The sequence below is a fragment of the Crotalus tigris genome, unplaced genomic scaffold, assembly GCF_016545835.1.
Source record: "Crotalus tigris isolate CLP2741 ecotype Arizona unplaced genomic scaffold, ASM1654583v1 scf7180000020968.1038771, whole genome shotgun sequence".
Lineage (NCBI taxonomy): Eukaryota > Metazoa > Chordata > Lepidosauria > Squamata > Viperidae > Crotalus > Crotalus tigris.
Window position 1 is genome coordinate 49974 of NW_024098284.1, and position 70470 is coordinate 120443.

Here is a 70470-nt window from a genome sequence, read left to right on the forward strand (position 1 = left end):
TTTTTGTGGATCAAGGTGCCATCTATAAAACATTTTATAAAAATTCTCCCTTAAGTTCTGTGCTTGTGTAAATTTGACATTTCTCACCCAAATTTTTTCCCAGGTGTCCAATGAGACTGGCTCACCAAAATTCTGCGCCCATCTTATCATACAATCTTTAATTAGTTCCGTTTCTGAATCCAATTCAACTAAAACCGCATAAATTCTCTTAATGTGGGTTTGTCTTGAATCCTTCACTTGCTTAATAAGATTTTCATCTTCTCTAAGAAAACCCACCTTACAATCCATCTTCCATCTGTCTAGTAATTGCCTATATTGGAACCAAGAATAAATAAAGTTTTCTTGTGCTAACTCTTCCCGTGATTTTAATTGCCAGTTTTGTCCATCCCATTTAAGTAACTGTCTATAAGACACCATATCCATTTTAACCCCTCTTTTTATTGCTTCTATCGCATGCTATTGTTATTATTATTATCAGGTATCTTCCTTTTTAAAAATCTCCTTTTTTCTAATGATCCTTCAGTGCTGGTCGTCTGGCGCCCTCTGCTGGTCATATTTTAATCGTTTGCTTTGCAGGTTCAAGCCAAACTTAAAACAGGGAACATAGACTAATAAGGCTTGTAAGGGACCTTGGAGGTCTTCTAGTCCAGCCCCTCCCTTGCTCAAGCAGGAGAGCTTATACCCTGCCAGTCAAAGGGCTGTCCAATCTCTTTTTAAAAACCTTCCCTTCCACGTCCGAAGGCAGGCCGTTCCACCGATTAATTCATAAACCCACCCATGAATTAATTTTACGAATTAACTTTTCGTGGATTTGGGAAACACAAAACGGCCTGAGGGTTCCCGAGGGCGAAGCCCTTGCTTCCCGATTCCCTCCTTCCTGTTTAGGATTGCCACAGATGGCTTGACCGAAGTCACGTCCAAAGCAGGGAGGCTCGCAACCTAATTAATTACAGAATTAATCCTGTCATTAAGTGCCTGCTCAGATGTGGAAAAAGAACTCCCTGTTCCAAACTTGGGGGCTGCGTGAATTACAACAAGCTCACTAATCGAGCGAGAGGGGCGGCGTACGAATTGGAGGAGTAAATACATAAGTGGAGAGGATCTTAATCTCGTTTAAAGTTTGGGAGGGCTGAGGAAATTGGGAAAAGCCAAACTTTTGTTTGTTTGCAGTTCAAGAGCTGGGGGCACATCGGCGTCTTAAAGAAGCCGGGACTGAGAAACGCTGATCTAAGCTAAATGAACGACAACGGTCCTGCAGCTGCTTTGGGGGGTCAACTGGGCCCAAGACCTCCTCCATACTTCTTGATTAAGTGTCCACCCTTATTTTAGGGGTGTAAGGCAGAAGACATCCCCCCCCAACGGGTTCCAGGAAGAAGCGGGTGAGGGGGGGGTCAAAGATCTTGATGAACTATGGACCCTATCCCTCTAATTTAGGGTCCTTTTGGGGTGCAACCTCTTGTTAGAGTCCAGCTGGAACAATGGGACCTGCCCAACAAAATGAGTTTTAACGTGGAGAAAAGCGAAGTTTTACACCTAGGCAGGAAAAAAACAAAGTCACAAATAGAGACTGGGCGAGACCTGACTCAAAAACAGCCACTGTGAGAGGGACCTTGGAGTCCTAGTAGACGATCCCTTGACCGTGAGCCAGCCGTGTGCAGCAGCAGGCAAAAAACCTAACACAATCCTGGGTTGCATAAACAGAGGCATAGAATGAAGATCATGTGAAGTATTAGCACCGCTTTATAAAACCCTAATGAGGCCACACCTGGAATGCTGCAGCCAATTTTGGTCACCTTATCACAAAAAAGATGTTGAGAGTTTGGAAAAAAAATCAGAGAAGAGCAGCTAAGATGATCCAAGGCCTGGAGGCTAAAACATACGAAGAACGGCTGCGGGACTTGAGTTTAGCCAGTTTAAAGAAAAGAAGAAAGAGGGGAGACATGATAGAAGCGTTCCAATATCTGAGGGGCTGCCACAAAGAGGAGGGGGTCAAATTATTCTCCAAAGCACCAGAGGGAAGGAGGAGAAACAATGGCTGGAAAGTGATCAAAGAGAGAAGCAACCTGGAATTAAGGAGAAACTTCCTGACAGTGAGGCCAATCAAACCAGTGGAACTGCTTGCCACCAGACATTGTGGGCACTCCATCACTGGAGGTTTTTAAGACGAGACTAGACATTCGCCTGTCTTGAGATGGTATAGGTTCTCCTGCTTGAGCAGGGGGCTGGACTAGAAGACCTCCAAGGTCCCTTCCAGTTTCTATTCTATTCTATTCTATTCTATTCTATTCTATTCTATTCTATTCTATTCTATTCTATTCTATTCTATTCTTTCTTTGTTCTATTCCATTCTATTTCTTATTCTATTTTATTTCTTATTCTATTCTATTCTATTTTCTATTCTATTCTATTCTATTCTATTCTATTCTATTCTATTCTATTCTATTCTATTCTATTCTATTCTATTCTATTCTTTCTTTGTTCTATTCCATTCTATTTCTTATTCTATTTTATTTCTTATTCTATTCTATTCTATTTTCTATTCTATTCTATTCTATTCTATTCTATTCTATTCTATTCTATTCTATTCTATTCTTTCTTTGTTCTATTCCATTCTATTTCTTATTCTATTTTATTTCTTATTCTATTCTATTCTATTCTATTTTCTATTCTATTCTATTCTGTTCTATTCTATTATACTCTACTCTACTCTACTCTACTCTACTCTACTCTACTCTACTCTACTCTACTCTACTCTACTCTATTCTATTCTATTCTATTCTAATTTTTTCTTTATTCTATTCTATTCCATTCCATTCCATTCCATCCCATCCCATCCCATCCCATCCCATCCCATCCCATCACATCCCATCCCATCCCATCACATCACATCACTGGAGGAAGAGACTAGACATCCCCCTGTCTGAGACGGTATAGGGTCTCCTGCTTGAGCAGGGGGCTGGACTAGAAGACCTCCAAGGTCCCTTCCAGCCCTATTCTATTCTATGAAGTTTGCAAGCTAGAGAGAGCAGAACTGCTTTCCTGGCAGGGTGTCAAAACTTGTGGGTTTGCTAGAACAGAACACGGTGTCCTTCACAACTTAATGAAACCTGAGGTGGGTGCCAACCTTATGCTCAGCTGCCAGCCGCAGGTGTGTGGTGCTTCCTTCATCTGGTAAGGAGGTGTGTTTGTGTGTGTGTGTGTGTGTGTGTGTCTGGGGAGGGGGAGAGAGTGAATTGTAAAACCTGGCTGTGTTGTTTGTGCAACAGGCTTTAAAGAGTTGCTCTCTGCCCGTCAGGGAGGATACTGCTCCTAAGGGTGGGCTACAGCAGGGCCTCTGGTGGAATCCGCCCTACTGGGAGGAGAGCCCAGGACATGTGGTCCATGGGTGTGTGCGGCTGGGAAGGATGGGGGGAGATTTAGGATGCTCTTAGGGAGGGGGAGGGGTGGAGACAGAGGAGGAGATGACACGGAGAGAAGTGGTAACTATGGCCAGTAGACCAGGAGCTGATGGAAAAACAGCACCACAATGATGCTCCTAGGCCTTCTTGCCTTCCTTCCTTCCTTCCTTCCTTCCTTCCTTCCTTCCTTCCTTCCTTCCTTCCTTCCTTCCTTCCTTCCTTCCTTCCTTCCTCCCTATTTCCATCTCCTCCCTTGCTCCCTATCTCTTCCTCTCCTTATCCTTCCTTCCTTCTTTCCTTTTTTCCTTCCTTCCTTCCTTCTTCCATCTCCTCCCTCCCCTCCTGTCCCTTCCACCCTTTCCCTCCTCCCTTGTTCCCTCCCTCTTCCTCTCCTTATTCTTCCTCCCTCCCTCCCTCCCTCCCTCCCTTCCTTCCTTCCTTCCTTCCTTCCTTCCTTCCTTCCTTCCTTCTTCCATCTCCTCCCTCCCCTCCTGTCCCTTCCACCCTTTCCCTCCTCCCTTGTTCCCTCCCTCTTCCTCTCCTTATTCTTCCTTCCTCCCTCCCTCCCTCCCTTCCTTCCTTCCTTCCTTCCTTCCTTCCTTCCTTCTTCCATCTCCTCCCTCCCCTCCTGTACCTTCCACCCTTTCCCTCCTCCCTTGTTCCTTCCCTCTTCCTCTCCTTATTCTTCCTTCCTCCTTCCCTTTCTCCCATATCCTTCTTTTTCTCTTATCCTTCCTTCCTTTTTCCATCTCCTCCCTTCCCCTCCTCTCCCTTGCTCCTCCCTTCCTTCTTTCCTTCCTTCCTTTCTTTTTCCATCTCCTCCCTTTCTCCCTCCCTTTCTCCCTCCATCTCATCCCTTCCCTCCTCTTCCTCACTCCTCCCTCCCTTGTTTCCTCCCTTGTTTCCTTTTTCCATCTCCTCCCTCCCTCCCTCCCTCTCCTTCCTCCCCTCCCCTCCCCTCCCCTCCCCTCCCCTCCCTGGGAGAGAAACCTGAATGGGCTCAGATTTTCCAGGCTGAATGAAGCCATCGGCCTCCAGAAGGAGCCACCTGCCCCAAGAGGCTAATTTATGACTGGGCCCTTGGAGGCCGCTGCTGCTCAGAACACAGGCTGGTAACAGCGTCTCCAGAGCCATGGGGGGGGGGCTGCCCCTTCTTGCCCAGGGAGGTCCCCGGGGCCCTTGCGCAGCGCTGACGGCTCCAAGAGTTTCAGCCTGCAGGGCCCCAAATCAGCCACGTTCCCTCCGTGGCCTGCTTCAGGGAGGTGGGGGGAGGGAGGGTCTTCTTTGTTTGGACAAGGGGTCCTTTAATGTCTGTCTGTCCGTCTGTCTACCTATCTATCCATTCATCCATCCATCCATTATCTATTTATCTATTCTTCTATCCATCCATCATTTATCTATCACGTATCTATCTATCTATCTATCTATCTATCTATCTATCTATCTATCTATCTATCTATCTATTTATCTATCTATCTGTATGTATTTCTATCATCTATCTATATATCTCTCTATCTATTTTTATTTCTATCATCTATCTACAGTATAGCTCTATCATTTATCTATCTATCTCTATCTATTCTATCTATCTATTTATATTTATTTCTATCTATCTGTATGTATTTCTATCATCTATCTATATATCTCTCTATCTATTTTTATTTCTATCATCTATCTACAGTATAGCTCTATCATTTATCTATCTCTATCTTGATATCTATCTATATTGATTTCTATCATCTATCTATATATCTATTTATCTACCTATCTCTATCTATCTATCTATCTATCTATCTATCTATCTATCTCTATCTATCTATATCTATTTCTATCATCTATCTATATCTATATCTATATATCTATATATCTAATCTATCATCTATCATTTATCCTCATCTATCACTTATCTATCCATCAAATCCATCTATCTGTCTCTCTATATATCTATATCTAATCTATCATCTATTAATCTGTCTATCTATCTATCATCTATCCTATCATTTATCATCTCATCTATCACCTATCTATCCATCAATCATCCATATCTCTCTCTCTCTCTCTCTCTCTCTATATATATATATATATATATATATATATAATATCTAAGTCTATATATCTATATCTCATCTATCATCTATCTATTAATCTGTATCTATCTATCTATCATCTATCCATCCATCATTCTCTCTATTCATCTATCTATCGATCCATCTTCCATCCATCCACCCATCAATTCATCTATTCATCTATCCATCCATCTACATGGCCAGCATGAATGTCACTGTGACCTGTCACTTTCAGATCGGTGGACTTCAACTCCCACAATTCCCCAGTCAGCCAACCTCGGCCACTGGAAGAGCGTGAACTGCGGCCAGCAGGGAATTCTGGGGGTTGAAGTCCACCTGTCTTCCAGTTGCCCAGGTTGACCAAAGCCGTTCTTAACAGCTGAGAGGCTGAGTAAAGTCAATCAAAGGCAGATTCTTGGCTTGGTCCAAGACCTCCCTTGAAATCTTGCCTGCAAATCTGTGCAGGGCAGACTGGAGTGAGACAAAACGACAACCTGCATTGCAAAATTGTGATGTCCGCTCTCTGACTCAGAACGTTCGGCCCAACCTCGCCTTGGAAGTACGAAAAAGCTGCGTTTTGCATTGTGAGTCGCTGCGCGATTTCCATCCTTTTGCATCATTGTGTTTGGCCCTGAACACCTGAGATCTCGGTGCACTGCCAAATATGCCAATAAAGGGGGAAAAAAAACCCACTCTCATTGCATCAACAAGGCCACATGTGGGGACAATGTGGCGAGAATCCTACGAGAAATATTTTGTATATTTCAAAGGAAACGAGAACGGCTGCCTTTTATTCGTCGGATGTACAGAGGAGAAACGGGGGTGAAGAACAGCAGAAAGCTGTAAATAAAATTAAAGGATAAATAAGCGAGCCAACAAACATGAGCCAAGGTGTGTTTGTGTGTGTGTGTGTGTGTATGTGTGTGTTTTCTTGAACCTACCAGTGGGAAAGAAAAAGAAGCCAAAGAGAAAATAACTTTTGAATGTAAACACAAAGAACAGAGAATAACAGAGTGGGAAAGGAGCTCGTTTTATTGATTCTTATTTTATTTATTAAACTTATTTGCCACCTCTTTTGTTCTGAAGTGACTCTGCGTGGTTTGCAGCATGAAAGTCTCGAAAAGTTAGCTATAAACTCATATGTGTTCATCTCCATGGAAATCTTGAGTAAAAGGCAAAAGATTTATAGGATCTGAAGAGAAATCAGACCTTGGAGGTCATCTAGTCCAACCCCCTGCTCAGGCAGGAGACCCTACCCCATTCCAGACAAATGGCTGTCCAGTCTCTTCTCGAAAGCCTCCAGTGTTGGAGTGCCCACAACTTCTGGTGGCAAGTGGTTCCACTGGTTAATTGTCCTCCACTCTCAGGAAATTCCTCCTTAGTGCCAGGTTGGGATTGAGGAACGCTGATCTAAGCTAAATGAACGGGAATGGCCCCCCGGCTGGTCTGGGAGTCAACTGGGCCCAAGACCTCTTCCAAACATCTTGATTAAGTGCCCACCCTCATTTTAGGGGTGGAAGGCAGAAGACATCCCCCCCCCCCCAACAGGTTCCAGGAGGAAGCGGGCGAGGGGGGGGGGTCAAAGATCTTGATGAACTTGAACAATGGGCCCTGTGCAACAAAATGCGTTTCAAGGTGGAGAAAAGCAAAGTTTTACACCTAGGCAGGAAAAACCAAAGTCACAAATAGAGACTGGGAGAAACCTGGCTCAAATACAGCCACTGTGAGAGGGACCTTGGAGTCCTCGTGAGCGGGCCGTCTGCGGCAGCAGCCAAAAAAGCTAACACAATACTGGGTTGTATAAACAGAGGCATAGAATGAAGATAACAAGAAGTACTAGTACCGGTTCATAAAACCCTAGTAAGGCCACACCTGGAATACGTCAGTTCATGAACCAACAAGGTGACATCATCAGTGCTAGAAGGGAGGGGGCATTGTGGAAAGGAGGAGGAGGAGGAGGAGGAGGAGGAGGAGGAGGAGGAGGAGGAGGAGGAGGAGGAGGAGGAGAGAGGAGGACGAGACGACGGACTGTGGGGTCCTTAGTGCTCTCTCGTTGGTTTTCCTTGCAGACATTTCATGACCCAACTAAGGAACATCATCAGTGCTAGAAATGAAAGTGTATGGAGAAGAGGAGGAGGAGGAGGAGGAGGAGGAGGAGGAGGAGGAGGAGGAGGAGGAGGGAGGAGGAGGAGGAGGAGGAGGAGGAGGAGGAGGACTGTAGCATCTTTGTTGCTCTCTGAGCTTGGAGGTTTTCTTGCAGACGTTTCATGACCCAACTAGGGAACATCATCAGTTGTAAAAGGGAGGAGGAGGAAGAGGAGGAGGAGGAAGAGGAGGAGAAGGGGGAAGAGGAGGAGGAGGAGGAGGAGGAGGAGGAGAATGACTGTAGGGTCCTTGGTGCTCTCTGAGCTGGGTGGTTTTCTTGCACACATTTCATGACCCAACTAGGGAACATCATCAATGCTAGGGGTTTTGGAGACGAAGAGGAGGAGGAGGAGGAGGAGGAGGAGGAGGAGGAGGAGGAGGAGGAGGAGGAGGAGGAGGAGGAGGAGGAGGAGGACGACGACTGTGGGGTCCTTGGTAATCTCTCAGCTTGGTGATTTTTTTTGCAGGCGTTTCATTACCCAGCTACGTAACACAATCAGTGCTAGAATGGAAGGAGGTTTGTGGAGAAGAGGAAAGAGGAGGAGGAGGAGGAGGAGGTGCTGGTGGTGGAGGAGGAGATGCAGGAGGAGTTGGAGGAGGAGGAGGAGGAGCTGCTCTCAGCTTCCTCCTCATTCTAATTTTTCAAATTTGTTCCGATTCTTCAGAATCCCTGAAATGAATCAATCAGCGGGTCAGAGTTCTTGTTTTTGCACCAGAGCCAAAATAAATAAATAAAATAAATGGCTCTTAACCTGACATCAGATCTTGGAGGAAGCTGTTCTGGTCTCCTTGGGCTGCCTTCCAACACTCCAGTTGTGCTTCAACACTCACAATCCTAAGAGCTGCAGCACTCGAGAGCCAGAAGCTCGTGCAAACCACCCGTGATCAGGCACAACGGACCGCCTGCGGTTCCGTCCTTCCGGGTCCTTCGCCGTTCCCGCCGGCTGCAGCCGGAGAACATCTCTGCGGAGACGGGTGCAAGCAGGGAGGGGGGGGTTTCCTTGCCCCAAACCCCACCCTACAATTCTTCCATCCTGGAAAAGAGGCTTCTCTTTGCCTCCTGTGGGAAGGCAGCCCCCCCCCCCCAGAGAAAGAAATATTTTGGGAAATATTTAAAAGGCAGAAATACATTCTGCCTTTTAAATATTTCCCAAAATGTATTTCCCTATACCAGTGGTTCTCAACCTTTTTAATGCCGTGACCCCCAACCGGTCGTAAGTCAAGCACTACTCAACCGGTCGTAAGTCGAGGACTACTCAACTGGTGCAGCACCGTTTGCAGAATGGGACTTTTGGAGGGCTCAGCAGGGCAGAGACAGCCTGGACAATTCCTATTGGCTTTTGAAAGCCAATAGAATTAGACTCTATTCAAGAGAGGCTATTCTATTGGCTTTCCAAAGCCAATAGAATCAAAGGGAGTAGCACAGCTAAGGAAAAGGGGGGAAAAATGGCGGACTGCGTTGTTTGGCGACCTCTGTGAAATGGTCGTTCGACCCCAAATGGGGTCCCGACCCACAGGTGGAGAACCGCTGCCCTAAAGGATTTTAAAAGCAGAAACCAACCCCCCCCCCAAGTCTCTCTGTGCCAAACAGAAACCAGGTCTGCAGAATTGCAGATGTGATTGTCTCGTCAGAAAGACTGGAGTCACGAAACTGAGATTAGGAAAAAAGATCTCTAGAATCAACACCCAAAAAATCCAACAGTCATCAGCCCCAGCCCCAGGGAAGCAGGATATGACCCTTGGGACATCATAGGATTAACCCACCACCATCAGGATACCAGAAAGGCACACTCAGACTCTGGTCAAAGTTCATGCCACAGGAACAACTCCAAACAAAAGGCTCCAGAGGGTATAAAACCCCACTCCCTACATGTGCTCTCTCTCTCTCTTTTCTTCTAGAGCCATCTTTCTGTCTGGCTCTCCTCTCCAATAAACTGCATCCTTCTTTCTAAAGCAGTCGCCATGTTGTTTCTTCCCAGCTTGGACTGAACCACGATGAAGACTTTCCCTTCCACACTCCCTTACAGATAATACCCCGCTTAATGATCCCAAAGGGGGCCAGGATTTTCCTTGCTAAGCAAGGCAGTGGTTAAGTAAGTCATGCCCCGTTTTGCGACCTCTTTGGCCGTGGTGGTTAAGCAAATCATTGTAGTTATTAAGCGAATTAGTGGGGGTTGAGCGAACCTGACTTCCCCCATTGAGTTTTTCCATCAGACCTTTGCAAAAGGGAACACGTCACCCCCAGGACCCGGCAACTGTCATAAACACAGACCACGAGTCCGGATTTTGACCATGTGACCATGGGGATGTTGCGATGGCCGTATGTACGAGGGACATTTGTGAGTCACTTTTCTCAGTGCTGTTGTAACTATTTCTGTTCTGTTCTATTCTCTCTTGATTCGATTCTATTCTATTCTACTCTACTCTAGTGTATTCTATTCCATTTTATTCTATATTGATTCTATTCTATTCTATTCTGTTCTATTCTATTCTATTATTTCTATTCTGTTCTATTCTCTATTGATTCTCTTCTCTTCTATTCTCTTCTCTGCTATTCTCTATATTCTATTCTATTCTATTCTCTGTTGATTCTCTTCTCTTCTATTCTCTATATTCTATTCTATTCTTATTTCTGTTCTATTCTATTCTGTATTGATTCTATTCTATTCTATTCTATTCTATTCTATATTGATTCTATTCTATTCTATTATTTCTGTTCTATTCTATTCTCTATTGATTCTTTTCTATTCTATTCTATTCTATTCTTTATTGATTCTACTCTATTATATTCTATTCTATTCTCTGTTGATTCTCTTCTCTTCTCTTCTCTTCTCTTCTTCTAATCAAATTTCAAAAGGCCTTTCTCCTGCAAAAGAAAAAAAGTGGACTCCTTCCTTCCTTCCTTTCCTTCCTTCCCTTCCTTCCTTCCTTCCTTCCTTCCTTCCTTCCTTCTTTCCTTCCTTCCTTCCTTCCTTCCTTCCTTCCTTCCTTCCTTCCTTCCTTCCTCCTTTCTTCCTTCACAAAAGACCAGATTCAAGGGAGGTTATACCACATCTTCTCCTACACATCACCTTCTCATTCCCGATCTCCCTTCCTTCCTTCCTTCCTTCCTTCCTTCCTTCCTTCCTTCCTTCCTTCCTTCCTTCCTTCCTTCCTTTTTCCTTTCCTTCCCTTCCTTCCCTTTCTTTCTCCTTTGCACAATGCCACCTTGCACAGAGCTTGCCGGAGGCCTTGCGCTGCTCACCAGGGGATGAAGGGAACCAGAATGCTTCGAGGGAACACCTTGTCTCTTGCACAGCAAGGCAGCTGAACGCCCAGGACGTTCCTGGCTTGTTCCTGGTGTCCCCTCATGGCCTGGAAGTGATCCGGCACGTTCAGTTGACCACGAAGCCTCTGGACCACTGCAGGCGGGACTTTCCTTCCCCCTTCTCCCTTGCCTTGTCCTCTCTCCTCTTACACACTTTGCAAAAAGTGTCCCTGCCTGGGCTATTTGGGGAAACAGCCTCTTTCTTTCAGAAAAGGCTTCTTTGCAAAGCAATCAGCTAAAAAACGCTGGAGCCCGGCCAGCACAAATGGATGAGCAAATGGGCTGGCCGGGGTCCAGAATCCTCCTGGGCGCAGTCTTAATAAATAATAATAAACAATAATAATGGTAAAGTTGGAAGGGACCTTGGAGGTCATCTAGTCCAACCCCCTGCTCAGGCAGGAAACCCTATACCATTTCAGACAAAGGGCTGTCCAGTCTCTTTTTAAAAAAACTTCCAGGGTTGGAGCATTCACCGCTTCTGGAGGCAGGTTGTTCCACTGGTTAATGGTTCTAACTGTCAGGAAGTTTCTCCTTAGTTCCAGGTTGCTTCTCTCCTTGATGAGTTTCCATCTGTTGCTTCTTGTCCTGCCTTCAGGCGCTTTGGAGAATAGCTTGACTCCCTCTTCTTTGGGGCAGCCCCTGAGATATTAGAAGGCTACTATCTTGTCCCCCCTCGTTCTTCTCTTCATTAAACTGGACATACCCAATTCCAGCAGGTGTTCCTTACATGTTTTAGCCTCCAGTCCCCTAATCATCTTTGTCGCTCTTCTCTGCACTCTTTCTAGATTCTCAACATCTTTTTTACATTGTGGTGACCGAAACTGGATGCAGGATTCCAAGTGTGGCTTTACCAAGGCCTTGTAAAGTGCCTAAAGGGTAGCGACAGGAGACAAGGGACGTTTGGAGGTGCGTGTGTGGCAAAGCTGGGATCACCTTCTCCCCTTTCAGCTCTGTGGCAGAAGAAGAAGAAAGAAAGAAGAAAGAAGAAAGGAAGAAGAAGAAGAAGAAGAGGAGGAGGAGGAGGAGGAGGAGGAGGAGGAAGAGAAGAAGAAGAAGAAGAAGAAGAAGAAGAAGAAGAAGAAGAAGAAGAAGAAGAAGAAGAAGAAGAAGAAGAAGAAGAAGAAGTAGTAATAGTAGTAGTGGTGGTGGAGGAAGAGGAGGAGGAGGAGGAGAAGAAGAAGAAGAAGAAGAAGAAGAAGAAGAAGAAGAAGAGGAGGAGGAGGAGGAGAGGAGGAGGAGGAGAAGAAGAGGTGGTGGAGGAAGAGGAGAAGAAGAAGAAGAAGAGGAGGAGGAGGAGACGGAGGAAGAGGAGGAGGAGGAGGAGAAAGAAGAAGAAGAAGAAGAGGAGGAGGAGGAGGAGGAGAAGAAGAAGAGGAAGAAGAAGGAAGAAGAAGAAGAAAGAAGAAGAAGAAGAAGAGGAGAGGAAGAGGAAGGAGGAGGAGAGAAGAAGAAGAAGAAGAAGAAGAAGAAGAAGAAGAAGAAGAAGAAGAAGAAGAAGAAGAAGAGTGGTGGAGGAAGAGGAGGAGGAGGAGGAGGAGAAGAAGAGGAGGAGGAGGAGAAGAAAGAAGAAGAAGAAGAGGAGGAGGAGAAGAAGAAAGAAGAAGAAGAAGAGGAGGAGGAGAAGAAGAAGAAGAAGAAGAAGAAGAAGAAGAGGAGAGAGGAGGAGGAGACGGAGGAAGAGGAGGAGGAGAAAGAAGAAGAAGAAGAAGAAGAAGAAGAAGAAGAAGAAGAAGAGGAAGAGGAGGAGGAGGAGGAGGAGGAGGAGAAGAAGAAGAAGAAGAAGAAGAAGAAGAAGAAGAAAGAAGAAGAAGAAGAAGAAGAAGAAGAAGAAGAAGAAGAAGTGGTGGAGGAAGGAGGAGGAGGAGGAGGAGAAGAAGAAGAGGAGGAGGAGGAGAGAAAGAAGAAGAAGAAGAGGAGGAGGAGAAGAAGAAAGAAGAAGAAGAAGAGAGGAGGAGGAAGAAGAAGAAGAAGAAGAAGAAGAAGAAGAAGAAGAAGAAGAAGAAGAAGAAGAAGAAGAGGAGGAGGAGGAGGAGAGGAGGAGGAGGAGAAGAAGAGGTGGTGGAGGAAGAGGAGAAGAAGAAGAAGAAGAGGAGGAGGAGGAGACGGAGGAAGAGGAGGAGGAGGAGAAAGAAGAAGAAGAAGAAGAGGAGGAGGAGGAGGAGGAGAAGAAGAAGAGGAGGAGGAGGAGAAGAAAGAAGAAGAAGAAGAGGAGGAGGAGGAGAAAGAAGAAGAAGAGGAGGAAGAGAAGAAGAAGAAGAAGAAGAAGAAGAAGAAGAAGAAGAAGAAGAAGAAGAAGAAGAAGAAGAAGAAGAAGAAGAAGAAGAAGAAGAACAACAACAACAACAACAACAACAACAACAACTGTGGAGTCCCTGGAACTCTCCGAGCTTTTTTGTTTCCTTGCAGAAGTTTCAATACCCAGCTAGGTCACATCATCAGGGCTGGCGGCGTTACCGAATTTGTGAAATGAAACACCTGCAGGAAAACAACCAAGCTCAAAGCGCCCCAACGACCCCCAATTGCTGGTTTTCAACAAAAACCTGGTAAAAGGTGGTCAGATCCTCCAGGACGCTGCAAACAGCCATAACTGCAGGCCAGGTGCCCTGTATCCAAGATTTGGACAGGTGACCCTAAGCAGCCCCCAGGTAGACCCTTTGCAACTGATCATGGTCTATACCTCTATCCCGATTTTCTGCATTACTTTCTGCAGAATGAATACCTCTTAAGATGTGCAGATGCCCACCACGCACGCAAACACCTGTGTGTATATGTGTATGTGTTTGTGTGTGGGGGGGGCAAACTTTTAAAAGGATGCTAAAATTGTTCGGGTGGAACAAAATGCGGCGCTTTGGATGTCATGGAACCAGACCCATCAATCTCCAGAAACGCACAGAGAAATCTTTGCACGTCTCAAAAGGTCCTTTTCCAGTTTTTCTTCCAAGAAACTATTTTTAAATGTCCCCAATTGCAAAGGGCTGCCAATGTTTGGGGGGGGGGGTTGGGGGTGTCAATTGAATTTAAAACGGGAGTGAGGCCTGGAGAGACCCAGGGTAGCCAAGCCCCGAAGCGTGCATTACAGTTAGTCCTCAACGTACAACGACGACGGATGAGAATTTCCACGGCTAAGCAGAGAGGTTGCTAAGTCAGTTAGGTTGGATTTTACGACCTATTTTTTTTTTCGCCGCCATTATGAAGCGAACCCTTGCAGTCGTTAAGCGAATCCGGCTTCTTCCCCTTCCCCCACCGTTGATTTTGCTTGTCAGAAACCGGCTGGGAAGATCGCAAACGGGGGATGACGTGATCCCGGGACGCTGCAACCGTCGGAAATATATACATGCTAGTTACCGAGTCCTCAAATTGTGATCATCTGACCGTGGGCATGTGGAGGCAGTCATAAGTGTGAGGACTGGTCATAAGTCACTTTTTTCAGGGTTGCTGTCACTTCAAATGGTTGCTAAATGAGGAGGTTGTAAAGTAAGTCGAGGATTATTTGAGGAATGCTGCTCAGCAAAAAAACAGTATTTGCAAATTAGCATTTCAGACAAAGGGCTGTCCAGTCTCTTCTTAAAAACTTCCAGGGTTGGAGCATTCACCGCTTCTGGAGGCAGGTGGTTCCACTGGTTAATTGGTCTCACTGTCAGGAAGTTTCTCCTTAGTTCTAGGTTGCTTCTCTCCTTGATTAGTTTCCACCCGTTTCTTCTTGTCCTGCCTTCAGGGGCTTTGGGGAATAGATGGGACCCCCCTCCTCTCTGTGTTAGCTCCCCCAAATATTGGAAGACTGCTATCATGTCACCCCTGGTCCTTCTTTTCATTAAACTAGACAGGCCTAAGTGTCCTCACTGTCAGGAAGTTTCTCCTTAGTTCCAGGTTGCTTCTCTCCTTGATGAGTTTCCATCCGTTGCTTCTTGTCCTGCCTTCAGGCGCTTTGGAGAACAGCTTGACTTCCTCTTCTTTGGGGCAGCCCCTGAGATACTGGATCACTGCTATCCTGTCCCCCCTTGTCCTTCTCTTCGTTAAACTAGACATACCCAATTCCAGCAACCGTTCCTTATATGCTTTAGCCTCCAGTCCCCTAATCATCTTTGTTGTCTTATATCTAATATCTATCTTATATCTTATATCTATTCGATCTTATATTCTATCCTATCTTATATCTTATTCCAGACCACACCTGGAATATTGCAGCCAATTTTGGTCACCATATCACAAAAAAGTTGTTGAGAGTTTGGAAAAAATTCAGAGAAGAGCAACTAAGATGATCCAAGGCCTGGAGACTAAAACATACGAAGAACGGCTGCAGGATTTGGGTTTGGCCAATCTAAAGAAAAGAAGAAATAGGGGAGACATGATAGCAGCGTTCCAGTATCTGAGGGGCTCCCATAAAGAAGAGAGTGGGGTCAAGTTATTCTCCAAAGCGCCTGAAGGCAGGACAAGAAGCAACGGATTGAAACTGACCAAGGAGAGAAGCAACCTAGAACTAAGGAGAAACTTCCTGACAGTGAGGACAATCAACCAGTGGAACAGCTTGCCACCAGAAATCATGGGCGCTCCATGACGAGATTTTTAAGAAGAGACTAGACCAGTGGTTCTCAACCTGTGGGTCAGGACCCCATTTGGGTCGAACGACCATTTCACGGGGGTCGCCAAACAACGCAGTCCGCCATTTCCCCCCCCTTGTCCTTAGCTGTGCTACTCCCTTTGATTCTATTGGCTTTTGAAAGCCAATAGAATAGACTCTCTTGAATGGAGTCTAATTCTATTGGCTTTCCAAAGCCAATAGGAATTGTCCAGGCTGCCTCTGCCCTGCTGAGCCCGCCAAAAGTCCCATTCTGCAAACGGTGCTGCACCAGTTGAGTAGTCCTCGACTTACGACCGGTTGAGTAGTCCTCGACTTACGACCGGTTGGGGGTCACGGCATTAAAAAGGTTGAGAATCACTGGACTAGACAATCACCTGTCTGAGAGGTGTAGGTTCTCCTGCTTGAGCAGGGGGGCTGGACTAGAAGACCTCCAAGGTCCCTTCCAGCTCTATTCTACTCTACGTGAATTTATATCTTATTATCTTCTTATATCTTACATCTCACCTCATCTTATCTTAACAAATATCTTAATTTGGGGCTCCGTCGTGGTCGTACGTCGGGGACGTCCTCCAGGGACACACAGCGGGTTCACCCCATTTCACCGGCACTTATCTCTCCAGCCTTTACATCAATGCTGGCTTCCCGCCCTCCATGCTGGAACAGGACCTGCTGGCAGACAACGCCAACGAAGCCAAAGAGGCTGGGATGAGATCAGCTTACATCCTTCGCTACTCCGTCCTAATGAGCTGGCTCGGATCCTGCCCTCCCTTGTCTCCTTCGCAAAGGGTTAGGCCCGTCTTGAGCTGCATCATTGAGGTTCTTCAAGGTAGCTCCTCCTGAGTGAAGGACTCTTGTGCTTCCAGGGGACTCCGTCCGCAGCTCCTGGGGTACGCAGAGGACACTGAGTCCCAAAAGTGCTTTTAGTAATAGTAGTAAAGTTGGAAGGGACCTTGGAGGTCATCTAGTCCAACCCCCTGCTCGGGCAGGAAACCCTACACCATTTCGGACAAATGGCTGTCCAGTCTCTTCTTAAAAACGTCCAGTGTTGGAGCATTCACCGCTTCTGGAGGTAGGCAGCTCCACTGATTAATTGTTCTCACTGTCAGGAAGTTTCTCCTTAGTTCTAGGTTGCTTCTCTCCTTGATGAGTCTCCATCCGTTGCTTCTTGTCCTGCCCTCAGGCGCTTTGGAAAATAGATTGACTCCCTCTTCTTTGGGGCAGCCCCTGAGATATTGGAAGGCTGCTATCATGTCCCTCCTCGTCCTTCTCTTTGTTAAACTAGATATACCCAATTCCAGCAACTGTTGCTGGTATGTTTTAGCCTCAATCCCCTGATCATCTTTGTTGCTCTTCTCTGCACAATTTCTAGAGTCTCAACATCTTTTTTACATCGTGGTGACCAAAACTGGATGCCGTATTCCAAGTTTGGCCTTACCAAGGCCTTGTAAAGTAGTATTAATACTTCACGTGATCCCTCTGTGAATGCAGCCTAGTACCGTGTTGGCTTTTTTGGCAGCTGCAGCACACGGCTGGCTCCTATTTAGGTGATTGTCTACTAGGACTCCGAGATCCCTCTCACAGTTACTGCTATTGAGCACGGAGCCCTTCCTTGTGCAACTTCCTGAACTGGTGCAACTGGACTTCCTCGTTTTTCCTTTGAAGACGTTTCGCTTCCCATCCCGGAAGCTCCTTCAGGTTCTGACTGGATGGAGGGGAAGAGAAGGATTGATACTCCTTGCAGACAGCTGGTCCTTTGCCTCCTTTTGGAGAGGCGTTGAGGCCACCTGGAAGTTGACCTGTTTCCTCAGGGTCACCTGAGTGGTGCAAAGGGGTGGGGAGCCTTCTTGGGGCTGCCGAAAGGACCGAAAGGACCGTGTGGTAGACTGGAGGTAGACAATGTTGTGTCTATGTTGTGACAAATGCTTGGGCATTTCCCCTATGCTGCGTTCATGTGTGGGAGAGAGATGAGAGGGGAGGAAGGAGTAGGGAGGAAGTAGGATGGTTAGAGGAGAAGGGGAGGGGAAGAGAGTAGGAGGGGAGGAGAGAAAGAGGAGGGAAGTGGGGAAGGGTTAGAGAGGGTGGACGCAGCCTGGGGGGAATGGGCAGGCGGTACCAATGGTTAATTGTATTTTGTATGAATAAATGGAAAATAAAAACTTTTTAATAAAAAAAAAATGTTGTGTCCCTTCCTCTCAGTGGAGGTCCACAGCCATTTGCACCACTCAGGTGACCCTGAGGACACCGATCAGCCTCCAGGTGGCCTCCACGACCCTCTAAAAGGAGGCCAGCAGTCTGGAAGGAGTATAAATCTTTCCTTTCTCCACCCTTCAGTCAGAACCTGAAGAAGCTTCTGGGATGAGAAGGGAGACGTCTTCAAAGGAAAAACAAGGAAGTCCATTTGCCTCGCGAAGAAGCACCTTTGGGATAACTCTGACCTGGATGACTGAGGATCTCCATAGACAGAAGGAAGGAAGGAGAGATAGGAAACAGGGGATGGAGGAAGGAAGGAAGGAAGGAAGGAAGGAAGGAAGGAAGGAAGGAGAAGGAAAAAGGGAGCAAGAGGGAGAGAGGGACATAGGAAGGAAGGAAAGAAGGAAGGAAGGAAGGAATTAAAAGGAAAAAGGGAGCGAGAGGGATGAAGGGAGGGAGGGAGGAAGGAAAGAAGGAAGGAGAAGGAAAAAGGGAGCAAGGGAGAGAGGGATGAAGGGAGGGAGGGAGGGAGGAAGGAAATAAGAAGGAAAAAGAGAGTGAGAGGGAGGGAGGGTCGAAGGAAGGGAGGGAGGGAGGAAGGAAGGAAGGAAACAAGGAAAAGGAAAAAGGGAGTGAGAGGGAGAGAAGGATGAAGGAAGGGAGGAGGAAGGAAGGGATGGAAAGAAGAAAGGAAGGAAGGAAGGAAGGAAGGAAGAAGGACAAAGGGGAAGGGAGGGTCGGACAAAGGGAGGGAGGGAGGGAGGAAGGAAATAAGAAGGAAAAAGAGGAGTGAGAGGGAGGGAGGGTGAAGGAAGAGGGAGGGAGGAAGAAGGAAGGAAACAAGGAAAAGGAAAAAGGGAGTGAGAGGGAGAGAAGGATGAAGGAAGGGAGGGAGGGAGGAAGGAAGGAAGGAAGGAAGGAAAAGGGAGCGAGAGGGAGGGAGGGAGGAAGGGAGGGAGGAAGGAAGGATGGAAAGAAGAAAGGAAGGAAGGAAGGAAGGAGAAGGAAAAAGGGAGCGAGAGGGAGGGAGGGAGGAAGGAAGGAAGGAAGGAAGGAAGGAAGGAAGGAAGGGAGGAAGGAAGGAAGGAAGGAAGGAAACTCCAGTTGCCTCCTGAAAAAGCACTTTGGGGACAACCCTGACCATGGACAGGGGACCCTAAGAAGTGGGAGCCCTCAATCCAAAGTGTCTTCGCACCCCAAAAGGGAGGGGGTCCCCCAGAGACCCGGCCAGGAGCTCCTGTGCGGTCATTCTTGGGAGCAAACTAATCCCAGACGTCTACAAATGGTTTACTTACCCCAGAGAACAAACACTCCCATGAAGACTAATCCTCCTTTTACCGCCGCAATGGAAGCACACACTTCCGTTGCTAAGTGAGACAGTTGTTAAGCGGCTTTTGCTCCGTCTTACGACTTTTCTTTCCACCGGTAGGAAGGGAACCTCGGCCGTTGTTAAGTGAGTAACTTGGTTGTTAAAGTGAAGCCGCAAGGTCGCAAAAGGGGATCAGGTGACCCCGGGATGCTGCGACCGTCGTAAATACGAGTCAGTTGTCAAGCGTCTTATAAGCATTCATTCAGGGACCGTCTGAACATTCCAACAGTATTGAAAAAAAGCGATTTATGACCGGTCCTCACAGTTATGACGGTTGCAACGTATCCACGGTCGTGGGATCAACATTTGTACGCTGGGCAACCGGCATGTGTCGATCGTATTCGCAGTGTATTTGGGTCCCGTGATCCCCATTTGTGACCTTCCCAGTTTCCAACGAGCAAAGTCAAAGGGGGGGGCGGAGCCTGATTCGCTTAACGACTTCATGACTCACTTAACAACCGGAGTGATTTGTTTAACAATAAGACGGTTGTTAAGTGAATCCGGTTCCCCCACTGGCTTTGTTTACCAAAAGGGTGTCCTGTGACTCAGGGACACTGCAACCGTCACAGGTACATGCCAGTGGCCCAGCGTCTGGATTTTGATCGTGTGACTGCAGGGATGCTGGGAAAAATAGTGACTATTTTTTACTCCCGTTGTAATTGCGAATGCTTGCTAAACAAATGGTTGAAGGCTGAGAACTATCTATAAAACTTGATTCTGGAGGTGGGTAAATATGTTTTATCTCACCCAGCTTCCTTTGCAAACACTTCTCTCTTTCCTTCTCTCTCTCTCTCTCTCTCTCTCTCTCCCTCTCTCTCTCTCTCTTTTGCTCTCTTTCTCTCTTTCACCCTCTCTCTCGTTTGCTCTCTTTCTCTCTTGTGCCCTTTCTTTCTCTCTTTTGCTCTCTCTCTCTCTCGCTCTCTCTTTCTCTCTCTTTTGCCCTCTCTCTCTCTTAATAATAATAATAATAAAGTTGGAAGGGACCCTGGAGGTCATCTAGTCCAACCCCCTGCTCAGGCAGGAAACCGTAGACCATTTCAGACAAATGGCTGTCCAGTCTCTTCTTAAAAACTTCCAGTGTTGGAGCATTCGCTGCTTCTGGAGGCAAGGAGTTCCACTGGTTAATTGTTCTCACTGTCAGGAAGTTTCTCCTTAGTTCTAGGTTGCTTCTTTCCTTGATGAGTTTCCATCCGTTGCTTCTTGTCCTGCCTTCTTCAGGAGCTTTGGAGAATAGCTTGATTTTTTTTGGCAGTTGCAGCACACTTGTGGCTCCTGTTTAAGGGATTGTCTACTAGGACTCCGAGGTCCCTCTCCCAGTTGCTACTATTGAGCAAGGTACCCCCTATCCTGTACCTGTGCATTTGGTTTTTCTTGTCTAAATGTAGAACCTTGCTTTTTTCACCGTTGAATTTCATTTTGTTAGATAGTGCCCAGTGTTCAAGTCTGTCCAGATCCTTCTGTATCTGAAGCCTGTCTTCTGGAGTGTTGGCTATTCCTACCAGCTTGGTGTCGTCTGAACATTTGATGAGTTCCCCATCTATCCCTTCATCCAAATCGTTGATGAAGATGTTGAAGAGCCCTGGGCCCAGAACAGAGTCCTGGGGCACCCCACTACACACTTCCCTCCATGTAGATGCAGTTCCATTGAGGACCACTCGCTGAGTACGGCCAGTCAGCCAGCTATGGATCCATCTGGTGGTGATGCTTTCTACCCCACATTTTTCTATCTTGTCAAGTAGTAGGTTGTGATCTACTTGATCAAATGCCTTACTGTATTCCAGGTAAATTATATCCACAGCATTCCTCTGATCCACTAATCTCTTTTCCTCTTTCTTTCTTTTGCCCTCTCTTTCTCTCTCTTTTGCTCTTTTTCTCTCTTTCTTTTGCCTCCTCTATCTTTTGCTCTCTCTTTCTCTGTTTGCCCCCTCTCTCTTTCTCTCTCTCTTTCGCCCTCTCTCTTGCCCTCTCTTTCTCTCTCTTTTGCTTTCTCTCTCTCTTTAGCCCCTTCTCTCTTTTGCTCTCTCTTTCTCTCTTTGCCCTCTCTCTTTCTCTCTCTCTTTTTGCTCTCTCTCTCTCTCTCTCTTTCTCTCTTTTTCTTTCTCTCTCTCTCTTTTGCCCCCCTCTTTTGTTCTCTCTTAATCTCTCTCTCTCTCTTTTGCTCTTTTTCTCTCTTTTTCACCCTCTCTCTTTTGCCCTTTCTTTCTCTCTCTTTTGCTCTCTTTCTCTCTGTCTGTCTGTCTGTCTCTCTCTCTCTCTCTCTCTCTCTCTCAATCCAGAGCCTCACCCTAGAAGCCAAACAGGTGCAAACCGAACCGGACCCACCCACTTCACGGGCCTGTCCCTAGCGCAGACTTTACCACTTCTAGGGCCAAAGACCTGCCCAGGTAGGGCAAACACCTCTCTCTCTCTCCAGCTGCCAGATCCCAGCCAATTTTTTTCTCTGGCACTTCCTGGTCCACCTGGCCAAACCTGTCAGTGAAGTTAACACAGGTAGAGCTAGGAAGACTGCAAGGAGCTGGTGCTGCACACCTGAGGCAGGTAAGGGCTTCTGGATCTATTCTCCTTGAGCTGGCCAGGAGGGTGTGTGTGGAGGGTGGTGGTACCAGGGAGGAGAGGGGCTTCTAAGGTTCACTGGTGGGTCCTTTCCCCCCATCTCTGGGGTTGCTGGGACCCAGCACATTGATCCAAGCCAGGATAAAAGTCTCAGGAACAACAGAACTGACCACGCTAATGTTGGTCTGGTGGAATTGTTTTGTTTTGTTTTGGCAACTTGAGGATGGTGGACTTCAATTCCCAGAATTCCTTAGCAAGCCATGACATCGCTGTGGCTTGTTTGGCTGAGGAATTCTGGGAGTTGAATTCTCAGCTGGCTGAGGAATTCTGGGAGTTGAAGTCCACCCATCTTCAAGTCACGCAGCTTGGTTGGCTGAGGAATTCTGGGAGTTGAAGTCCACCCATTTTTAAGTCGCGCAGCTTGGCTGGCTGAGGAATTCTGGGAGTTGAAGTCCACCCATCTTCAAGTCGCGCAGCTTGGCTGGCTGAGGAATTCTGGGAGTTGAAGTCCATCCATCTTCCAGCTGCCAAGCTTGGCTGGCTGAGGAATTCTGGGAGTTGAAGTCCACCCATCTTCCAGCTGCCAAGGTTGAGAAACACAGCTTACTGTGTTGTGTGTGGCCAATTCTTTGGTGGCCCTTTGGATCATTTGAGACTGCAGACCCAGGAAATCCTTCATTCAGACCCAAGCGAAGTGAGAAGGTGGTTGTTGGCTAACACACCCGCAACTCTGTTTTTTCTAGTATCTTGTGAATCCAAGCTGAGTGGCTAGTTTACGATTTGGCTGGTTTGTTCACCCGACATTCTTAACCAGGTTTGTGCTGGATATTCAGCCGAGCAAATCTTTTACAGAAATGGTGGCGCAGTGTGTCTCAATGTTTATTTCAACGTTCGGAAATAAACGTTCAAAAATAAACCCTTTTGAGAATTGTCCAGCTCCGTAAATCAATTAAAAACTCAGCCAAATGAAGCCAAACCAGACAGAAAAAATAATATTATGGAAAAACTCTTGGATTGAGATGCTGCCATCTTAGCCAGCTGGTGAAATAAAGACCAGCAGATGCTGTCACAGTAGGCTGAGTTTAGTTAATATTAACCTTGGTTGTGATCACCACGGAAGATAGCAGGCAGGAAACTCTACACTGCAGTGGCCCTATTCACACAACATGCAAGTCTAACCTGTTCAGCTAGCCAGCTTCCAATTAGCCTTGATTAGCTTCTTTGTTGTCTTAAGTGCTGCATGAATCTTACGGCTTGCCCAGAACACAGGTCAATTAAACCCAGGTCAAGCGGTTGTGTGAATCGAGTCTCTGTGAAAGGATTGCCTGTTGTAGTCCTTGACTTACAATAGTTCATTTAGTGACTGTTCAAAGTTACAACGGCGCTGGGGAAAAAGGGACTTACAACCGTTTGTCACACTTACGACCGTCACAGCATCCCTGCGGTCAGGTGATCAAAATTCAGACACTTGCCAATTGACTTGTATTTATGACGGTCGCAGCGTCCTGGGATCACGGGATCCCCTTTTGTGACCTCCTGACAAGCAAAGTCCATGGGGAAGACGGACCCACTTAACAACTGCATGATCTGCTTAGCGACCGCAGTGATTCACTTATCAACCGTGGCAAGTAAGGTCGTAAAAAGGGGGCCCAACTCCCTGAACCGCTGTCTTGTTTAGCAACGGAAATGTTGGGCTCCGCTGTGGTCGTAAGTAGAGGACTATGTGTATTCCCGAATCCTGAAGCAGACAGTCCAGGATTGGAAGCAAAAATGCCCAGAAGAAGCCCCAGTGGTGTCGTGTGTGATTGATGTGGGATTTTGATCCCTTGCAGCCAGCCGTGCTGGGCTCACTGACAGATCTCACTGATCTCAGAAGATCAGCCGCTCCGTCTGTGGTCCGCCTCTAAAGGGAATTTTTCCTAAACGAGTTAAAAATGGTGGTGGAGAAGGAGAACGGGAAGGAGAGGGAGATCTAGAAGATGGTGGGGTGAAGGAGCAAGGGAGGTGGAGGAGGAGGAGGAGGAGAAATGAGGGAGGGGTGGGAAAAGGGAGGAGAAGGAAAGACAGGAGCTCAGCACTGATCCTGGTGCTTCGGCTGAGCCTGGAAGAAGCGCCGATCAGCTGGAATGTTGCAGCCTCTCCAGGGTCTTGTGATTTACATTCAGATGCTTGGCAACTGATTCCTATTTATGACGGTCACAGTGTCCCAGGGTCATGGGAAGTGACCAAAACCAGCTGCAACCACCCAGCAGACGGGGGGGGGGGGAATAAAAACCAAACACCCCCCACCTCATCCCTGCTGCCAATCCTCAACAGAAATGCTCACAACAATGAAAACCTAGGACGGGAGGAAGAGCGCGGGCGGGTGGGCAGGCAGGTGTCTTGCTCGGCTGTGGCTCGGGGGGGCACTTTTTTCAGGGCCATTGTAACTTCAAACAGTCACTAAGCGAAGTGTTGTAAGTCGAGGACTACCTGTACTTTATCACTTTTTTCCTTTTTTTTTTTTTTGGTCATCAAATTTTTGACCGCTTCCTAGGCGACTGGTGGTGCTCGGATGTTGCCATATCCTAAAAGTGGGACAATGGGTGAAAAGGTTGAAAAGCCCTGGACTAGATGACCTCCAAGGTCCCTCCCCACACTGTTTTTCTGTTATTTTGAAGTAGCTGAGGACATCCATGCCAAACGGACTAAAACACCAGCCTGTTTTGCTTCGGGAACATTTTGTATGTGCGTGTCTATGTGTGTGTGTTTGTGTGTGTGTGTGTGTGTGTCGCAATCCGATCTCGAGGCTCTCCAACACAGGAATTTCAATGAAGAGGAGGGTGTCTTTGTGTAAATAAATTAAAAATAAAAACTGGCTCTCCAACCAGTGGGAATTCAGAAGCCGCAGATTAAGTGTATCATTTCATCTGATAAATTGGGTTCCTTCCCCCCCCACCACCACCCATCCCCAGCCACTAAGGGAAGTTGGAGCTTTTCCAGACAGGGCCCTCTTTAAAATCAGTCTGTTTATGTGTGTGTGTGTGCATTTAAAAGTTGTGTTGAAAGAAAGAGAGCTGCAGCCGATCTGCAACAGGACTGTAGAGGATGAGTTAAAAAAAAAAAAAGCATCCTTTTTTTTTTTCTCGGAGGGTCACTAGCCGAGCAGAGCAAGACCCCTGGACAGGATTTGGACAGAGTTTGCCGGGCAAGACAGGAACAAGCTGATGGGTGAGAAGGGTTAATTGGCTGCAGAGCCGAGCTTTCCGAGAAATGCACCCGAATTGCACAAATGACCTCACCAGTGGTGGGAAAAGCGACTCTCCAGCCTCAAATTAATCTCGGTGGCTTCTCTCTTGGATGAGTTTCCATCCCTTGCTTCTTGTCCCGCCCTCTGGTGCTTTGCAGAAGAGGTGAACCCCTCCCCTCTTCTCAGGGACGGCCACAAAGAAGAGGAGGGGTCAAGCCATTTTCTAAAGTCCGTGAAGGCAGGACAAGAAGCAACGGGTGGAAACCAATCAAGGAGAGAAGCAACCTGGAACTAAGGAGAAACTTCCTGACAGTGAGAACAATTAACCAGTGGAACAACCTGCCTCCAGAAGCGGTGAATGCTCCAACGCTGGAAGTTTTTAATAAGAGACAGGACAGCCATTTGTGTGACATGGTATAGGGTTTCCTGCCTGAGCAAGGGGTTGAACTAGATGACCTCCAAGGTCCCTTTCACCTCAGCTATTCTATTCTATTCTATTCTATTCTATTCTATTCTATTCTATTCTATTCTATTCTATTCTATTCTATTCTATTCTTTATTATTCTATTCTATACTCTATTCTATTCTATTCTATTCTACATTCTATTCTATTCTATATTCTATTCTATTCTATTCTATTCTATTCTATTCTATTCTATTCTATTCCATTCCATTCCATTCCATTCTATTCTATATTCTATTCTATTCTATTCTATTCTATTCTATTCTATTCTATTCTATTCTTTATTATTCTATTCTATACTCTATTCTATTCTACATTCTATTCTATTCTATATTCTATTCTATTCTTTATTATTCTCTTCTCTTCTCTTCTTTATTATGCTATTCTATTCTATTCTATTCTATTCTATTCTATTCTATTCTATTCTATTCCATTCTTTATTATTCTATTCTATACTCTATTCTATTCTACATTCTATTCTATTCTATATTCTATTCTATTCTTTATTATTCTCTTCTCTTCTCTTCTTTATTATTCTATTCTATTCTATTCTATTCTATTCTATTCTATTCTATTCTATTCTATTCTATTCTATTCTATTCTATTCTATTCTATTCTAGACTTGTAGAATAGAATAACAGAATTGGAAGATGCCTTATAGGTCATCTAGTCCAACCCCCTGCACCATTTCTGACAGATGGCAGTCCAGTCCCTTCTTGAAAGCTTCCAGCAATGAAGCTCCCACAACTTCTGAAGGCAACTCCTGTTCCATCGGTTGATTGTTCTCGTTGTCAGAAAATTCCTCCTCATTTCCAGGTTGAATCTCTCCTTGATCAGTTTCCATCTGTTATCCCTTGTCTGGCCTTCAGGTGCTTTGGAAGATAGGTTGAGCCCCCCCCTTCTCTGTGAGACCCCCCTCAAATATGGAGCACTGCTATCACGTCTCCCCTGGTCCTTCTCCGCACTAGACTAGCCATGCCCGGTTCCTGCAAGATGGCAGCCAGCTCCAAGCGGTTGTAGCCCCACCCCTGTAAGGGGGGAGTTTGACCACCAGGTTGCAGCTGACCACTTGAAGTAAAGCCCACCCATCGTAGCCTCCTACCTGATGCAACCGATAAGGGGGGGAAAGGTGGCTATGGATTTAATCCTGGGTTGATTTTGTCTTAAGGCTGTCGAAGAGTTGGCCGGAGGAACCAAGCACGAGGTCCAGATTTTGGAGACACAGGAAGGGATGGAAGAGAAGGATGAAAGCTACCCCATGGCTCATGTGTCTCCCCAGCCCAAGGCCAACTTCAGCCCACAATCACCGCCCAGCCCCAGGACCTTGCTGTACCCCCAACGTTACGCTGATCCATATGACTGCAGGAAGTATTTTGTAACCCGCGTGAGTCAACTCAACCATGGTGTGGGGGGGATCTTCATGGGGTTGGCAAAAGGGGGGAGTAGGGTCATGACCTGCCTGTCACTGGGGTGGCCTCTTGAGTAAACACCCAAGATCTGGATAGGCTCAGGAAGGGACAAGAAGCACGTCTGAAGTATGCAACTCTGGGTCCTTCTCCATGTGGGCCTTCCCTTCCCTGTTCCACACCCCAGATGCCTGGAGATTCAGCTTTCCTTCTGGGTGGTGTTCACTCCCCCAGGCCAGGTGGTTAGAGACAGGTGGGAACTCTCAGGAGGCTGGAAGGACAGGTGAGGGGACATAGGAGGAACCCAAAACCGGCTTGTGGCTTTGACCATCTTCCTTTTCCTCCTCCCCGTTTTAGCCAGGCGCCTTCGATCAAGCCATGGAGGACCTCAAAGCCCATCTGGCAGCAAGCAAGGGAGAGACGGCGCACAGCTTTTGGCTACTCACTGAGTAAGCACCACGGAGGTCTTGTAGCTGTTTGTGCTTCTCTGCCGCCCCAGAGTTGTTTACGCTAAATCCAGTCCAATTCAGGTGATTCTCACATTACGACCGTCATCGAGCTTAGCAAACACGGTCATAACTCAACGACGGAGGTCAAGGGCAAAAGACACGGCCAGAAAACCCATTTTACGGTCTTTTCTGCAACGGTCATAAAATGAACGTGGCGGTCCTTAAGCAAACCCACTGTTGGCTATGGGCCGGTTTTCGGAAGAGGCTGGCAGTCAAGACAGATTTCCTCCCCAAAAATGTCAAAAAAAAGCAAAGTCACGTGGCGGTAGAGTTTTAAATGCCGGCTGGTTGTTGAGTTGCAAGACTGGTACATATAATAATAATAATAATAATCATGATGATAATGATGATGATGATAGTGATGATGTTGGAAGGGACCTTGGAGGTCATCTAGTCCAACCCCCTGCTCAGGCATGAAACCATATACCAAATAATAGTGATGATGATGATGATGATGAGGATGATAGTGGACGTGGCAGTGCCTGGAGACAGCAGAATAGACGAGAAAGAACTGGAGAAGATAACAAAATACAAAGACCTACAAATAGAAATAGAAAGACTGTGGCAAACGCAAGCAAGGGTAGTACCAAGAGTCATAGGCTCCTTGGGCGCAATCCCAAAACAACTGGAGCACCACTTGAACACCATTGGCATTGACAAATTTGCTATTAGTCAATTGCAAAAGGCGGCCTTATTAGGAACTGCTTCCATCCTGCGACGAGATCTGTAATACCATCAAACATCCACATCTGCCTATCCCAGGTCCCAGGTCCTTGGAGAATAGCTTGACTCCCTCTTCTTTGGGGCAGCCCCTGAGATACTGGAACGCTGCTATCATGTCCCCCCTCATCCTTCTCTTCATTAAACTAGACATAACCAATTCCAGCAATTGTTCCTTAAATTTATTTATTTATTTATGAGACTTATATACCGCTTTAAGTGCAAGCACTCTCTAAGCGGTGTACACCAGTAATATATATATATATATTTCCATTGCCCCCAACAATCTGGGTCCTCATTTTACCTACCCCGGAAGGATGGAAGGCTGAGTCAACCTTGAGCCAGTGAGATTTGAACCGCTGACCTGCTGAACACAGTCAGCTAAAGTGGCCTGCAGTACTGCACTCTAACTGCTGCGCCACCTCGGCAATGGCAAGTGGATTAAAAATATAATAGGAATGGTACTCTATCTTGATTGTCCCACAGTGCTTTTTCAAAAAGACTGCTGGACTTTGGGGGTTTTTTTCTCCTTGAAAACGTTTTGCTTCTCATCCAGGGGCTGCTCCAAAGAAGAGGGAGTCAAGCTATTCTCCAAAGCGCCCTGGACTAGATGACCTCCAAGATCCCTTCCAACTTTATTGTTATTGTTATTGAAGTGAAATGTTTTCAAGGAAAGAAAACAAACAGGGAAGTCCAGTTGCCTTTTCAAAAAAAAAAAAAAAAAAACACCTTTGGGACAATTATGACCTGGAGGACGGAGTCTCCATAGATACCCCATCTTGATCGCAGTGATACACACAAACACACAAGATATATAAACCTGCTTTATGCAGCTTGTAAATCGCCCGGGCTGGGTGGAATGGGTGATTCATTTAATGCCGGTTTTACAGTCTTTCTTCCCACTCTCCCTTTAATGGGTCTCTTCCCGCTTCTCTCCTTTACTCCAAAATTAAATTCTGCAGTCTTTGGGGATGTTTGTTTGTTTGTTTGTTGTGATGAATAGAACCGTGAGTTGTATGTATCCTAATTGTCCCTAAAAGAAATTCCTTAGGCTCAGTAGCAAATATTTCATATTGAATTTGAACATTTGCGTTCTCTAGGGGCTGCTTTGGAAGGGCCCAAAATAGTCGTTTCTGCTTGCTTGGCAGAAATTATTTAATTGTCAACTCCCGCAAGCTCAGACATTATTATATATAACAGGAGAAAATTGACTTAATAAAGTTTCCGGCAGAGTGAAAAGCACAGATTTATTCTCCTGTACTGCCACCCAGAGGACACAAAGAGAACTGCACCTTAGCTCCATTTTCCATTGTGCTTCCTGTTTTTGGGGGCAAGCGTGGACTTCAACTCCCAGAATTCCCAGGCTGGCTGGGGAATTCTGGGAGCTGAAGTCCACGCGTCTGAAAGCTGCTGAGGTAGATTGGAAAACCCTGCTCTACAGCTGATAAATTCAAAATAGGTTTTCAACTAGAAAAGGCCCCAAATGCTTTTCAACTCTTCGGTTATAATAAAAAAATGGGGATTTTCACATCTTTTGTTATTCCTGGCCCTTGACAAGGATTGCACAATGGTTGGAAACTAACCAAAACCTAGGACTGAGGAGAAACTTCCTAATGGTGAGAGCAGTTAACCAGTGGAACAACCTGCCTCCAGAAGCTGTGGGTGCTCCCACATTGGAGGTTTTAAAGAAGAGATGGGACAGCCATTTGTCTAAAATGGTATGGGGTCTCCTGCCTGAGCAGGGGGTTGGACTAGATGACCTCCAAGGCCCCTTCCAACTCTGTTATTCCATTATTCTGCATTCAGTTGAAGCTCCGCCTGGTTTTTAATGTCCCATTCAGGCAAAATTAGGTGGAGCTTCAATTCGATCCTTTCAATCGTCCTGCTGACTTTTTTTGACCCTTGGGGGGGGCTGCACTAGTCCCTGGGCTAAATTCCCATAATGCAGGGAAGCCCGAGTTTATCACTTATCGGACTTTAAAAGCATTAGATCATGTTTCCATCCACGGATGCCCTAAATAGTGAACTTCCAACTTTGTTATTCTATGTTCTATGTTGTAAATCTGATCAGAATCAGAATAGAGCTGGAAGGGACCTTGGTGGTCTTCTAGTCCAGCCCCAGCTCAAGAATAGAATAGAATAGAATAGGATAGAATAGAATAGAATAGAATAGAATAGAATAAGAAATAGAATAGAATAGAATATAGAATAGAAAAGAATAGAATAGAATCTAGAATAGAATATAGAATATAGAATATAGAATATAGAATAGAAAAGAATAGAATAGAATCTAGAATAGAATCTAGAATATATAATATAGAATATAGAATATAGAATAGAATAGAATATAGAATATAGAATAGAATAATAGAATAGAATATAGAATATAGAATATAGAATATAGAATATAGAATATAGAATAGAATAATAGAATATAGAATAGAATAGAATAGAATAGAATAGAATAGAATATAGAATAGAATAGAATAGAATAGAATAGAATAGAATAGAATAGAATAGAATAGAGAGCTGGAAGGGACCTTGGAGGTCTTCTAGTCCCACCCCTGCTCAAGAATAGAACAGAACAGAACAGAATAGAGCTGGAAGGGACCTTGGAGGTCTTCTAGTCCCACCCCTGCTCAAGAATAGAATAGAATAGAATAGAATAGAATAGAAGGGACTTTGGAGGTCTTATAGTCCAACCCCCTGCTCAGGCAGGAAACCCTACACAATTTCAGACAAATGGCTGTCCAGTTTCTTCTTTAAAACCTCCAGTGATGGAACACCCACAACTTCTTGTGGCAAGCAGTTCTACCGGTTAATTGTTCTCACTGTCAGGAAATTCCTCCTTAGTTCCAGGTTGCTTCTCTCCTGGATGAGTTTCCATCCGTTCTTTCTTGTCCTGCCTTCAGGCGCTTTGGAGAATAAGTGGACCCGCCCCTCTTCTTTGAGGCAGCCCCCCCAAATATTGCAAGGCTGCTATCATGTCCCCCCCCCCAGTCCTTCTTTTCTCTAGACTGGCCGAACCCAAAATCTGACGCCGTTCTTCAAAGGTGTTACTTGCTTTCTCCTGGGCAGAAATTGGGGATCCAAGTTGCCCAGAATCTGCTTGCTATTGGCCCTTCCTGTGCTTTCTTCCCAGGATCGATCACTGGAATGTCGAGAAGGAACGGATCGTGATGCTTACTGACGCTGCCCTGCTGGTGTGCAAATATGACTTCATCATGCTCAAATGCCTGGATCTCCAAAGGATCCCTCTGCGTTACATCGAGAGGATCTCCACGGGACCCTTCGCTTTCCCAGAGAAGTCTTTCGACAGGTGAGGTTGTGCGGCTCATCGGAAGGGATCTAGTACCTTTCCAAGCGGGGGGGGGGGACGCATTTCAACCGCCGACATGCACACCATGGAAAGCCCATGTTGATTGCCGACTGGGTGGGATCTCCTGGGGGCCGGGGGAAAGTCGAGAGGCTATTTGGGTGCAATCCCAAAAATGCTTTTCCGAAAGGTAACTGGGTGTTTTTGATTAGGCAAGACAAAACAAATGCACAGGTGCAGAAGAGGTGGAACCTGGCTCAATAGTAACAAGTCATGAAGGGGCTATAGTTCCCCCATGCTGGCTCAGGAATTCTGGGAGTTGAAGTCCACGAGTCATGAAGGGGCCATAGTTCCCCCATGCTGGCTCAGGAATTCTGGGAGTTGAAGTCCATGAGTCATGAAGGGGCCATAGTTCCCCCATGCTGGCTGAGGAATTCTGGGAGTTGAAGATCACCAGTCATGAAGGGGCCATAGTTCCCCATGCTGGCTGAGGAATTCTGGGAGTTGAAGTCCGCAAGTCATGAAGGAGCCATAGTTCCCCATGCTGGCTGAGGAATTCTGGGAGTTGAAGTCCACGAGTCATGAGGGGGCCCTAGTTCCCCCATGCTGGCTGAGGAATTCTGGGAGTTGAAGTCCACGAGTCATGAAGGGGCCACAGTTCCCTCACGCTGGCCGAGGAATTCTGGGAGTTGAAGTCCCTGAGTCATGAAGGGACCATAGTTCCCCCATGCTGGCTGAGGAATTCTGGGAGTTGAAGTCCTCAAGTCATGAAGGGGCCAAGTTTAAAGACCCCTGAGGTAACAGTTAGGGAAAGTGGTTGAAAGCTTTCCCCTGGCTGAAACCAGGTGAAGGACTCACCTGTATCTGCAAAAAAAGACCCAAAGGTCGCCTAGGAACCAGAAGGACAGAGCTGAAGTCCATCTTTCCTCGTTGCTAAAATCGAGGAACACCAAAGGTGATGCCGCCTCAAGAGTCCTGCCCTGGAGGTGTGCAAATTGAAGGAGGACCCAGCTGAGGACCCCATTTTATTCTTTGTTTCTGAAAGAACAGAAGGAAAAAGGAAGCACACGTTTTAGGGAAGGTCTCTACGGGGTTTCTTGGCTACTTTCTCCAACCATGGTTGAGAGGTCTTCCCGGTTGGGAGCTCCTCCAGTTCTAGGAAGGCTCCACACCCATTTGCACCACTCAAGTTTTCACCCCAGAAGCTTCTTGAGTGGGGCTGAAGAAGCCTTTTGGAGGAGAAGCCAAATGTCCTCAAAGAAAAACAAGGAAGTCCAATTGCCTCCTGAAAAAGCCACTTTGGGACAACCAGGACCTTGGATGATGGAGGATCTCCAGAGACACCCAGGGAGAAGATGCTAGGATCCTCTGGGATTCAGAAGATTTGAAAGTCCTCAAGGTTGGAGATCTTGGCATATCTAATGTTCTAATGGTGCTCCGGGATCTTCCAGGAGAGTCTCAACACCCTTTGACTGGCATCTCAGTCACCAAGGTTGTTCTCTGATGTAAAACATCTGCAAAACATCTGCAAAGATAGTTTGGGGACTGGAAGCTAAAACGTGTGAAGAACGGTTGTGGGAATTGGGTATGTCTAGTCTATCTATCCATCCATCCATCCATCCATCTCTATCTATCTATCTATCTATCTATCTATCTATCTATCTATCTATCTATTTATCTATCATCTATCATCTATCTATCTATCTGTACAGGTATAGTATAGGGGGTACCTTGCTCAATAGTAGTAACTGAGAGGGATCTCAGAGTCCTAGTGGACATTCACTTAAATGTGAGCCAGCCGTGTGTTGCAGCTGCCAAAAAAGCCAACACAGTGCTAGGCTGCATTCACAGAGGGATAGAATCAAGATCACGTGGAGTGTTAATACCACTTTACAAGGCCTTGGTAAGGCCACACTTGGAATACGGCATCCATTTTGGCCACTACGATGTAAAAAAGATGCTGAGACTCTAGAAGGAGTGCAGAGAAGAGCAACAAAGATGATCAGGGGACTGGAGGTGAAAACATATAAGGAACGGTTGCTGGAATTGGGTAGGTCTAGTTTATTGACTCCAGAAGATGGTAGAGGACAGGAAGACCTGGAGGAACGTTGTCCACGGGGTCGCGATGGGTCGGACACGACTTCCCAATTAACAACAACAAGTTTAATGAAGAGAAGGACAAGGGGGGACAGGATAGCCGTCTTCCAACATCTCAGGAGCTGCCCCAAGGAAGAGGGAGTCAAGCTATTCTCCAACGCACCTGAGCGCAAGACAAGAAGCAATGGATGGAAACTCATCAAGGAGAGAAGCAACCTGGAACTAAGGAGAAACTTCCTGACAGTTAGAACAATTAACCAGTGGAACAGCTTGCCACCAGATGTCGTGGGTGCTCCATCACTGGAGGCTTTCAAGAAGAGACTGGACAGCCATTTGTCTGGAATGGAAGAGGGTTTCCTGCCTGAGCAGGGGGCTGGACTAGATGACCTCCAACCCTGTTATTCTGAATTGGAGGCAGGCAGCTGGTAGGGAAATTCCCTGGTGGGTTTTCCCTCCATCCTTCAGTAGGTGGCGCTCTTCTCTCTGGAGATGGCAAGGCTAGCCTTCTCAGCAGGAACTCACAGGCTACCTGTCCTGGTTCACCTTGCTCACAAGAGGGGGGGGGGGAGAGAAATAGAGAGCAAAAGAGAGGGTATGTGTGAGAGAGCAAGAAAGAGACAGCAAAGGAAAGAGAGCAAGAGAGAGAGCGAGAAAGAGAGGGGAAAGAGAAACAGCAAAAGAGAGAGAGAGTGTGTGTGTGAGAGAGAAAGAAAGAGCAAGATAGAGAGAAAGGGAGAGAGAGGAGGAGAGGGGGAAAGAGAGAGCAAAAGAGAGAGAGTGTGTGTATGAGAGAAAGAAAGAGCAAGATAGAGAGAAAGGGAGAGAGAGGAGGAGAGGGGGAAAGAGAGAGCAAAAGAGAGAGAGTGTGTGTATGAGAGAAAGAAAGAGCAAGAGAGAGAGACAGATCAAGAGAGAAAGCAAGAGAGGGGAAAGAGAAACAGCAAAAGAGAGAGAGTGTGTGAGAGAGAAAGAAAGAGCAAGAGAGAGAGAGAAACAGAGAGAGAGAGAAAGAGGGGGAAAAGAGAAACAGAGCAAAAGATAGTGTGTGTGTGAGAGAGAAAGAAAGAACAAAAGAGAGAGAGAAATAGAGAGAGAGAGAAAGAGAGGGGGAAAAGAGAAACAGCAAAAGAGAGAGTGTGTGTGTGTGTGAGAGAGAAAGAGTAAGAGAGAGAGAGAAACAGAGACAGATCAAGAGAGAGAGTGAGAGAGGGGAAAGAGAAACAGCAAAAGAGAGAGTGTGTGAGAGAGAAAGAAAGAGCAAGAGAGAGAGAAACAGAGAGAGAGAAAGAGGGGGGGGAAGAGAAATAGAGGGCAAAAGAGAGAGTGTGTGTGAGAGAGAAAGAAAGAGTAAGAGAGAGAGAGAGAGAAACAGAGAGACAGGTCAAGAGAGAGAGTGAGAGAGGAGAAAGAAAAACAGCGAAAGAGAGAGCGTGTGTGTGAGAGAGAAAGAAAGAGCAAAAGAGAGAGAGAAAAACAGAGAGAGAGAGAAATAGAGGGCAAAAGAGAGAGAGTGTGTGTGAGAGAGAAAGAAAGAGAGAGAGAGAGAAACAGAGAGACAGATCAAGAGAGAGAATGAGAGAGGGGAAAGAGAAACAGCAAAAGAGAGAGAGTGTGTGTGAGAGAGAAAGAAAGAGCAAGAGAGAGAGAAACAGAAAGAGAGGGGGAAAGAGAAACAGAGAGCAAAAGTGTGTGTGTGTGTGAGAGAGAGAGGGAGAGAGAGAGAGAGAGAGAGAGAGCGCACATGGCCTCTAAACCCAGATGGCATCTCGGGGCGAGGAGCTCCTCCGAGTTGGAAAGGACGTGGCATTTTTGCACACGAGGCCAGCTAAACCTTCCACCCATGCCTTCTTCTGTAACCACCATTCCTGGTCTCTTCTTTCCTCACATTGCAAGAGAGCCAGGACAGGGCTTATTTCGCGGCTGCTGACGTTGCTCAAGACTTCTCTGGCCGTGCAGCGTTTGACCTGATCCGACCCCACTTCCTAGATCTGGAGATCTCGAGCAGCCCTCTGGGATCCAGGCAGGAACCTAGGAATTCGTCCATCAGGAAATTCCTTCTTGAGTGGCTTAATTCCACTTCACACGTCCTTTCGCTGGTTCTCAGTTTCAGCCGTTGGGGGGATGTGTGTGTCTTCACACCCAACCCTCTTGCTAGGGGGGGGGGTCCTTTTTAGAGACAGGTCCCTTCTCTTTTGCAAGCTCATCAGTTTCTCTCTCTCTCCGATGTGTATCTAGGTTTATTTTCCTTCTGTCCTGTTCTGATCGTACAGCTAAATAAGTTAATAACCTGCAAGATATTACAACAAAGCACCAGGAAGTGGGCAAGGGGCTGAATGGAGAGGGTCAGCTGGCCTGGGGGGGGGAGAGGGGAAAGCATCAGAGGAAGGGTCTGGGGGCTGACCCCGAACAAGCGGGCACAGTCCCCAGATTAGATAACCTTTATTGTTATTTTTTCCCCTGTGGGCCCAACGGCACACATGAAAAACGAAATTGGAAATGAAAGAGAAAGATGATTCAGTTTATTTTAAAACTTGGGAAAAATTTTTTTATCAATGGTTAGAGACATATTAGAACAGCGGTTCTCAACCTTTTTAATGCCGCGACCCCCAACCGGTCGTAAGTCGAGGACTACTCAACCGGTCGTAAGTCGAGGACTACTCAACTGGTGCAGCACCGTTTGCAGAATGGGACTTTTGGTGGGCTCAGCAGGGCAGAGACAGCCTGGACAATTCCTATTGGCTTTTGAAGGCCAATAGAATTAGACTCTGTTCAAGAGAGTCTATTCCATTGGCTTTCAAAAGCCAATGGAATAAAAGGGAGTAGCACAGCTAAGGAAAAGGGGGGAAAAAATGACGGGACTGCGTTGTTTGGCGACCCCTGTGAAATGGTCGTTCGACCCCAAATGGGGTCCCGACCCACAGGTCGAGAACCACTGTGTTAGAATGTGAAAAGAACTTAAAATTTTAGAATAGGTGATAGGTTTTTTTTTTATTAAAAGTTTTTTTTAAAAAATTTCATACAATTCCCCCCAAATCCCACCCACCCCTCCCACCCCTCCCCCACTTCCCAGAGCTGATTACAGGATTACAAATAAACAAACATAATCTAACTAACATTACCCAACTATACTATCAATCAAATCCATAACATACTTTAACTCCTTTTCAAAATAAATATTAACAAATTAAAAACAAAAATAATCATATAGTTAAACCATAATACTAAAAATAATATAAATTCAACCATATTAAACGATTAATAATAATCTAAAATTTACTCATAAGCAAGATAATACTTTTCAGTCTCATATTTCTTTTGAATATAATCAATCCATCTTCTCAAAACCAACATATATTTTTCTTGTGAATGGTCCTTTAAATAAACGGAGATTTTTGCCATTTCTGCTAAATTAGACACCTTAAGTAAGGTGATAGGTTTTTAAGTAAGTTTCTGTTCTTAGGTTAATAACATCTTTATTTTGAGTGGTTTTTAATTGCTAATGTTGACCATTATGATTAGTTGAGATTGTATTGATTACGCTTATCTATATAAGAGGAATTTTATCTGTTTATCAATCTTTAGTAATATGGTTATAGTTAATCTTATTTTAAAATGGCTGAGTAAGATATAAATTATGTTTATTTACTATTTTGATCCGGACGGTAGCTTGTTTGTTAAAGTAGGAGATTATTGTTGGGGGTTACCCCACTACTGTACCTACCCTCTTTCCATCCCAAATTCCCTATGCCCTTCCCTCTGCATATCTGCATGCTCCCTATTCTTTCCTCATTTATATAAAATCTAATAAAATATTTATTAAAAAATGAAATTTAGTTGCTTCCTCTCAAAACATTTAAAACATACTATATGCAACATATGTATAGACCTACACCAGGTAGCAATACAGGGAGTCCTTGACTTAACGACCACAATTAAGCCCAACATTTCTGTCATTAAGTGAGACTCTGCTTGTCAGAAGTTTGCAAAAAGGGATGCTGGAACCATCATAAACACGAAACCAGTGACTGAGCGTCTGAATTTTTAATCCCATGATCACGGGGGAAAGCGGCAGGTCGTAATTATGGAGAAATGGTCATTTTTTCGGTGCTGCTGTAACTTTGAACGGTCGCTAAATGGACCGTTATAAGTCAAGGACTACCTGTATTGCACAACCGGTCCATGTGTTCAAATGGTGTCTGTTCTTTTGCCCCGTCAGGTCGGGGGGTTTCCAAACTTGGCAACTTTGAGACTTGTGGACTTCGACTCCCCCAGAATTCCCCGACCAGCTGTTGTATTCATTTTTATGTGTATTCCCATGGTGGCCTGCTTATTCTCTTACCATCCCTTTCTCTGCAATCTCTCCACTCCCGAGGATAGAATTTAAAAAAAAAAAAAAAAAGGGCCTGCCTGGCTGAGGAATTCTGGGAGTTGAAGTCCACAAGTCTTACAGGTTGCCAAATTTGGAGACCCCCTGACGTAGGAGGGAATAATCAGATCCCCCCCCCCATTCTTCTCCCCAGCTGAACTGGCAACGATCCAGCCAGAGGGTGTGAGTTGGAGCTGAGCTGTGCCGGCCTGCAGCCATTGCCCCCTGCAAAGGGCAGGGAGTATGCAAGCTGCAATTACAGGCATACCCACAAAGACACACAGACACACACCCTAGAGAGGCTGATTTGGCACCGTTCTTCCTCTTGGGCAGGGCTGCTAGGAACACACCAATCCCCTGGAGGGGCAGAAAACACACAGCCCAAATTATTGGATGACTCAAGAGACGCCTGCAAGAAGGCGAGGAGGAGGAGGGTGTGTGTTTTGTGTGTGTGTGTGTGTGTGTGTGTGCTTTCAGCAGATCAAACCTTCAGATCTTGGCGTGGCTCCCCCACCCCTTCCTCTGCCCCCACCCCACTCCATGCCGCAGTTTAATTTGCAAATGGAGGGGGGGAAGTAAACTTCCAGCGCCAGGCTGCAATTTTTGGCTCCCAGCTGCATTTTTCCTTCTCCCACCCCACCATAACTGCGGCTTTCCTCTAAAGTGGCTGCTGCTGGGCGATGCGCATTCAGTCAAGAATGAACATGTTTCTGGGCGCCTGGTGTGCCTGACCTAAACTTAGCAGGAGATCGGAAGCACCCGTCGCCTTTCATAATAATAATAAAAGTTGAGAGGGACCTTGGAGGTCATCTAGTCCAACCCCCTGCTCAGGCAGGAAAGCCTACACCCGTGGTGGCGAACCTATGGCACGGGTGCCAGAGCTGGCACGCAGAGCCCTCTTTGTGGGCAGGTGCGCCATCGCTCCAGGCCTAGGCCTTCAGCTGGGTTTTATAAAAACCTTTTCGCTTTAGGCCTCCGCCGCCGTGTGCAAAAAAAAAAAAAAAAGGTTCAATCAATCCGTCAATTTCAACTTCTCGTGGGGGAAAAAAAAGATCTCGCAAAGTTGGAATTGATTGATTGAACTTTTTAGTCCCACCCAGGTGGCTGTTAATCACCGCAGCCACGCCCACCCAATGGGCCACGCCCACCCGGCAACCGACGATACATAAGTGGGTTTTGTATTGCAGTTTGGGCACTCGGTCTCTAAAAGGTTCGCCATCACTGCCCTACACCGTTTCAGACAAATGGCTGTCCAGCCTCTTCTTAAAAACTTTCAGCGTTGGAGGAGGGAGGGAGGGAGGGAGGGAGGGAGGGAGGAAGGAATAACAGAATAACAGATGGAAGGGACCTTGGAGGTCATCTAGTCCAACCCAATTCAGATGTTTGAGTTAAGAAGGGGGGGGCAATATTTTTTTTTTCTTTGCACCCAACAAAAAAGGCCGGGGAGAGACCGCCGTGTTCTTTGCAGGATGCCTCCTGGCCAAAGGACTTGGCCCTTTCCTTCCTGGTCTCCGGAAGAGTTAAAGGGACAGGCTGTTTATCTAGGGCAGGCCAAATATTTCTGGTTGGCGGCCAGCTGACTCTGGAGCCCAGCAAGACGCCACCTGCTTGGTGGGGGGCTGGGGGTGGAAGAGCTGGAGGGCATGACTTGAACTGTAATCCGAGCCTGCTTCCAACCCAACCTCACTCGTCTCCACGGCTGGCCTGTCAGGGTGAGGGTGGGGGACACCTTTTGGTGTGACACCCTCCCTGCCCTCCAGGTGCCAACTTCTCTCCAGGACACAGAACGGCCCCCAGTGTGCCAGGCCTGGGTGTCTGTCTTGGGCTTTTGCAAAATGAAAGAGGGAGAGAGAGAGGGAGGGAGGGAGGGAGGGAGGAAGGGAGAGAAAGAGAAGGAGAGAGGGAGGGAGGGAGGGAGAGAGAGGGATGGAAGGAGGGAGGGAGGGGGAGAAAGAGAGGGAGAGAGGGAGGAAGGAAGGGAGAGAGAGAGGGAAGGAGGGAGGGAGGGTGGAGGAGGGATGGAGACAGGGAGAGAAAGGAAGGAGGGAGGGAGGGGGACAGAGAGAGGGAGGGAGGGATGGATGAAAGGAGAAAGAGAGGAGGGAGGAAGGAAGGAAGGGAGAGAGAGGGAGGGAGGGAGGGATGGACAGAGAGAGAAGGAGGGAGAGAGAGGGAGGGAGGGAGGGATGGATGAAAGGGGAGGGAGGGAGGAAGGAAGGGAGAGAGAGGGAGGGAAGGGTAGAGGGGGAGAGAGAGGGAGGGAGGGAGGGATGGACAGAGAGAGAAGGAGGGAGAGAGAGAGAGAGGGATGGATGGAGGGGGAGAAAGAGAGGGAGGGAGGGAGGGAGGGGGAGAGGGATGGATGGATGGATGGACAGGGAGAGAGAAGGAAGGAGGGAGGGAGGGGGAGAGAGAGGGATGGATGGATGGAGGGGGAGAGAGGGAGGGAGGGACAGGGAGAGAGAAGGAAGGAGGGAGGGAGGGGGACAGAGAGGGAGGGAAGGATGGATGAAAGGGGAGGGAGGAAGGAAGGAAGGAAGGAAGGGAGAGAGAGGGAGGGGGTAGAGGGGGAGAGAGAGGGAGGGAGGGAGGGATGGACAGAGAGAGAAGGAGGGAGAGAGAGGGAGGGAGGGAGGGATGGATGAAAGGGGAGGGAGGGAGGAAGGGAGAGAGAGGGAGGGAAGGGTAGAGGGGGAGAGAGGGAGGGAGGGAGGGAGGGAGGGATGGACAGAGAGAGAAGGAGGGAGAGAGAGAGAGGGAGGGAGGGATGGAGGGGGAGAAAGAGAGGGAGGGAGGGAGGGAGGGAGGGAGGGGGAGAGGGATGGATGGATGGATGGACAGGGAGAGAGAAGGAAGGAGGGAGGGAGGGGGAGAGAGGGAGTTGACTCTCCTGAGGTCCTTTTTGGATCTGAACATTTTGCATCAAAATAGGACCTGTGTCTGTCATTTTTTATAAATCTCCCCAGATTGCTTCTGGTGAGGAGAAGGAGAATAGGAGAAGGAGAAATAGAAAGAGAAGGTGAATAGGAGAAAGAGAATAGGAGAAAGAGAAGGAGGAGGAGAAGAATAGGAGAAGGAGGAGGGAGGGTGGCGAGGGTTGAGGAGAAGAAAGAGAAGGATGATGGTGGAGAAGAAGTGTTGGTGATGGCGGAGAAGATGGAGGAGGAGGAGGAGGAGGAGAATGGAAAGGGGTGACGAGGAGGAGAGGGAGAAACAGGCGGGTGGTGGAGAAGGAGAAGCGGGACTGGAGGCAGCAAGGGCGGGAAAGGAGAAGGAGGAGAAGGAATTGTGATGGTGCAGGAGGAGGAGGAGCAGGAGGGAGAAGGAAAGAAAATGAAGTTTGAATGGAGGCTACTTGTTGCCTTTTGACGCAGCCAGTCCATTTGTGCAGAGGGTGTCCTACTACAGCACGTGCGGCTGGGGAATTCTGGGAGTTGAAGTCCGCCCATCTTAAAAGCTGCTTGAGGAACACCTAGAGAAGAACAGTCATCTGTTCTTGGCACCTTTGTTCCAAGCCTTGATTAATTTCCAGCTCTAGTTGACTCCTTTTTAATTGGCCTTAGTAAAGTTCCTGACCCCACAGAGATGTGGGTCTGTTCATTCCTCTGAAGCTTTGACCCACCTAGTCACCAAAACTGGGGACAGGACCACCCAACCCCATCCAGAATCATTCTTCTGAGTTTTCTTCTCCTTCCTAAACCACATTGATTGTTCTCCGAAAAGAAGATAGCTGCTGGAGCAAAGACAGGAGACGTTTTCCAGCCAGGAGATCCTTGGGGCTTAACAGTCAAGCATTCTTGGCTCAGCCTTCTTCTTGGGTTGACCACATTCAGAAGTCTAAAGTTGCCCGCAACAACCGGCGCTGCTTTTTCAAAGAGCAAAAAAGGCTGGTCCGCTCATCCTTCTCCAAATCCTTTGAAGGCTTCAACCCAGTTGTGCTGAACGGCAGCCAAGCTGGCACTCGCAACTTCGGGCATGTTCTCAAAATGTTCCTTCATCTCATCCTCAGCCCTGGGTCCAACCGGAGTAAGTCGTCTTTTGTCCTCTTCCACGTTCCTCTCTCTACTTCTCTTCAAACAAAGAGAGGAACATTAGGGCCACCAAGGAGGAACATCTCGAGAACGTGGGAGACGCTACACAAGGTGTGTCAAATAGGCTAGGGCTTTGCCGTTCACTGCGGAAGCAGGTTGAGGTCGGCAATGACTGAGAAGAGAAGGAACTTTTTCTTTTTCTTCCACCCTGCAGAGATTGCAGAGAAAGGGATTGCAAGAGAATAAGCAGGCCACAATGGGGGATATACGAGTTGCACCCGCTTTGTGACCTTTTTGCCACGGTCACTAAACAAATCACATAGTCACTAAGTGAATCCATTTCCCCTCTCCCCACCCCAATGACTTTGCTTGCCGGGAGCTTCCTAAGAAGGTCGCAAAAGGGGATCACGAGATCCCCAGGATGCTGCAACCGTCAGAAATACACACTGCTTTCCAGTTTTGACTGCGGGGACGCTGCGACGGTCATAAGCGTCAGGACTAGTCATAAGTTGCTTTTTTCAGCGCTGTTGTAACTTCGAACAATCCTTAAACAAATGGTTTTAATAACTAGATGTAATTGGTAGAGCGTTTCATCTCTCCAAGGAAGAACCACATCCAGAAATATTTCCAAGTGATACATGGACACCCCAAAATCTAATCCCATCCAGGAATGTGGGGGCTACAATTTCCCTCTTCTGCTATTTACAACTTAATGGGCCTTCAATTGTGGAACACAGTTTGTGAAATCTTTTTCTCTCTCTCCAGAGAAAATGCACGCCTCCTGTTTTGTTTTTCCTCTCTCAAAAGCCAGGTGCTCCTTGAATGGGAAAAGAGAGAGAGAGAGAGAGAGAGAGAGAGAGAGAAAGATCAAGAAGAAAGAAAGAAAGAAAGAAAGAAAGAAAGAAAGAAAGAAAGAGAAAGAAAGAGCAAAAGAAGAAATAAAAAGAGGAAGGAAGGAAGGAAAGGAAGGAAGGAAGGAAGGAAGGAAGAAAGAAAAAGAAAGAAAGAAAAAGAAAGAAAAGCGGGAGAGAAATAAAGAAAAAAGAAAGGGAGAAAGAGAAGAGAAAGAAAAGAGAGAGGAAAGAAAGAAAGAGAAGAGAAAGAAAGAAAGCAAGAAGAAAGAAAGAAAGAGCAAGAAGAAAGAAAGAAAAAAGAGGAAGGAAAGGAAGGAAAGAGAAAGAGAAGAGAAAGAAAGAGGAAAGAAAGAGAAGAGAAAGAAAGAAAGAAAGAAAGAAGAAAGAAAGAAAGCAAGAAAAAAGAAATAAAAAAGAGAAAAGAAAGAAAGAAAGAAAAGAGAGGAAAAAAGAAAGACAGAAAGAAGAGAAAGAAAGAGAAGAGAAAGAGAAAGAAAGAAAGAGAAATAACAGAAAGCGAAAGAAAGAAAGAAGGAAGAAAGAAAAAAGAGGAAGGAAGGAACAAAGGAACGAACAAAGAAAGAAAGAAAGGAAGGAAGGAAAAAAGAGAGAAGAAAGAAAGAGAGAGAGAGAAAGAAAAACAGGAGTTAAATCTGCTCATTCTTTTTCTTCTTTCCTTTCTTTCTCCTCCTCCTCTTCTTCTGCTTTCTCTACACCTGAGTTGGGAGCCGTGTTTATTGTTATGTCTTTAGGAAAGAACAAAAAGATTTATTTTTTTAAAAAAGAGGAGGATTTATTGGATCGGCAATACGTCGGTTTGGCCCAGCCTGAATCTTGGCGTCCTGCGCAAGGCTGTTTGTGTGGCTTTTTCATAATTACATTTGAAACGGGAAACCCGATCATTTCACTGAGCAGGGAAGCGACACCACATCTCCAAAGAAGAATTCCAACACCCGGCAGCCCTTGCTTCGAACATCTGTCCACCAGGCAGTCCTCAACTTACAGCCACAGTTAAGGAGGGAATTTCCATGGCTAAGGATGACCACGATCCAGACCGGAATTTCCATGGTTAAGGAAGGCGGTTCTTAAGGGAATAGAATGGAATAGAATGGAATGGAATGGAATATAGAATATAGAATAGAATAGAATAGAAAATTAGAATAGAATAGAATAGAATAGAATAGAATAGAATAGAATAGAATAGAATAGAATAGAATATAGTATATAAAATATAGAATGTAGAATGGAATGGAAGAAGAGAAGAGAAAATGCAGAATTGAATAGAAGAGAACTCAAACAGAACAAAACAGAACAGAATAGAATAACAGAGTTTGAAGGGACCCTGGAGGTCTTCTAGCCTAACCCCCTGCTTAAGCAGGAGACCCAGGACCGTTTTGGACCAATGGCTGTGCAATCTCTTCTTGAAAGCCTCCAGTGATGAAGCACCCAAACCTCTGGAGGCGAGGAGTTCCACGGATTAATTGTTCTCACTGTCAGGAAATTCCTCCTTAGATCTAGGTTGGATCACCCTCTGAGGAGCTTCTACCCTTTGCCTCTCCTTTCTTCCTTCCTTCCTTCCTTCCTTCCTTCCTTCCTTCCTTCCTTCCTTCCTCTATTTCCTTCCTCTATTTCCTTCCTTCCTTCCATCCTTCCTTCCTCCCTCCCTCTTCTCATTCCCCTCTCCTTCCTTCCTTTCCTTCACTCTTTCCTTCCCTCTTTCCTTCCTTCCTTCCATCCTTCCTTCCTCTATTTCCTTCCGTTCTTCCTTCCCTCCCTCCCTTTCCTTCCTTTCTTCCTTCCTTCCTTCCATCCATCCTTCCTTCCTTCCTTCCCTCTTCTCATTCCCCTCTCCTTCCTTCCTTCCTTCCTTCCATCCTCCCTCCCTCCCTTTCTCCCTCCCTCCCTTCCTCCTTCCCTCCTCCTTTTCCTTTCCTTCCTTCCTTCCATCCTTCCTTCCTCCTTCCCTTTCCCTTCTTCCTTCCTCTCTCCCTCTTTTTCTCCCTCCCTACTCCCATTCTTTCCTCTCTCTCTATCCCTCCCTTTCTTCTCCCTCCTTTCTTCCTCCCTTCTCTCTCCCTTCTTTCCTCTCCCTATCCCTCCCTCCCCTCCCATCTTCCTCTATCTCTCCCTTTCTTCTGTGCTTCTTCCCTCCTTCCTTTCATGTTTCCATCCCTCTTTTCTTTCTGCTTCCCCTTCCTCCCTCCCTTGCTCATCAATTCCTTCCTTCCTTCCTTCCTTCCTTCCTTCCTTCCTTCCTTCCTTCCTTCCTTCCTTCCTTCCTTCCTTCCTTCCTTCCTTCCCAAAAGGCATTTAAGAAAGCCACTTTCTGAAGTGATATAGGGTCTCCTGCTTGAGCTGGGGGTTGGAGTAGATGACCTCCAAGGTCCCTTCCAACTCTCTGTTATTCCTTCCTTCTTTCCTCCCTCCCTCCCTCCTTTAAGAATCATAGACTCCTAGGGCTGAAAGGGACCTTGGAGATCATCTAGTCCAGTGGTTCTCAACCTTTTTAATGCTGTGACCCCCAACCGGTCGTAAGTCAAGGACTACTCAACTGGTGCAGCACCGTTTGCAGAATGGGACTTTTGGCGGGCTCAGCAGGGCAGAGACAGCCTGGACAATTCCTATTGGCTTCTGAAAGCCAATAGCATGAGACTCTATTCAAGAGAGTCTATTCTATTGGCTTTCCAAAGCCAACAGAATAAAAGGGAGGAGCACAGCTAAGGAAAAGGGGGGAAAAATGGCGGACTGCGTTGTTTGGCAACCCCCGTGAAATGGTCGTTCGACCCCAAATGGGGTCCTGACCCACAGGTTGAGAACCACTGGCCTAGTCCAATCCCCTGCTCACCTAGGAGACCCTGTGCCATTTCAGACAAAAGCTTGTCCAATCTCTCGTTAAAGGCCTCCAGCGATGGAGCCCTCACAACGTCTAGAGGTGAGTCGTTCCACTGGTTAATTGTTCTCACTGTCGCTGAGCACCCACAACGTCTCGGAGGCGAGCGCCATCATGGACCCAGGGTTCCTGAAGGAAGGAGAGATGTCTCATCTTCAGAGAAGATGTGGGCGTGGTGGAGAGCCAGAAGGATGCCCAAGGCTGGTGGTGGTGCAACCAGCTTGCACAGCCTCGGCTGGGGGGCCGAGGAAGGCGAACGTCTTTGCACCTCCCTGCGTTGTGTAGGACGGGAGGACCTTGGTGTTCTTCTTGTGCAATGGCATTGTCTTCTCCTTGCCCTAGGGGTTATTTCCCCGGAGAATGTCCAGACAAGAGCTTTGTGGTGGTTTTCATCTTGACTCATCCACGGCATCGTTTTTTTCCAGTCACCCTTGAGAAATGTCTCACTTTCTCAGGTTCTCCAACAGTTTTCAAGTCCCACGAGACCTTCCTTCCGGGCCTCGGTACGGTGGCCTTCAAAACCTTCTTCCATCTAGGGCAGCGGTTCTCCACCTGTGGGTCGGGACCCCATTTGGGGTCGAACGACCATTTCACGGGGGTCGCCAAACAACGCAGTCCGCCATTTTCCCCCCCTTTTCCTTAGCTGTGCTACTCCCTTTTATTCTATTGGCTTTTGAAAGCCAATAGAAGAGACTCTCTTGAATAGACTCTAATTCTATTGGCTTTCAAAAGCCAATAGGAATTGTCCAGGCTGTCTCTGCCCTGCTGAGCCCACCAAAAGTCCCAGTCTGCAAACGGTGCTGCACCAGTTGAGTAGTCCTCGAGTTACGACCGGTAGAGAAGTCCTCGACTTACGACCGGTTGGGGGGTCGCGGCATTAAAAAGGTTGAGAACCACTGATCTAGGATATTCCTTTCCCACCTGGGTCGTCACGGGCTCCATCCCTGGAGGTGACGTTGCGCAGCCATTCTTCCAGGATGGTGTAGGGTCTCCTGGTTGAGCAAGGGGTTGGACTAGAAGACCTCCAAGATCCCTTCCAACACTGTTATTCTGTATTCTGTATATCCGGAGTCTTGGTTCTTCTGGAGAACTTGGATGCTTGTCCCATCTAAAGGAGTCTCTCCTTTGGGACAGGGTAGAAACACCCCTTCACCCATAACAGTGTTTCTTCACCCTGACAACTTGAAGATGGGTGGACTTCAACTCCCAGAATCCCCCCAGGAGGCATGGTGGCTGAGGAACTCTGAAGCCCATCCATCCAGGCTGAGGAACTTTGGGAGTTGAAGTCTTCCCATGCTGGCTCTAGAACTCTGGGAATTGAAGTCCACCCATGTTGACTGGGGAATTCTGGGAGATGAAGTCCACAGATGGTGGCTATGGAACTCTGGAAGTTGAAGCCTACACATGCTCGCTGAGGAATTCTGGGAGTTGAAGTCCACCCATGTTGACTGGGGAATTCTGGGAATTGAAGTCCACACATTGATTGGGGAATTCTGGGAACTGAAGTCCACATATGTTGACTGGGGAATTCTGGGAATTGAAGTCCACACATGTTGATTAAGGGATTCTGGGAGTTGACCTCCGTAGATGGATGGTGGCTAAGGAACTCTGGAAGTTGAAGCCTACACATGCTTGCTGAGGAATTCTAGGAGATGAAGTCCACACATTGATTGGGGAATTCTGGGAGTTGAACTCCATAGATGGATGGTGGCTAAGCAACTCTGGGGGTTGAAGTCCACACATGTTGACTGGGGAATTCTGGGAGATGAAGTCCACACATTGATTGGGGAATTCTGGGAGTTGAACTCCATAGATGGATGGTGGCTAAGGAACTCGCTGGGGAATTCTGGGAGTTGAAGTCCACCCATGTTGACTGGGGAATTCTGGGAGATGAAGTCCATACATTGATTGGGGGATTCTGGGAGTTGAACTCCATAGATGGATGGTGGCTAAGCAACTCTGGGGGTTGAAGTCCACACATGTTGACTGGGGAATTCTGGGAGATGAAGTCCACACATTGATTGGGGAATTCTGGGAGTTGAACTCCATAGATGGATGGTGGCTAAGGAACTCGCTGGGGAATTCTGGGAGTTGAAGTCCACCCATGTTGACTGGGGAATTCTGGGAGATGAAGTCCATACGTTGATTGGGGGATTCTGGGAGTTGAACTCCATAGATGGATGGTGGCTAAGCAACTCTGGGAGTTGAAGCCTACACATGCTCGTTGAGGTATTCTGGGCGTTGAAGTCCACCGATGGTGGCTGAGGAACTCTGAGAGTTGAAGTCCTCACATCTTCACGCTGCCAAAGTTGAGAAACATTGACCCAAAGTGTTTTGCTTTCCAGGAGGAACGGGGAAGGCCTGAGGATCTTCTGGGACACTTACCAAGAGCCAAACTTCCTCGCCCGCTGGAACCCCTGGTCCACCAACATGCCGTACGCCACCTTCACGGAGCACCCAGTCAAAAATGGCTGCCCGAGGCTTAGCCCCATCTGTCAGGTGGGTCAGCGAGAGACCACCCCTCAAAATGGGAGTGGTGGGGACGAGGTTGCAAGGAGGTGGGTGAGTTTGAGAGGCTGAATTCTCCCAGAGTGGCTGCATTCACACAAGACGCTGGAAGCGGTCACGGATTAACCCGTTTTCCTTCATTTGCAAAAGAGATGGAAAGTTATAGTCTTGGCCTTGCGTGCCCCAATAAGCCAGGAAGAACCCAACTGTGGTTAATGTACATTGCTTGGAACGTGCTTCAAGCAAACAAGCAAACTCACTCGGGATTCCAGGAACCGAGTTAGATTTGGAGAAAGCTTTTGCAAAAGCTGGCGGGCTTAACTCACCAAGGAGAAAAAGCCACAGCCACAATTTTAAAAAGCATATATATTTATAATCTCTCACAAAGCTGGTTTCTCTCCCTTCCCCCCATACACCAAGCATGGTCTATTGCAAGCATACATCTGCTAGGTCTCTACTTGACCTGGTTAAGGCTGATGTGGGACCACTTAACCATAAAGTAGACAAGTATGGTTAGCTAGTATGGATGCGTTCGTGCATCCTGCTCTATCTAGTATCCTTAAAGAGAGAATGACAAGAGTTGGGAGGGACCTGGGAGGTAATAGTAATAGTAATAGTAGTAAAGTTGGAAGGGACCTTGGAGGTCATCTAGTCCAACCCCCTGCTCGGGCAGGAAACCCTACACCATTTCGGACAAATGGCTGTCCAGTCTCTTCTTAAAAACTTCCAGTGTTGGAGCATTTACTGCTTCTGGAGGCAAGCTGTTCCACTGATTAATTGTTCTCACTGTCAGGAAGTTTCTCCTTAGTTCTAGGTTGCTTCTCTCCTTGATTAGTTTCCACCCGTTGCTTCTTGTCCTGCCTTCAGGTGCTTTGGAAAATAGCTTAATTCCCTCTTCTTTATGGCAGCCCCTGAGATATTGGAATACTGCTATCATGTCCCCCCTTGTCCTTCTCTTCGTTAAACTAGACATACCCAATTCTCGCAACCGTTCCTTATATGTTTTAGCCTCCAGTCCCCTAATCATCTTTGTTGCTCTTCTCTGTACTCTTTCTAGAGTCTCAACATCTTTTTTACATCGTGGTGACCAAAACTGGATGCAGTATTCCAAGTGTGGCCTTACCAAGGCATTGAAGAGTGGTATTAATACTTCACGTGATCTTGATTCTATCCCTCTGTTAATGCAGCCTAGCACTGTGTTGGCCTTTTTGGCAGCTGCAGCACACTGCTGGCTCATATTTAGGTGATTGTCTACTAGGACTCCGAGGTCCCTCTCACAGTTACTACTATTGAGCATGGTGCCACCTATGCTGTACTTGTGCATTTGGTTTTTCTTGCCTAAATGTAGAACCTTGCTTTTTTCACCATTGAATTTCATTTTGTTAGTTAGTGCCCAGTGTTCAAGTCTGTCCAGATCCTTCTGTATCTGAAGCCTGTCTTCTGGAGTGTTGGCTATTCCTGCCAGCTTGGTGTCGTCTGCAAATTTGATGAGTTCCCCATCTATCCCTTCATCCAAATCGTTGATGAAGATGTTGAAGAGTACTGGGCCCAGAACAGAGCCCTGGGGCACCCACTACACACTTCCCTCCATATAGATGCAGTTCCATTGAGGACCACTCGCTGAGTACGGCCGGTCAGCCAGCTACGGATCCATCTGGTGGTGGTTCTGTCTACCCCACATTTTTCTATCTTGTCAAGTAGTAGGTTGTGATCTACTTTATCAAATGCCTTACTGAAGTCCAAGTAAATTATGTCCACAGCATTCCTCTGATCCACTAATTTTGTCACTTGGTCAAAGAATGCAATAAGATTTGTCTGGCATGATCTATTTTTGACAAACCCATGTTGGCTTTTAGTAATGACTTTGTTTGCCTCTAGGTGTTCGTTGATTCGTTGTTTGATTATCTTTTCCAGGATCTTCCCAGGTATTGAGGTCAGGCTGATAGGTCTGTAATTTCCTGGATCCATTTTTTTTCCTTTTTTGAGGATGGGAACTACATCAGCTCTTTTCCAGTCCTCTGGTAGTTCCCCTGTGTTCCAGGATCTTTGAAAAATATAGTTCAGTGGCTCCGATATCACATCTGCCAGTTCCTTGAGAACTCTGGGGTGTAATCCGTCTGGTCCTGGCGATTTGAACTCATCTAGGCTGGACAGGTGCTCACTAACGATTTTCTTGCCTATCTTAACTTGTGTTTCTGTTTTGTTTTTTGTGGCACTATTTTTGATAGGTTGGTCTGTTTTTTCCCTTTGTGTAAAGACAGATGCAAAAAATGAGTTAAATAGTTCTGCTTTCTCCCTGTTGCTTGTCACCTTCTTGCCACTTCCACCCACTAATGGACCAATCATTTCCTTCACTTTTTTCTTGTTTTTTACATGTTGAAAGAAGCTTTTTTTGTTATTTTTGACTTTGGTCGCAAGCCTCAGTTCATTTTGAGCCTTGGCTTTCTTCACTTCATCTTTGCAGGCTCGGGCTATTTGCTGATATTCTGACTTAGTTATGTTCCCCTCTTTCCACTTTCTATACTTGTCCTTTTTATCTTTCAATTTGTCAGAGAGTTCTTTATGCAGCCATGCTGGTTTCTTTTGAGAGCTGTTATTTTTCCTCTTTGTTGGTATTGTGCTAGACTGTGCTTTTATTATCTCATTTTTCAAAATTTCCCAAGCTTCTTGAGTTGTTTTCCCCTTGAGGATTCTCATCCATGGAATCCTTCCCAAGCCCTCTCTAAGTTTATTGAAATTAGCTCTCTTGAAGTCCAAGACTCTAGTTTGACTGTGTTCTATTGGTTGTGCTTCTATAATGTTGAATTCTAATATTGCATGATCACTTCCTCCCAGGGTTCCTATGGCTCCAACACCGTCTATCATTTCATCTCTGTTAGTGAGAATTAGATCCAAAATGGCTAATCCCCTAGTTCCATTCTCTACTTTTTGGGAGACAAAGTTGTCTGCTAGGTTTGCCAGGAACCTGTTTGATCTTCCACTTGGTGCGGAGTTTGTCTCCCAGTTGATGTCAGGGTAGTTAAAGTCCCCCATTACTATTGTGATGTGCTTCCTACATACCTTAGTTAGCTGACTAGCAAAAAGTTCATCTATTTCCTCTGTTTGGTTGGGTGGTCTGTAGTATACACCTATGGCAATGTCATTCCCCCCCCCTTTTATATTGACCCAAATGCATTCAAGACAGTTTTTATCATTGTTGTACTCTATTTCTGTGAAGATGTAGTTATTTCTTATATAGAGAGCAACTCCACCTCCTCTTTTATTTGGTCTGTTTCTTTTAAATAATTTAAATCCCTCTAGCTGTGTGTTCCATGTGTGAGTTTCATCCCACCATGTTTCCGTAATGGCAACAATATCGTATCTGCCCTCATTAACCTGAATTTCTAGTTCACCCTGTTTGCTGTTCATACTCTGTACCATTTCAGCCAAAGGGCTGTCCAGTCTCTTCTTAACAACTTCCAGTGTTGGAGCATTCACAGCTTCTGGAGACCCGTGTCCTGAGTTCACCCCGTCACTGAACCACAGACTAACCCATCCAGTTGCAATCAGGCCGTAGAAACTAATCTAGGTTAGGTAATAGTAGCCTAATTTAACGAGCCATACGAATGCCTTTCCCTGACCTAGTTAAGAGAGTTGTGAGAAGAGAAGCAAATATTTTGCAGAAACACAACCGGTGGGTTTTCAGCTCGGAATCTGCATTGACGCTGTGCAGAACATTTTAAAAATAAGAATTGGGGGATTCTTCCATATTCCATTTTAAGAAGAGGCTGGACAGCCATTTGGCTGGAATGGAATAGTCTCCTGCCGGAGCAGGGGCTGGACTAGACCAGGGCTTTTCAACCTTTTCACCCCTTGTTCCACTTTTAGGATATGGCAACATCCGAGTACCACCCGTCGCCTAGCAAGGGGTCAAAAACTTGATGACCCCCCCCAAAAGGAAAAAAGCGATGAAGTACAGGTAGTCCTCGACTTACAACAGTTCGCTTAGTGACTGTTCAAAGTTACAATGGCACTGGAAAAAGTGCCCCCCAAGCCACAGCCGAGCAAGACACCTGCCTGCCCGCCTGGCGGCGCTCTTCCTCCTGTCCGAGGTTTTCATTGTTGTGAGCATTTCTGTTGAGGATTGGCAGCGGGGATGGGGTGGGGGGGTGTTTGATTTTTATTCCCCCCCCCCGTCTGCTGGGTGGTTGCAGCAGGTTTTGATCACTTTACATGACCCTGGGACACTGTGACCGTCATAAATATGAATCAGTTGCCAAGCATCTGAATGTAAATTACAAGTCCATGGAGATGCTGCAACATTCCAGCTGATTGGTGCTTCTTCTGGGCTCAGCAGAAGCACCAGGATCAGCGCTGAGCTCCAGCTGGAGCCTGGCGCTGATCCTGGCGCTTCCGCTGAGCCCTGACAGCCCTGAAGAAGCGCCAATCAGCTGGAAAGCGGCACTGATCCTGGCGCTTCTGCTCAGCCCTGACAGCCCTGCAGCTCCAGCCGTCTCTCGCTCAGGCTTGTGCGGTGCTGCCACCGGTTCAGCTCATTCCCTTCCCCCACTACCCCTTTTCTAGAATGGTCGCGTACCACCTGCCAGGTGCCCATGGACCACAGGTAGTACCCGTACCACTGGTTGAAAAGCCCTGGACTAGAGGACCTCCAAAGTCCTTTCCAACTGCTATTCTTTTTTTCCTTCCTTCCTTCCTTCCTTCCTTCCTTCCTTCCTTCCTTCCTTCCTTCCTTCTTTCCTTCCTCCCTCCCTCCCTTCCTTCCTCCCTCCCTCCCCCCCTCCCTCCCAAGAGACTGGACAGCCATTTGCCTGGAGTGGTAGAGGTTTCCTGCTTGAGCAGGGGGCTGGACTAGAGGACCTCCAAGGTCCCTTCCAGCTGTTATTCTGCTATTCTTTTTTCCTCCCTCCCTCCCTTCCTTCCTTCCTTCCTTCCTTCCTTCCTCCCTCCCTCCCTCCCTCCCTCCCTCTCTCCCTCCCTTCCAAAAGACTGGACAGCCATTTGCCTGAGTGGCAGAGGGTCTCTTGCTTGAGCAGGGGGCTGGACTAGAGGACCTCTGAGCTCCCTTCCAGACGCAGGATTCTACGTCCTTTGAAGCCCAAAGGCCTTTGAAAAAGCAGCAATTTTACCCATTTGTTTTTCCAACTCGAAGCCGCCCAAAAGAAGAAAGAAAAACTTCCTTAAAACAAACAAACCAACCCCCCCCCCGCCTCCGATTATTATGGTCCGACCGTTTTAATTTTCAGGTAATGATCCTGTTTTTGTTTTCGTTTTTAATGGCTTGGCCATCTGAGCTCTAGTGTTGGGTTGTGGACGTTTTATTTCGGAAAACCGCTGAGAATCACCGGATCCCGACGGGTTTAGAAGCCCAATAAATAAACAAACGAATAACCAAATAAAAGAGAAAGCTGAGCTGAGCGGAGCAGAGAAAGGAGCTGGGGAGAATCTGCCAAAACCAGAGAAAAAAGCAGAGAAAGCAGCCAAAAGCTGTAAGTCCTCGACGTACGTCCACAACTCGGCCCTCAATTTCCGTTGCTAAGCGAGACGGTGGTTTAGTAAGTTTTGCCCCTATCTTGCGACCATCCTTGACAGGGTTGTTAAGTGGATCACTGCAGTTAGTCTCACGGTTGTTAAGTGAATCCAAATTCCCCCTTTGACGTTGCTGGTTAGAAGGTCACAAAAGGGGATGATCTCGTGACCCCGGGGGATGCTGCGACCGTCATAAATACGAGTCAGTTGCCAAGAGTCCAAATTTTGATCACGAGACCACCAAGGTCATTAAGTATGAAAGCTGGGTCGTAGGCCACTTTTTACAATGCGGTTTTAACTTGAAACGGTCATTAAACAAACCGTCGTAAGTCGAGAAGTCCCTGTCATGCTAATTAAGCTGAACGTGTTCTGTGAATGGCTGCCGCTAGATTCTTTGTCCCTACATGGACCAAGCAGGTTGGTTGGTTGGTTTCTTCAACTTATCTGCTGTCTGTCCTGCTTGCAATCATTTCGTAAAAGTGCCACGTAAAACATTAGAACGGAGGCCTTAAATTTAAAAGCCAGTTAAAATGAATAAATAGACAAGGCTAGACTAGACTAGAATTACAAATAGAGTAGAATAGAGAAAGAATAGAAGAGACTAGACTACACTAGAATGCAGAATAGAATAGAATAGAATAGAATAGAATAGAATAGAATAGAATAGAATAGAATATAGAATAGAATACACATAATTAGAGTAGAATAGAAATAATTAGAATAGAATAGAATATAGAATAGAATAGAAATAATTAGAATAGAATAGAATAGAATAGAGAAAAGGAATAGAATAGAAATTAGAATAGAATAGAAATTAGAATGGAAATTAGAATAGAAATTAGAATAGAATAGAATTAGAATTGAAGAATAGAACAGAACAAAACAGTATAGAATAGTATAGAAATTAGAATAGAATAGAATTAGAATTGAAGAAGAAAACAGAACAGATCAGGTCGGAAGGGACCTTGGAGGTCATCTAGTCTAACCCCCTGCTCAGGCAGGAAACCCTATACTGTTCCAGACAAATGGTTGTCCAGTCTCTTCTTAAAAACATCCACTGTTGGAGCATTCACAACTTCTGGAGGCAAGGAGTCCCACCGACGAATTGTCCTAATTAAAACAGTTGCATCCTTGCGCCCATGTGCGCAAGAGCGAACCCATCACTTGGCTGTCCAGTGTTTTGCTCCCTTTCCATCCAGAGAGACCCCAGCCCCTTCCTTCCTCCCCTCCCTGTTTGCGCCTCTCTCTCTCTCTCCTCAAGATCTGGGCCGCTTTCCAGATTTGCAGGGCCGTCGTTGTGGTGTAACACAACCCCTTTGTGTTCCTAGCGTGGGGAGGATGTTTTAGTGCATTCGATCTGCCCCAAGCTGCTTTGAATGCCAGGCATGAAAAATATCCCTTGCATGCAAGAGACGTGTTCGCAAGTGTTTGGCATCAACACCCTTCTGCCCCCCCAAATCAGGGAGGGTCCCAGCTGTGTTGCGATGGAGAGGTAGCTGAAGGACACCACTAGATCCCTCGGGGACCCTCTCGTACGGAGGGATCCGATTTCCGGGCTTATTTGTCGGAGATGTTCTTGTAAGCAAGATCTCCTGCGCCCGTTCCTCCACCGACAGAAGGAGTCCTCAGGTTACGACCGTTCCGAGTTTGCAACAGCACTTTTAAAAAAGGCACTTAGGAAGGAAGGAGGGAGGGAGGGAGGGAGGGAAGAAGAAAGGAAGGAAGGAAGGAGGGAGGGAGGGAGGGAAGAAGGAAAGAAAGGAAGGAAGGAAGGAGGGAGGGAAGAAGGAAGGAAGCATGGAAGGAATAATAAAGTTGGAGGGACCCTTGGAGGTCATCTAGTCCAACCCCCTGCTCAGGCAGGAAACCCTACACCATTTCAGACAAATGGCTGTCCAGTCTCTTCTTAAAAACTTCCAGTGTTGGAGCATTCACTGCTTCTGGAGGCAGGCAGTTCCACTGGTTAATTGTCCTCACTGTCAATTGACTCATATTTATGACGGTTGCAGTATCCACCGGGGTCACGTGATCCCCTTGTGCGACCTTCGGACGAGCAAACTCAACGGGGGAAGCCAGATTCACTTAACAACTGCAGTGATTCCCTTAACGACCCTGGCAAGAAATGTCGTAAAACGGGGCCAGCACTCACTGAACGACCATCTCATTTAGCAAACATAAATTCAGGGCTGAATCGTGGGGCTGCCCACAGGAGGACAGGGAAATGCAGGCCGGGATTTCCCGAGCAGGTGCCTTCCAGAATAATATGAATGTGTAAGCTGGAAGGGATCTTCAGAGGTCATCTAGCTCAACCCCCTGCTCCAGGCAGGAATGTAATTAAATCATCAGTGACGGACGGTCATCCAGTTCCCGATTTACCACTCCTGAACTCTGAATCCGTCTGGCTTCCTCCTTTGACGTTGCTTGTGGGAAGTTCACAAAACGGGATCACGTGACCCTGGGACGTTGCGACCGTCATAAACACGAGTCAGTTGCCGAGCGGTTGAATTGTGATCGTTGTGAACACTTGGGGATGTTGTAACGGTCGTACGTGTGAAAGAAAAGCTCATGATTCACTGTTTCAGCCGTCACTAAATGAATCGTTGAAACTTGAGGACTTCCTGTGCTACGATAAGACACCGAGAAAAAAAAACCAGTCTTACTTAATTATCTAAAATGATAATCGTCCATTTTCTTTCTATTTTGTCCCTTCCCCCCCTTTTTTTCCCCCTTTTGGCATTGTGTCTTTTTAATATATTTTTAGCTCGTATTGTTTTTATTTTTGCAGTTTTAAACTTCGGTAACAATGATTAAAAAACCGTGACCGCCTATCTTTTCTAATTGTCTAAAATAATAATTACCTTTCTTTATATTTTATTCCTTCTCCTTTTTTTCTCTTCTTTTTTTCTTTTTGATACATCTTTCAGGGTTTTTTTTTTTTGTATTTTTAAACTCCAGTACAAATCATGCTTAAAAATGTTCATCTTATTTAATTATCTAAAATGACAATTACCTTCTCTGTTTATATTCTCCTCTTTTCTCTCTGTGTGTTTTTTTTAGTTTGTACTCGTTCTTTCATCTTTCCGTTTCTAAACTCCAATAAAAACTAATTTTTTTTAAAAAAAGAGAGAGATGGTTAATCTTATCCAATTCTCTAAAACAACCATTCCTTTATATTTTTCCTCTTCCCCTTTTTTCCCCTCTCTGCATTGTTTCTTTTTGATATATTTTTCAGTTGGCGCTGGTTTTTACACTGCATTTTTAAGCTCCAATAAAAACCACAATTTAAAATATCACAATTAAGCCTGTCTAGGAAATATTGCAAGGAGAGGAAACAAATGATCGATCAGCTGATGGCTGCTCTTGTTTATCTGCAGGTTTCCAACTTCCAGACTCAACTGGTTCAAGCCGTGCAGAACGCCCAAAGAATGGAGCCTGCGCCAGGCCGGAGTCCCCGGGTAGCTTTGGTGAGCGAGCCCATCTGCATTCAGACCTACATTGGGATGATGGCCTTTTTCGGAAACCAAAATAAGCTGGGATATTGCCTCGCTCGGGGCAGCGTCGGCTTCTGATCTGGACCTTTTCCCTCCCACCCTCCTTCCCTTCCTTCCTTCCTTCCTTCCCTCCCTCCTTCCTTCCTTCCTTCCTTCCTCCTTCCCTCCCTTCCTTCCTCCCTCTTTTTTCTTTCTTTCTCTCTCTTTCTTTCTTTCTCTCCCTTCCAATCTATCTCTTCCCTTCCTTCCTCCCTCTCTCCCATCCTTCCTTCCTTCCTTCCACCCTCCCTCCCTTTCTTCCTTCCTCCTTCCCTCCTTCTTTCTTTCTCTTTCTTTCTTTCTTTCTTTCTTTCTGTCTTTCCTTTCTTTCCTTCCTTTCTTTCCTTCCTCCCTCCCTCCCTCCCTCCCATCCTTCCTCCTTTCCTTCCTTCCTCCTTTCCTTCCTTTCTTAATTCCTTCCTCCTTTCCTTCCTTCCTTCCTTCCTTCCTTCCTTCCACCCTCCCTCCCTTCCTCCCTCCCTCTCATCCTTCCTTCCTTCCACCCTCCCTTTCTTCCTTCCTCCTTCCCTTTCTTTCTTTCTTTCTTTCTCTTTCTTTCTTTCTTTCTTTCTTTCTTTCTCTCTTTCCTTCCTTCCTTCCTTCCTTTCCTTCCTTCCTCCCTCCCTCCCTTCCATCCTTCCTCCTTTCCTTCCTTCCTCCTTTCCTCCCTTTCTTAATTCCTTCCTCCTTTCCTTCCTTCCATCCTCCCTTTCTTCCTTCCTCCTTCCCTTCCTTTCTTTCTTTCTTTCTTTCTTTCTTTCTTTTCTTTCTTTCTCTGTCTTTCCTTCCTTCCTTTCCTTCCTTCCTCCCTCCCTCCCTCCCTTCCATCCTTCCTCCTTTCCTTCCTTCCTTCCTCCTTTCCTTCCTTTCTTCCTTCCTTCTTCCCTCCCTACCTCCTTCCCTCCCTCCGAAACCTGGTGGAATGAGATGTTGAAGAAAGAGAATTAGGTTACAGAGACCACAATCGATAAAAACCCTGGTGGCTGCATTCCCAAGGCAGAGTCACTTCTCTGTGGGTGAGCCTGACTTGCTTTCTGATGGTGCAGTGTTTGGGACACACACTGCACCAACTCTTCAAGGCGATGTGCCAAACCAGAAATAGATTCCTTTGATTAAGTTGCATGTGTGAATGTAGCTTTACTGGCCATTTTGCTTGCAAAAAATCTCTTCCGCTAATTCACTTTGCCCAGCCAGGAATTTTCTGGATAGATTGGAGTGTAATTCCCCTCAACCTTTGCTCAGGATGATGGGATTTGCCTTGTGGCCACAATGGGCTAGCTAGCAGCTGAGGGCCAGCTGGAGAGCAGCCGCTGATTTAGAAAAAGCTGATTATAAGATTACAGGGTCCTTTTATTGTGTTCTTCGTTAAAATAATAAATGCAACGATAAGGATGATGTAAGTTGTTTGCCCAGCTTCACTTGGAATTTGAATTGCTCCTGGCTTCGAAATGGCTTGCAAATGATCTAGAAAGAGATGGAACATGTCTGCAAACAGGGAAGAAAGAATTTGCTCAAGAGCTACTTTGCCGTTTGCTCATTACAATAAAATAAATAGTTTTCTAATTCAGCTTGGGAGCCCCTCTTTTTTTGTAGATCTTGGAAGACGGCTTTCGTGTCACCCTGGGTCAGTCTCTTTGACGGATTCCCGCTTCCCATAACTGTTCTTCCTGTGTTTTAGCTTCCAATCCCCTAATCAGAATCAGAATAACAGAGTTGGAAGGGGCCTGGTAGGTCATCTAGTCCAACCCCCAGCCCGACCAGGAGTCCCTAAACCATTTCTGACAGACGGCAGTCCAGTCTCTTCCAGTGATGAAACTCCCACAACCTCTGAAGGCAACTCCTGTTCCACTGGTTGATTGTTCTCCCTGTCAGGAAATTCCTCCTTATTTCTAGGTTGAATCATTTTTGTTGTTCTTCTTTGCACTCTTTCTAGAGTCTCAACATCTTTTTTTTACATTATGGTGACCAAAACTGGATGCTGTATTAGAATAGAATAGAATAGAATAGAATAGAATAGAATAGAATAGAATAAGAAATAGAATATAGAATAGAATAGAATAAGAAATAGAATATAGAATATAGAATATAGAATAGAATAGAATAGAATAAGAAATAGAATATAAAATAGAATAGAATAGAATAAGAAATAGAATATAGAATATAGAATAGAATAGAATAGAATAAGAAATAGAATGTAGAATATAGAATAGAATAGAATAGAATAGAATAGAATAGAATAAGAAATAGAATGTAGAATATAGAATAGAATAAGAAATAGAATAGAATAAGAAATAGAAAATAGAATAGAATAGAATAGAATAAGAAATCAAATATAGAATATAGAATATAGAATAGAATAGAATAGAATAGAATAGAATAGAATAGAATAGAATAGAATAGGAATAGAGCACAGCTGGAAGGGACCTTGGAGGTCTTCTAGTCGAGCCCTCTGCTCAAGCAGGAGGAGCTATACCATTTCAGACAGGTGATTGTCTAGTCTTTTCTTAAAAATCTCCAGTGATGGAGCGCCCACGATATCTGGTGGCAAGCAGTTCCACTGATTGATTGTCCTCACTGTCAGGAAGTTTCTCCTTAATTCCAGGTTGCTTCTCTCTTTGGTCAGTTTCCAACCATTGTTTCTTGTCCTGCCCTCTTTTATAAAATGGCATTGATACATCAGATGGTCTTGATTCTTTACTGATTCTATCAAAGTCTCTGAGATATACTATCAGATAGTATATCTTATATAATAAGATAATTATAATAATAAATCTTATTATAATCTTATAATAATAAGATAGTAACTATCTTATTATAAGATTATTATAAGATTTATTATTATTATTATTATTATTATTATTATTATGGATCATCGCAGTCAGCCAGATGTTCAAACTGGATTTGGCATTTTTGTCTACTTATCACGTCCTCCCCAAGGACCTGGGATAGGCAGATGTGGATGTTTGATGGTATTACAGATCTCGTTGCAGGATGGAAGTATTATATTATTATTAAATATTATTATTATTATTATTATTATTTCCTGATTGGCCTTGGGAGCCTCAAGACTATATGCATTTTAAATTTCTTTGCCCTGTTCCTTGAAACTGCCCTTCCTGGATCTCCTTTAGACTGGAAGAGAGCTGGGTGCAAATTTTTCCCTTTTTTTGCCCTGTCAGCAGATTTGCTCCCTGAAAATAAGAATTGGGGGCAGCAGTCACTTTTATTTCTTCCCAGGAACCAGCTGCATCCAAGACTTCAACATCTGGGCCCCAGCTACCCCTCAAGCCCCCCCCCCAAACAGTGCCAACTTCTTCGACCACACTGTAGGAACTCTGCACATCATAATAAAGTTGTAAGGGACCTTGGAGGTCATCTAGTCCAACCCCCTGCTCAGGCAGGAAACCCTATACCTAATAATAATAATAATAATAATAATAATAATAATAATAATGTTGGAAGGAATCTTTCAGGTCATCTAGTCCAACCCCCTACTCGGGCAGGAAAACCCTATACCTAATAATAATAATAATAATAAATAATGTTGGAAGGGATCTTGGAGGTCATCTAGTCCAACCCCCTGCTCGGGCAGGAAACCCTATACCAGTGGTTCTCAACCTGTGGGTCGGGACCCCATTTGGGGTCGAACGACCATTTCACGGGGGTCGCCAAACAACGCAGTCCGCCATTTTTTCCCCCCTTTTCCTTAGCTGTGCTACTCCCTTTTATTCCATTGGCTTTTGAAAGCCAATAGAATAGACTCTCTTGAATAGAGTCTAATTCTATTGGCTTTCAAAAGCCAATAGGAATTGTCCAGGCTGTCTCTGCCCTGCTGAGCCCGCCAAAAGTCCCATTCTGCAAACGGTGCTGCACCAGTTGAGTAGTCCTCGACTTACGACCGGTTGAGTAGTCCTTGACTTATGACTGGTTGGGGGTTGCGGCATTAAAAAGGTTGAGAACCACTGCCCTATACCATGTTAAGAGTCATGCAGAGAGCACACACACACACACACACACACGTACGTCAGAATAGATATCCAGGATTGCACCCTCGCCATGTCTGAGGAACGCTCGGCAAAGGCGTCTCGGATTGTCCCGTGGTTGTCCTGCCCAATGGTTAGAGCCCAGCAGAGGCCCGACGGAGCCGCTTCACCTGGTCGACCTTGGCCCAGTTTGCCAGCCAAGCGTCCCACACACACACACACACACACACACACACACACACACACCCCTGCAAGGATGACTCAGGCCGAGACAATTCCTGGAAGCCAAGAGGCGTTGGCCCCCCGCTGCTCCCCAAGGGAGGGGCTGCTGTCTTCGTGCGGAGGCGGTTCAACAGGTGCGGCGCGAGGGCGAGGCCGGCTCGGAGCGATGCCATGCAGCCACGGCTGCCAGTTTGAATGTGGATGAGGTGCCACGGCTGCTGCATTGGGCCCAGGAGGCGTCCCTCGTGCGCCACGGTGGCGCTGGGCAAGCCTGCCCCCCACAACAGAGGGTGGGCGCAGGGGCAGGCGCGCAGGTGTGCACGCAAAGGGGGTGCAAATCTTCGCACCGCGTGCACCGCGGCACATTTCTTTTTTATACTTTATTTTTTTTTTCAGCTGGTTCACAAAGTTAAAATGCAAATTCCCCCCCCAAAAAAAAATTAATAACAAGGAACAGACGACAAGAAAACCCACAAAAGTGGACCGAACGTCGAAAAGCGTGCACCGCAAAGAACATGTTACGGGCGGTCCCCGACTTACGACTGCCACTGGGCCCCAAATTGCCGCTGTTAAGCGAGACGGTTGTTTTGCTCCATTTTTACGACTTTTCCCGCACGGTTCTTAAGTGGGTCTCTGCGGTTGTGAAGTTTATAGCAACACGGCTGTTATGAGAGGATCCGGCTTCCCCCGGCGACTTTTGCTTGTCAGAAGGTCACAAAAGGGGATCGGGTGACCCCGAGCCGCTGCAACCGTCGTAACTATGAGTCGGTTGCCAAGCGTCTGAACTCTGATCAGGGGACTGGCTGGGGAATTCTGGGAGTCGAAGTCCACAAGTCTTAAAGCGGCCGAGCTTGGATAGCCCGGCTTTACAGCAAAGCGGAGCTGACAACAAAAGGGCGTCACAATCCATCCGTCGCTGCATTCACACAGAACATGTTTAACCAGACTGGGGACAGGCTGAGCAGTTGCATTTAAAGGTAGTCCTTGATTTATCACCGGTCACTTGACCAAGGGTTTTGCAGTGAATTACAGGCAAACAGACGGCACTGATGGTGTTACCTAGTTGGGTCAAGAAAGGTCTGCAAGAAAACAACCAAACATAGAGAGCACCAAGGACCCCACAGTTGTCGTCGTCATCGTCGTCGTCCTCCTCCTCCTCCTCCTCCTCCTCCTCCTCCTCCCTTCTAGCACTGATGATGTTGCCTAGTGGGGTCATGAGATGTCTGCAAGAAAACCATCAAGCTCAAAGAGCACCAAGGACCCCACAGTCTTCTTCTTCTTCTTCTTCTTCTTCTTCTTCTTCTTCTTCTTCTTCTTCTTCTTCTTCTTCTTCTTCTTCTTCTTCTTCTTCATTTTCTTTCTTTCTTCTTCTTCTTCTTCCTTTTCTTTCTTTCTTTCTTCTTCTTCTTCTTCCTTTTCTTTCTTTCCTTCTTCTTCTTCTTCTTCTTCTTCTTCTTCCTTCTCCTTCTCCTTCTCCTTCTCCTTCTCCTTCTCCTTCTTCTTCTTCTTCTTCTTCTTCTCTTCTTCCTCCTCCTCCTCCCTTCTAGCACTGATGAGGTTCCCTAGTTGGATCATGAAATGTGTGCAAGAAAACCACCAAGCTCAAAGAGCAACAAGGACCCTACAGTCCTTCTCCTCCTCCTCCTCCTCCTCCTCCTCCTCCTCCTCCTCCTCCTCCTCCTCCTCCTCCTCCTCCTCCATCTCCCTTCTTCTTCTTCTTCTTCTTCTTCTTCTTCTTCTTCTTCTTCTTCTTCTTCTTCTTCTTCTTCTTCTCCTCCTCCTCTTCTCTTCCTCCTCCTTCCTCCTCCTCATCCTCCTCCTCTTCTTCTTCTCCTCCTCCTCCTCCTCTTCTTCTTCTTCTTCTTCTTCTCTCTCCTCCTCCTCTTCTCTTCCTCCTCCTTCCTCCTCCTCATCCTCCTACCTCCTCCTCCTCCTCCCTCCTCCTCCTCCTCCTCCTCCCCTCCTCCTCCTTCTCCTCCTCCTCTTCTTCTTCTCCTCCTCCTCCTCCTCCTCCTCCTCCTCCTCCTCCTCCTCTTCTTCTTCTCCTCCTCCTCTTAGGGCTAGGCCAGCTGCCCTTCCTCTTGCTTGTCTTCGGTCCGGGGGGGGGGGCAATCAGAAAACACGGTTCTTCAACAGCCAGCTTCGATATTCTGCCCCACTGCAGCTGCCGAGTTCATAGCCAAGGTGAGCCGGGAGAACGTTCGGTTCCTTGGCCCAGATTCCCGGCCTTGCAAATTCCTCTCCCGAAGACTGTTGTCCCTCACTCCGACCTTTGGCCCCGTCTCAAAGGGAACAGGACGCTGCTGCCCAAATGGCACGCCATGGTTTCTTTCCAGGGATCACAGTGCAAGGAGGGCTCCTAAGCCGTGACGGTCATCGGCCTGGAATCCTTGTGGGGTGCCAGGAAGGTGGAGGTGCCCCTGGCTTGGATCTCTTACTTGGCACCTGGGCACAGAATGTCCAGTATGCACAGTGGGGGGAGGAGAAAATGGGGGTAGCTTCTGACAAGTAGCTGTCTCTTTTTAAAAGCCTTCAAAAGAAGGAAGGGAGGGAGGGAGGGAGGAACGGAGGGACGGAGGAAGGAAGGAAGGGAGGGAGGAAGGAAAGGAGGGAGGGAGGGAGGAAGGAAAAGGAAAGGAGGGAGGGAAGAACGGAGGAAGGAAGGAAGGAAGGAAAGGAGGGAGGGAGGGAGGGAGGAAGGAAGGAAGGAAAGGAGGGAGGGAGGGAGGGAGGAAGGAAGGAAGGAAGGGAGGGAGGAAGGAAGGAAAAAAGGAAAGGAGGGAGGGAAGAACGGAGGAAGGAAGGAAGGAAGGAAAGGAGGGAGGGAGGAATGGAGGAAGGAAGGAAAGGAGGGAGGGAGGAAGGAAGGAAGGAAAGGAAGGAGGGAGGGAGGAAGGAAGGAAAGGAGGGAGGGAGGGAGGGAGGGAGGGAGGGAGGGAGGAAGGAAGGAAGGAAGGAAGGAAGGAGGGAGGGAGGACAGAATAACAGAATAAAAAAGTTGAAAGGGACCTTGGAGGTCATCTAGTCCAGCCCCCTGCTCAGGCAGGAAACCCTGTACCATTTCAGACAAAGGGCTGTCCAGTCTCTTCCTAAAAACTTCCAACATTGGAGCATTCACCGCTTCTGGAGGCAGCTTCTATTCCATTGATTAACTGTTCTCACTGCCAGGAAAACCAAGAGTGGGGAGAAAACTGGGGGGACAAGGGGTGGGGGCTGGTTTTTCAAAGGTCAGAGCAACTGGCAGCATCCAAAGGTGGAATACAACGGTTTAACTGAATAACAGAGTTGGAAGGGACCCTTGGAGGTCTTCTAGTCCAGCCCCCTGCTCAAGCAGGTGACCCTATACAATTCCAGACAAAGGGCTGCCCAATCTCACTGTGGGCAGTGAGACCCCCACAGTGGGGGTCTTCTGGAAAGCCGAGAGCAGAGCAGATGGGGAGGGATCGGGTCCGAGTGACAGAAGGAAAGGAAAGGTCTTCAAAATTTAATCTTGAAAGAAAAATTGAAAATAGAATTTGCTGCAGTGGAAACTTACTGAGTGGAGAAACAAGCCCGCCAAAGAAAATGGATGGGAACACGAAAGGAGCGCATAAAGGGAGGATGCAAGATAAATATGTAGGGCAGGCAAAAATTAGCTGGGTCTTAAGAGTGGGAAAGGAAGAACACACGCTACAAAAACAGCTGTAAGAGGAAAGGGCTAGCCAGGGAAACTAAACTGAATTGAAAAAGAGGAAAGAATCTATCGTTCCAAAAAAAAAAAAAGGGCCCTAAATATCAGAGCTCAAAACAAGCAATTGAATATGTCTAATATTTTATATAATTAATGTACATGTGATGTATGATTTAGTATGTAGCAGGAAATAGGCAGGAGAGGGTCAGAAAGAGTGTAACCTCATAGTAGCTCAGCCAACAGGAAAAGAGGAGGGATGTGGTGGCAGGGCTGTATAAAGAAGGAATAGAATAGAATAGAATAGAATAGAATAGAATAGAATAGAATAGAATAGAATAGAATAGAATAGAATAGAATAGAATAGAATAATAAAGAATAGAATAGAATGGAATGGAATAGAATAGAATAGAATGTAGAATAGAATAGAATAGAGTATAGAATAGAATAATAAAGAATAGAATAGAATGGAATGGAATAGAATAGAATAGAATAGAATAGAATGTAGAATAGAATAGAATAGAATAGAGTATAGAATAGAATAATAAAGAATGGAATGGAATGGAACAGAATAGAATAGAATAGAATAATAAAGAATAGAATGGAATAGAATGGAATAGAATAGAATAGAATAGAATAGAATAGAATAGAATAGAATAGAATAGAATAGAATAGAATAGAATAGAATAGAAGCTGGAAGGGACCTTGGAGATCTTCTAGTCCAGCCCCCTGCTCAAGCAGGAGAACCTATACCATTTCAAACAAGTCCAGTCTCTTCTTAAAAACCTCCAGTGATGGAGCACCCACGATTTCTGGTGGCAAGCTGTTCCACTGGTTGATTGTCCTCACTGCCAGGAAGTTTCTCCTTAATTCCAGGAATATTTTGGGGTTTGATCACTTCGGAGAGGATCAAACTTTGATTAGCTTCTCTCCCCACTTATTGCAATAAACTGAAACAAACGGCCTTCACTGTGTCTTGGCTGGTTATTGGCCAGGCCAGCTCGCCTCTGGTCACGAAGGAAAATAGCCAGAAGCACATAACACAAGTATCGCCCCAACTCTATAATAATAAAGTTGGAAGGGACCTTGGAGGTCATCTAGTCCAGGCAGGGAACCCTCTATCATTCCAGACCAATGGCTGTCCGGTCTCTTCTTAAAAACTTCCAGTGTTGGAGCATTCACTGCTTCTGGAGGCAGGCGGTTCCACGGGTTAATTGTTCTAACAATTAATTAACCCTCTGCACCAGATCTTTTTCCAAAAGTCAGCCCTTGCTTGGCTGGCATCCGAGAAAAATGGGATGGGTCATCTTTGGAGTCCCCCCACCCAGCCTGTAAAGACCTAAATGACAGGTGTGGCTCCGGGGAGACTTGACTGGCAGGTAGACTTGACAGCCGCAGGGAGGGAGCTGAAAGTGGCTGACTGGCACCTGCAAGCAACTTTTTCCAAAGGGAAATTTTGGCAGCCCTTGAGATGCACCCGCCGATTCCTTGGCTGCAAGGAAGCTAGTCTAGTCAAGAGAAGGACTGGAGTGTGTGTGGGTGGGGGGGACACAGGACAGCAGTCTTCTAATATTTGGGGGGGGGCTGCCCCGAAGAAGAGAGGGTCCACCTCTTCTCCAAAGCGCCCGGAGGCAGGACAAGAAGCAACGGATGGAAACTTTTATCAAAGAGAGAAGCAACGTGGAACTGAAGAGGACATTTCCTTGAAAAGGAGAACAGTTAATCAGTGGAACCGCTTGCCACTTGAAGTTGTCGGTGCTTTGTGACTGGAGATTTTTTTAAGAAGAGACTAGACCAGTGGTTCTCAGCCAGTGGTTCTCATTTGGGGTCGAATGACCATTTCACAGGGGTGGCCAAACAACGCAGTCCGCCATTTTTTCCCCCCTTTTCCTTAGCTGTGCTACTCCCTTTTATTCAATTGGCTTTTGAAAGCCAATAGAATAGACTCTCTTGAATGGAGTCTAATTCTATTGGCTTTCCAAAGCCAATAGGAATTGTCCAGGCTGTCTCTGCCCTGCTGAGCCCGCCAAAAGTCCCAGTCTGAAAACGGTGCTGCACCAGTTGAGTAGTCCTCGACTTACGACCGGTTGAGTAGTCCTCGACTTACGACCGGTTGGGGGTCGCGGCATTAAAAAGGTTAAGAACCACTGGACTAGACGGCCATTTGTCTGAAATAGCATATAGAGTCTATCTCCTGAGCAGGGGGTTGGACTAGAAGACCCCCACAGCCCCTTCCAATTCTGTTATTTTGTTAACACAGGGGTCTTCAAACTTGGCCCTTTTATGACTTGTGGACTTCAACTCCCAGAATTCCTCAGCCAGCATATGCTGGCTTGAAGTCCACAAGTCATAAAAGGGCCAGGTTTGAAGACCCCTGTGTTAACAATTGCAGAAATGTATGTATGCAAGTATGTCTAGTTTAATGAAGAGAAGGGGGGACATGATAGCAGCCTTCCAGTATCTCAGGGGCTGCCCCAAAGAAGAGGGAGTCAAGCTATTCTCCAAAGTGCCTGAAGGCAGGACAAGAAGCAACGGATGGAAACTAGTCAAGGAGAGAAGCAACCTGGAACTAAGGATGAATTTCCTGACAGTGAGGACTAGCAGTTCCTAGTAAGGCCGCCTTTTGCAATTGACTAATAGCGAATTTGTCAATGCCAATGGTGTTCCAGTGGTGCTCCAGTTGTTTTGGGATTGCACCCAAGGAGCCTATGACTATTGGTACTACCCTTGTTCGCTTTTGCCACAGTCTTTCTATTTCTATTTGTAGGTTTTTGTATTTTGTTATCTTCTCCAGTTCTTCCTCGTCTATTCTGCTGTCTCCAGGCACTGCCACGTCCACTATCCAGACTTTTTGGTCTTTCTTATCGACAATTGTTAAGTCCGGGGTGTTATGTTGCAGGTGCTTGTCTGTTTGAATTCTGAAGTCCCAGAGCAGTTTAATTTTATCATTTTCTATGACTTTCTCTATTTTATGATCCCACTAGTTTTTGCTTACAGGCAAATGATATTATTATTATTATTATGGATCATCGCACAGTCAGCCAGATGTTCAGACTGGATTTGGCATTTTGTCTACCTATCGAGTCCTTACCCAGGACCTGGGATAGGCAGATGTGGATGTTTGATGGTGTTACAGGTATCGTCGCAGGATGGAAGCAGTTCCTAATAAGGCTGCCTTTTGCAATTGACTAATAGCGAATTTGTCAATGCCAATGGTGTTAAAGTGGTGCTCCAGTTGTTTTGGGATTGCACCCAAGGAGCCTATGACTATTGGTACTACCCTTGCTTGCTTTTGCCACAGTCTTTCTATTTCTATTTGTAGGTCTTGGTATTTTGTTATCTTCTCCAGTTCTTTCTCTTCTATTCTGCTATCTCCAGGCACTGCCACGTCCACTATCCAGACTTTTTTGTCTTTCTTATCGACAATGGTTAAGTCTGGGGTGTTATGTTGCAGGTGCTGGTCTGTTTGAATTCTGAAGTCCCAGAGCAGTTTAATTTTATCATTTTCTATGACTTTCTCTATTTTATGATCCCACCAGTTTTTGCTTACAGGCAAATGATATTTTTTGCAGATCTTCCAATGCACCATTGTTGCTACTTTGTCATGCCGCTGCTTGTAATCAGTCTGTGCAATCTTCTTGCAACAGCTTACCAAGTGGTCCACTGTTTCTTCAGCTTCTTTGCATAGGCGGCACTTACTGTCTTATTATTATTATTATTATTATTATTATTATTATTATTATTATGGATCATCGCACAGTCAGCCAGATGTTCAAACTGGATTTGGCCTTTTGTCTACCTATCGAGTCCTTACCCAGGACCTGGGATAGGCAGATGTGGAGGTTTGATGGTATTACAGATCTCGTCGCAGGATGGAAGCAGTTCCTAGTAAGGCCGCCTTTTGCAATTGACTAATAGCGAATTATTATAAAATTATAATAATTATAATTATTATTGTTATTCTCTTGATTCTATCCCTCTGTTAATGCAGCCATTTGGAGCAGTGCGATGGATGGTAGTCCCCAGTAACCGCCCAGTGTGGTTCTTACTAAGGCCTTACAAAGCAGTACAAACAGGAGGCTGAGCACCTGGCCTCTACTCCGATCCCAGAGGGCTCCTATGCCACGCTGAGCCCTGGCACTCTCACTGCCAAGTCCTCCATTCAAAACCCCAACAGCTGCACCGGGTGGATGTCCAGCATAATCCCACGGCTGGATCAGAGCTTTGAGACGGTGTCCAGCAGCCGAGTCCTGACCTCGCTCGGACTAGGGATAAAACGCGAAGCATCTTGGTCATCTGGAGCATGCCGGGCACTCCGAAAATGAGAGAGAGGGTTGACATTCCGCAGACACGTCCCTGGCATCTTAATTTGTCCTCTCGAGTTGAGATTGGAGAAAGGAGCCGGCACGGGGACAGCTCGGAGGGTGAATCCACTTTAATACCACTTTACAAGGCCACCTCTGGAATCCTGCATCCAGTTTTGGTCGCCACGATGTAAAAAAGATGTTGAGACTCTAGAAAGAGTGCAGAGAAGAGCAACAAAAATGATCGGGGGACTGGAGGCTAAAACATATAAGGAACGGCTGCTGGAATTGGGTCTGTCCAGTTTAATGAAGAGAAGGACGAGGGGGGACATGATAGCAGCCTTCCAGTATCTCAGGGGCTGCCCCAAAGAAGAGGGAGTCAAGCTATTCTCCAAAGCGCCTGAAGGCAGGACAAGAAGCAACGGATGGAAACTCATCAAAGAGAGAAGCAACCTGGAACTAAGGAGAAACTTCCTGACAGTTAGAACAATTAACCAGTGGAACTACCTGCCTCCAGAAGCTGTGACTGCTCCAACACTGGAAGTTTTTAAGAGACTGGATAGCCATTTGTCTGAAATGGTATAGGTCAGGGGTAGGCAACCTTGGCTCTTTTATGACTTGCGGACTTCAACTCCCAGAATTCCTCAGCCAGCATGGGGGAACTATGGCCCCTTTATGACTGGTGGACTTCAACTCCCAGAATTCCTGAGCCAGCCATGCTGAGGGGAAAGGGAGAGGTTTCCAAGCTGAGCCAGGCTGGCTGAGGAATTCTGGGAGTTGAAGTCCACGAGTCATAAAAGAGCCCAGGTTGCCTACCCCTGGCATAGGGTTTCCTGCCTGGGCAGGGGGTTGGACTAGATGACCTGCAAAGTCCCTTCCAACTTTATTATTATTATCATCATCATCATCATCTCTGTGAACAACACACCGGCATTGGATTCGTTCTCGCTTCCCAGTCTGTTTTAATTGGGAGTGAGGGGGAGTGGGCCTCTGGACTTCCCACAGTCCCCTGCAACAGCTACAAGTAGATCTATGCTGGCTGGGGAATTCTGGGAGTTGCAGTCCACAAGCCTTCAAGTTGCCAAGGTTGGACACCAACACAGCTAAGTCACTTGAGTTCACCTGGTGTCTCTGATTGAACAATGGGGGAGGGGCTGGGGGGGGGGGTTGAGTGAACCTCAGATCAAAATGCTGTCCTTTCTTCACCCCCGCAGGCAGCCCGAGACAGTTGCTCAGCCACCC

General features: G+C 46.4%; 1 protein-coding gene and 1 non-coding gene across 2 annotated transcripts; one reads left to right on the forward strand and one right to left on the reverse strand.

Annotated features, from left to right (window-relative positions):
* Nucleotides 1-6560: 6560 nt before the first annotated feature.
* On the reverse strand, nt 6561-6676 carry LOC120319832. Its single transcript, XR_005559844.1, has one exon. It is a non-coding gene; the product is annotated as a U5 spliceosomal RNA (small nuclear RNA).
* Nucleotides 6677-21465: 14789 nt separating this feature from the next.
* Nucleotides 21466-57225, forward strand: TPRG1 (tumor protein p63 regulated 1). The gene is made up of 6 exons (XM_039369105.1): nt 21466-21592; nt 26468-26683; nt 27063-27154; nt 31077-31253; nt 47834-47987; nt 56897-57225. The coding sequence occupies exons 2-6, from the start codon at nt 26531-26533 to the stop codon at nt 57089-57091; spliced, it is 771 nt and encodes a 256-aa protein (XP_039225039.1). The 5' UTR covers nt 21466-21592; nt 26468-26530; the 3' UTR covers nt 57092-57225.
* The last annotated feature ends 13245 nt before the right edge of the window (nt 57226-70470 follow it).

Excerpts from the sequence above, each read along its gene's own strand:
- TPRG1 (XM_039369105.1), top strand. The coding sequence starts at position 26,531 with ATGGAAGAGAAGGATGAAAGCTACCCCATGGCTCATGTGTCTCCCCAG. Across the intron at positions 27,155-31,076 it reads AGCTTTTGGCTACTCACTGA|GATCGATCACTGGAATGTCG; the intron begins GTAAGCACCACG and ends CTTTCTTCCCAG. Across the intron at positions 31,254-47,833 it reads CCAGAGAAGTCTTTCGACAG|GAGGAACGGGGAAGGCCTGA; the intron begins GTGAGGTTGTGC and ends TTTGCTTTCCAG.